Below are 60,948 nucleotides of genomic sequence, written 5' to 3'. Positions count from 1 at the left end.
TTCACACCTTTCCCCCCAACTAAAAAATAAACAAATACAAATCTTGCCTCCTTTCCTCATAGGTGAGGTCTCCAGCTGATCATTTGTGTTGCCCTTTTCTGTCAATTTCCAAGAAGCGGCCATTTCTCCCACCATGTACCCCGGCCTTCCTTGACATATAGGGATATATTATTTACCCACATCATAATCTTGCCAAAGTACATAGCACATAAATGGAAAATGTAATATTCAATTGGTAAACCAGAGTTCCAACAAAAGGTGAACGGCAGGGTCAAAGAGCAACCAAGTCCACATTGAGTGATGTATCATTTGATGACAACATGAGACCCAGCACTATTCAATGGGGCATTTGGAAAGTATGCAATACATGTACCAAAATCCAGGGTGGCTGTTCTGTGTTATGGTATAACCATCCCATTTTTGGCAAGAAGTATAGGTAGGTTGCATATTTTCAGTAAGCCTACAGTAGAGATTCAGCCAAGATGGTTGTTGCATTACACAGAGCTACAGTTCCCAGAGTGGTTTAACAATCAATCGCCCTTCCCAGGGAACTCTGGGAATTGTAGCCTTGTAAGGAAAAGGGTGTCCTAGCATCTCTCTGCACCTTTAATAAACCACAGTTCCCAGGATTCTTTGGGGGAAGCCATGAGAGTGTTGAAAGCAGTGCAATACTGCTTTAAATGTGCAGCGCAGATGGGGCCTTCGTCACAACTCACTTTAATTTGGTTGAAGCCACTGTCACCTGCATAGACAAAGAGACAGGGCCTAAGAGCATACCCCCAGATTTCTCTAAAATGCACCTCCAGCATGCTGGGGTCCCTCAGTAAAGGTGCTGACTTGGAAAAGACTCCCTGGGGAGAGAATGACTGAAAGCTGCTGCTTTAAAAGGGGGGAGGGGGAATGTCTGTCAAGAGGCCAGATGTGACTTACTGGGTGTTCACATCTGGCCCATGATCTGCCTGCCTTGCTTCTGCACACGTGCAGCAGTTAGGCTTGGAAAGAGCCTCCCATTGGGGAGTTTAAAATGGGTAGGTTGTGTTGATCTGTTGCAGCAAAGAGACTTGTGGCACCTTCATACCCTAATACAGGGGTCAGCAAACTTTTTCAGAAGGGGGCTGGTCCACTGTCCCTCAGATCTTGTGGGGGGCTGCTTACTATATTTTTTTGGCGGGGGGGGGGGAATGATGCAAGAGCACCACGAGCCCCGGTGGCTGCTTACCTGTGTCTTGCAAACAGCAGGGGCTGGCAGTGGGACGATGAGCGGCGTGCGAAAGGGCTCCGGAGAGGGGCTGTTTAAAATGGCGGCTGCTTGAGCGCTGCTGCTGCTGGCACCAACAAAGCCCAGTCCCCTTCCTCCTCTAGGCAGGGCAGGGAGAAGCCAAGAGGAGGGAGGGAGGAGGTGGCACCGCCATCGTTGTGTGAGGAAGAGGGAAAGAACATGCGTGCTGGCGATCCACATGGTGATTCCGGACTGTCCGTGGGCCGGATCCAGAAGGCTATTTGGCCTGATCTGGCCCGCAGAACTTAGTTTTCCTACCCCATGCCCTAATGTGTTACGGTATCCGTTGCCATGGACAAGCGTTGTGGTTCCCACACTTTCCCTCAGGAATGTTTGGGGGAAGCCATGACTGTTTAAAGTGGCACCATAGTGCTTTAAAACTGTGGCGTGAATGTAGCCTAAGTGTCCTCCATGTCTGATCCAGCAATGATTCTTAAATCTTCGTTGTTTATTTATCCTTGTACGCAGGCACCTGTGCTAAAGATCTAAGCAAAAGATGGGAAATAATGGCATCAGTATGAGAGAAGGGAAATGCATGAAAAGATGTGGGTCACTCCATTTTTATTAGTGGGGGAAGGAGCAGTTCTTTTAAAAATAATAGTAATAAAAATCACAACAACCTTTCCTATCCTTCCAGTACTTCATAGACGAGGTTGTGCCTTGGCAGCTGTCGCAGCAAAGAGAATCCGCCTGTGTGGATCCTCATGGGAGCAGTCGTTCTCCTTCATAGGCTGGCGAACAGTCAACACGCGAGAGCCTCATAAAAACCCTCTGCTCTTTTTTTTGGAAGCAGCAATTATTTCCTTCCAGCGGATCAGAGTTAAAATGGCCTGTGCAAAGTTCTGGCTGCTCACAGGGCTGCTGATGCAGGCCTTGTACGTGTTTGAGCCCACCCGAGGCGAGGAAGACGACACAGCTGGGGAGGAGGGAGAAGAAGAGTGCCGGCTGCTTGGGAAGTTTGATTTGCGTGGCTACGTGAACGCAGAGGGTGCCATGCATGTAATCGGAGGGATGTTCCCTATGCATTTCAGGACCATCCTGGAAGAAGATCCGACCAGCACGCCACCCAATTCGCCAAAATGTGAGGGGTAAGCTGCTTCCTCCTCTTCTCTAGTCCTCCAGAGAGTTTTGCCGTATACAGAGTCAGAACCGTCGGTCCATTGAGTTCAGAGTTGACTGGCAGGAACTCTGTAAGGTTCTGCAAAGGGATTTTCTCCCAGTCCTAGCTGGGAGATGCTGGGGATGGAAGCTGGGACCACATGAAAAAGATGTTCTGCTATGGAGTGGCAGCATTTCCCTTGCTTGAAAAAACAACTGTGGCAAGGCAAGGGTGTGTGTGTTGTTATTCATGGTGATAGCTGGGCAAAGGCTTTCTCAATATCCCAAGCTGGGGACAGACAATAAATGCATCAGAGGCCGAAAGAGGATATATAATATAGGTATTGATGCTCAGGTGGGTAGGCATTTGCTTCTTTTGTCCTGCCATCACCTCTGTTGGAAAGGGCTGGTGCTCAGAGGGAGAGCATCTTGTTTTGCATGCAGAAGGTTCCAGGTTCAATCCCCAGTCATCTCCAGAGAGGGCTAGGAGAAATTTCCTGCCTAAAAACCTGGAGAGCTGATGCTAGATCAGGACCAGTGGTCATGGATGGTGGGAATGGTAGTCCACAGACAGCTGGAGACCCAAGTTTGGGAAACCCAGCGCTAGACTCATTGAGCTGACTCATTGCAAAACAGCATCCCATGCTCCTAATCAGATATGGAAGGTATTTTGAAGTTATAAACTACGAGCAAAGGCCAGGCGTCAGGAGGCAGTTTATCTGAAGTGGTTTTCCTGCTTGGCTGGCAGCATACCAAAGGGATGGCCACCCATCCTTTGCTTTGGTAAATACCAGCGAAGCAGAGCCCACCACCTCCCGAGGGAGACTGTTCCGCTGTCAAACACCTCTCTCCATTAGGATGTTGTTTTGCCATAACTTGCTTCCCTGCAGTTTCCACCCATTTGCTTTTAGTCTTGCCCTCTGGGGGCAGAGAGAGGTGGGCTGAACTCATGGAGCAGAGCCCATTGAGGGCATCTTCTTTTAAAATTTTTTTTTATTTTATTCGAGTTCGGGATTTTTACATACATATATTATCTCCTTCCAATTTTTAAATTTCCCGTACAATTTTCTCCTTTCCCTCCCTTCTCTCCCCCACCCATACCCATTAGAAGGGTTCAAACAATTAGCCTCAGCCACGGGCATAGCGTCTTTAGTTTCCACCAAATATCTTTTGTTCCAGTAGTTTTTATCCATTGAAGATAGGGGATCCATCTGTTCCTTATCGTGGTGGACTTGACCTTCCATGTTGTTTCCTGTGACATGACTGTGACAATGTCCGACTGAATAAGTTCAAACAAATAACTATTCCATGCCTCTGCTGTCCATTTTTCTCTATCTTTCCAACCTAAAGCTATCGTTGCCTTTCCCGCTAATATCATAGCTTTGAAGGTAAACTGGTCACCTTTCTCTATAGCCGTGTTTCCAAGTACCGTATACCCATTGTCATAAAATCAAAATCTATTGAAAGCTTCACTTTAAAAATTTCATTAATAACCTTTAGGATTTTTTTCCAGAATTCCTTTACCTCTGGGCATTCCCAGTACATATGGGAAAACCATCCCTTGACTTGTTTACAGTGCCAACAGTTAGAATTCAATCCTGCTACCGTATTAGCAAGCTGGGCTGGAGTTCTGTACCATTTTAGAAAGAATTTTAATTCCAGCTCTCTAAATTTGCTTACCCATTGAGGGCATCTTGCCCGCCAAAGCATTGAGCCATCACTGCTGAGGACAGAGCCTACAGTGGGATGAGGGTTCACACCATAAACAGCAATGCTTCTCTCATGCTACTTGGGATGCAGGTTCCGGGGATGAGTGTTATTGTTAAATAAAGACTGCTGGGTCGGATTTTCCAGAGCACTAAGGATATGGCTCCATTAGCGCAAGCATTTATGCTTGCCTGATGAAACAATCACCCCTCTCCTCCCATGTGGACTGTTCTGGGGGTCATCCTGACCCTCTGGAGGAGATTTGGGAGAGCATGCTGTTGTGCTCAGATCCTGCTTGCAGAATTCCCACAGGCATCTGGTTGGCCACTGTGGGAACAGGAAACTAGATTAGATGGGCCACTAGTATGGCCCAGCCATCTCTTCTTCTTACATGCCGGAGGGTCCTCAAATTGGTATTATTATTATTATTATTATTACTGCTGCAAGAGTGACCATGTCTTCACATAGCAGCAGGGATATCAGATGGTGCAGCAAGCATTCTCCAGAGGATATAGAACTAACAAGAAAGCAGATTCTATCTGGACATTAGGAGAAGCTTCCTCCATGGTAGGCAGAGGCGCCGGGTTGTCCCCCAAGATTGAGAGGGTCTGGCATGTGGCGGATGTGTGTGATGTCACACAAGCATCACATGCCGTGTGTCATGTGCAATTCCTGTCACTGTTGCCCTTCGGTATCTAGAACCCTCTCCCAATCCTCTCCCTCTGACCTCTCCTCAGTGTCTCGCCACCCATTCCTGGGTTCTGAGCCTTCCTCCCCTGGGATTTCCCTTGGGGGTTCCCTGGCTGGGGCCTCCCACCACTCCTCCTTGTCCAGCCAGTCCCTGACAATGGACTTAGTTGGAGTCTGTCCCTGGAGTGGAATGAGGAGGTACAGTGCTGAGTGGGTAGAAAGGATTACACCACTTCAGACTGCTGGTGGGGGAAAATATGCATTTTGGAATGGCCTTCCCTAACCTTAAAGAACTCCATGCAAATTGTTCATTCATTCATTTATTCATTCATTCACTTATGTCATGCTTATATGACAAAATGGTTTCTATATGCCAAATAGAGCACTGAGACAGTGTAGGGAAAGCTGGAATGGAAACTTTCTCCCTGATGATTTCTAATTGGCAGGGAGTCTACCATCCATTCTGCCACATCAGCATTTCCCCATCTCATTCAGATTTCATTCTGTCTGTTATTATATGCTAACAGCCCTGTGCATGGCGCTGCTTGGGAATTCTAGGGATGCCTGCCCCTGCCCCCCACCAATGTGGCTTTTTAAATCAGTGGTTCAAATTAGTGCCGTTTTGAAAGGTTCTGTCAGCCATCTTGATTCAAAATGGTATCCAAATGTATCCAATCATAGATAAGAACCAGCTCCTTGATCTGAAAAACAAATCTGGTTATGATAACTTAAGAGGCATGCAAATGCATAGCAAACAAAACAAACTTTCTAAAATATGTAGTAGATGTAATGTAATATACCGGTATATGCACTTTGTATATGTGTAATCTACCAGTCTGAATCTGTAGCAACAAAACAGCAGAAGGCTATAGCTGCTGCTGTTGTTGGTGTTTAAATTTACATACTACCCTTCATCCGAAGATCTCAGGGCGGTTCACAAGATAAAAACACAAAATAAAAGCACAAAATAAATACAGTGGTAACAAAGAGTCGGACACAAGTAAACGACTAAACAACAAACATCTTGGTTCTCAAACCTAATCCGTTCCGGGAGTCTGTCCCACTCCCGAAACAGTTCGAAAACTAAGGCGCGGCTTCCATTTGGCTGCAGGAATTTTCTGCACTCAAGCGGAAGTCGTGTCAGACGTTCGGCTTCCAAAAAATGTTTGCAAACCGGAACACTTACTTCTGGGTTTGCAGTGTTTGGGAGCTGATTTCTTCAACAACTAAGCCGTTCAAGAACCAAGGTATCACTGTAGTTAAAACAAGAACAAAACAATAACCCCCCTCCCACATTTACCTATCCATCACATTTATCTATAATATGAACTGTATTTATTTATTGCCATGAGGTTCTATAATTATGTGTAATGGGAAATGCTGTCTCTTAACCAAGTTTGGTTTGGGTTTTTTTCTTCTGCTTGTGGCAAAAAGGGCAATCAATCAGATATTAACTCATTTCTTACAAGCACAATCTGATAGCATCACTTACCTGGAGAAAGTTGCTCCATGATCCTCTAATCCAGGGGTAGACAACCTAAGACCTGGGGGCCGGATGCGGCCCAATCGCCTTCTCAATCCGGCCCGCGGACTGTCCAGGAATCAGCATGTTTTTACATGAGTAGAATGTGTCCTTTTATTTAAAATGCATCTCTGGGTTATTTGTGGGGCATTCATTCATTCCTCCCCCCAATATAGTCCGGCCCACCACATGGTCTGAGGGATGGTGGACTGGCCCACAGCTGAAAAAGGTTGCTGACCCCTGCTCTAGTCAGAAGAGGGACTTAATCACAGAGGTGTTAAAGACAATTCACAATGTCCTGGGGTCCAAGGCTATTTAGAGCTTTAACTTTCAGCGAACACCTGAGATTCCACCTGTGCTGGGTAGAAGAGTTCTGCCTCTATCTCTTTTTTCACATGCAGATTTTTGCATCATGATTTTCCCTATGTAATGTTCTCAAATGTTACTCCTATACAGGACTTTACTGGAGAACTGCACTGTGTGAATTTTGAATAATAGTTGTGTTTTGGTATGAATATTGTTTCGGAAAGTACAAATTTGTTAGGTTCACATTGAATTTCTCCTTCACCCCACCACCACAATGGCTGGTACTGGGGGAAGGAGTTCCTGCAAAAATGTGGACACCCTCCTTTTAGTAACCAGCATTTGCTTAGCTTTGCAAACGTGAGTTTCCGCACCAGCCCAGCCCTCCTGGTGCCAATGGATTTCTGAGCAGCTGTTTCAAATAAAGCTCATTTAATTAATTGTAATCACTGATTAGTTGCATGAGGGAATGGATTAGAAGGTAGAGATACGGCACTGAAAAATAGTTACAAGAAAAACAGTGACATTAGAAATATTAAAGGCTTAAGGGAAGCTTTAAAACTTCACGTGCCCTTTGTGGGGAGTGAATTGGTGTGTGTGTGTGTATCTCAATATCTGCAGTGCATGTGGGAGAAGATATTGGCAGGGGAGTTGTACAGGCAATGCTACAGTCTCCCACCTGCTCTATAGTTAACATACACACACACACACAAACGTGTTTTCAGGGAAAACATAAATAATATGGTTTCAGTGAAAAAATAATGTGAAAGAAAGGAAATGTGAAAAGAAAGAGGGAAAATAACCAAAACAAGAGTGTATAAGTACTTACTGTAAGTGATACAATTAATCCAATAAATGTTTTTCTTTTCTGAGGCTGGCAAGCCACTTTCCACCAATCCTTTGAGACTTAATTGGGGAAAGTATTTCTCTCTCTCTCTCTCTCTCTCTCTCTCTCTCTCTCTCTCTCTCTCGTTTTTATTGGTCCAGGGTGAATGCTGACAAGTGACAAAAGAATTCACTGTGGTTTCTGTAACAATAAAGTATCTGGCATCAATGATTGTTAGGAATCGCAGCCATCTCACTGGGAGTAATACCACGTACTGGAATGCATTGCCAGATCGTGGGGTATGCACTCTGAATACAAAGCAGGGATACAGCTGACCTTTCTACCAACTGCTATGTAAACTGGAAGAGAGTTGTAGGTTTGCTTCTTGCTCTCTTCTGGGAATTCTTTAGCTGCTAAACAATAGGTAGAAGGTATTTAAACAGTACTACAGTGGTACCTCGGGTTAAGTACTTACTAATTCATTCTGGAGGTTTGTTCTTAACCTGAAACTGTTCTTAACCTGAAGCACCACTTTAGCTAATGGGGCCTCCTGCTGCCGCTGCACCACCGGAGCACGATTTCTGTTCTCATCCTGAAGCAAAGTTCTTAACCCGAAGTACTATTTCTGGGTTAGTGGCGTCTGTAACCTGAAGCGTATGTAACCTGAAGCATATGTAACCCGAGGTACCACTGTATTATGGAAGTCTTAGCACAGGGACAGAAAGGGAGACATCAGCCCTATGGGATCTATGGATGGTATTTGGCTATGTTTTAGTCAGAGTAGACCTATCTTGGACATGGTCATTACTTTCAGTGGGTCATACTACTCTATGTTGGTTTTTTTTTGCTAGAATTCTAAGGTCCACCTGCCAGAACCAGGTAGAAACAGTGTTTCAGTCAGGTGAACTTATTCATACTCAAGCTCAGGAATTTGTGATAGTCGTTCCTAGAATCAAACACAAACTCCTTTCACATAAAAATCCACTCCTTGTTTCCTTCCAAGCATTTTTTGGGGGGCTCCGGGGAAGGGCCATAGATCAGTGGCAGAGGATCTGCTTTGCTTTCAGAAAGTCCCAGGTTCTCCTAATTTCTCCTAATTTTGCATGCAGTTCTGCCTACTATACATATATTTGCCAGATCCTGTCAATATAATACATTTCTACTAACATACACATTTTTATGCACAGTAAAGGTAAAGGGACCCCTGACCATTAGGTCCAGTCGTGTCTGACTCTGGGGTTGCGGCGCTCATCTTGCTTTATCGGCCGAGGGAGCCGGTGTACAGCTTCCGGGTCATGTGGCCAACATGACTAAGCTGCTTCTGGTGAACCAGAGCAGCATACGGAAACGCCGTTTTCCTTCCCGCCAGAGCGGTATCTATTTATCTACTTTCACTTTGACGTGCTTTCAAACTGCTAGGTGGGCAGGAGCAGGGACTGAACAACGGGAGCTCACCCCGTTGTGGGGATTCGAACCACCGACCTTCTGATCGGGAAATCCTAGGCTCTGTGGTTTAACCCACAGCGCCACCCGTGTCCCTTATTTTTATGCATGCATCCTCCTAAAACATACATTTTCATACCTACTGTTTTGTTGGCGTATCACACCGCAAAATTTAGCAAGGTGTGAAACGCAGGATACCTGTGTTTCAGTACACGTAATATTTTGGGAATTGCAAATTAGATAGGTTCACATTAAAATACAAAACCGAATTTCTCCTTCATCCCTAGACCTGACACATCTCACTTGGCAAGACATTCTACATCTCAAAGTATTGGTATTCCAAGATTACATGGAGATCAGTTGGTAGAGCATGAGACTCTTAATCTCAGGATCATGGCGTCAAGCCCCATGTAGGGCAAAAGATCCCGGCATTGCAAGGGGTTGGCCTAGATCAGCATTTCCCAACCTTGGGCCTGCAGCTGTTTTTGGACGACAACTCCCATAATCCTCAGCTAGCAAGACCAGTGGTCAGGGATGATGGGAATTGTAGTTTGAAAACAGCTGGAGGCCCAAGGTTGGGAAACACTGGCCTAGATGACCCTCGTGGTCCCTTCCCACTCTACAATTCTGTTATTCAGTGGTCTGTGTTTGCCTGAACTTGAGTCTGGACTAACGATTCTGAGCCCCTGTGTTCTGATTCAATACATGACATCCAATCACAGAACATTATAGGATTTGGGCCTCTGCCATTGGCCCTTAAACTCTGAGTTATGATTCATAGCTTGGCAGTTTAGACAGCCAATCACGTTGTGAGTGGGAGTGGCCCAGGCCTCCAGAAATGTATATAAGCAGTTGCTTTGGCCCGTGGTCCTGTTCTGTTAGTTCAATAAATGTTCTTGCTGTTATCACTGCGTCTCGCTTTGTGGGAGCCCACCTACACTTCAAATTCTTTTGTTCTATAAATGAAACAGGAAAGTAAAATGGATCCAGATGATCTCCTCACCTCTTTAGGCCACATTCCCAGAGTGGTGTAACAATCAATCCCTCTTCCCAGGGAGCTCTGGGAATTGCAGCTCTTTGAGGTGAATGGGGATCTCATATAAACTCTCACCACCCTTAACAAACTTCAGCTCCCAGGATCCTTTTGTGGAAGCCTTGACTGTTTCTCATCAAATTTATGGTGTGAATGTGACTCTGGTGTATGAGAACTGTGTTGTACATTCTCATACAAAAACTCGACAATCCCCTCCCTCTATTACAGCCTGAAAGCCTCTTAACGCAAGGCCTGGAGAATAATGGAATTGTTATATTTTCCCTGAGTTTCCCCAAATGATGTCAATCTAGAGAACAGGAGGGTGATAAAGGAAGTGTTTTGTTGTTGTTTACTCTTGGCCCTGAACAAGTCATACTATTTCAAAAACTAGAACTAATACATCCACCTACAAAAAACAGAAACCATCCTTTATAAGTTGCAGAGGGTTCAAGCAAAAGCCCATCAGGCACAGGAAGAAAAAACACATGCAGTTGAGGGTGGAGCTAATCAAATGGAAAACTCTGCCTGTTTCTTCTCTTTTACATTAGGGCAATGTATGTGCTTATATCACCGGTTCCCAAAGTGGGCTAACTACCAGATTTTGAAAAGCTGGTATTGCTGGACCAAGTTCATCAATGTTCTTGAATTAATTAAACTCAATACTTTTCATTGGAATAAATGTGCAACGCGGGTGGCACTGTGGGTTAAACCACAGAGCCTAGGACTTGCCGATCAGAAGGTCGGCGGTTCAAATCTCCACGACGGGGTGAGCTCCTGTTGCTCGGTCCCTGCTCCTGCCAACCTAGCAGTTAAAAAGCACGGCAAAGTGCAAGTAGATAAATAAGTACCGCTCTGGCGGGAAGGTAAACGGCGTTTCCATGCACTGCTCTGGTTCGCCAGAAGCGGCTTAGTCATGCTGGACACATGACCTGGAAGCTGTATGCCAGCTCCCTTGGCCAGTAAAGCAAGATGAACACCACAACCCCAGAATCGGCCACAACTGGACCTAGTGGTCAGGGGTCCCTTTACCCTTTACCTATTGTTGGAATATTATTATATTATTATCTTCCTTAGTGGGTCGTGCAAACTGCTATTCAGAATAATGCTTTTTATAGGCTAGGGGGGCACTGGGGATGAATTTATGGAAGCAAGGAGACAGTGCCCCCCCCCAATTTGGGAAGAATTGCACTATACCTTTAAAGCACATTCAGAACACGTTCTTTCTCTCAAAGAATTCTGGTACCTGTAGTTTGTTAAGGCTTAGGGAATTGTAACTGGGGTGGAGTTAAACTACAGTGCCCAGAATTCTTTGAGAGAAAGAACAGGCTTTGAATAGGCTTTAAAGGTGCAGTGTGTCTATGGTATAGACTCTATGCACCAGCATGAAGAAACCTAAAGATGCAGGTTAGAACTGGTGTAATGTGTGGTTAGAACTATGCATGAGCAAGGTCTCAATGGTTAAAGTCTTGCCTCAGCACACATCTGCAACATGGAGCAATAGTCCTGGCTTACTTTACTACATGCTGAGAAATAGGACTATCATTTGGTTAAATGAATTTTAGTTGATTGGGTTTAGTTGATTAGATTTATGGAGTAGAGAAATCAGTGTACTGAATTTCACATTAATGCTCCTATTCTATAAAGATAAAAGGTAAAGGGACCCCTGACCGTTAAGTCCAGTCGCAGGCGACTCTGGGGTTGTGGTGCTCATCTCGCTTTACTGGGTGAGGGAGCCGATGTTTGTCCACAGACAGCGATCATGTGGCCAGCATGACTAAACTGCTTCTGGCGAACCAGCACACAGAAACGCTGTTTACCTTCCCGCCGGAGCAGTACCTATTTATCTACTTGCACTTTGACGTGCTTTCGAACTACTAGGTTGGCAGGAGTTGGGACACAGCAATGGGAGCTCACTCAATTGCAGGGATTCAAACTGCCAACCTTCTGATCGGCAAGCCCTAGGTTCTGTGGTTTAGACCACAGCGCCACCCGCGTCCCTCTATAAAGATACTTTCTCTTAAATAAGTCATCTTGATTTTGATGAAGTGAACTTCCAAGTAAGGATGCTTAGGATTTCAGCCTGGTTTTAAGTGCCAGCATAGCAGGGATGGACTCCAACACCTATTAGCCCTAGCCAGTTTGTCCAATGGCCTGAGATGTTGGGTGTTGTAGTTCAACAACATCCTGAAGGCCACAGTTCCCCATCCCTGGAGCACATGATTCGGTGATTTGCTACAATTTGTATGCAGAAAGTGCTTATCCTTGAAGTAACCATGGGCTTCAGCAATGGGAGTGGGCAATTACTTGCGGGGAGGCTTCTTCCATCTCACCCCATTCTGGCCCCATTTGTGGAGGTTGCTTCTTCTATAGCAGTACTCACCAGTATGAACAACCTCTGGTGAATCTGGAGGATGCAGCTTTCCTTTTAGTATTTTCCTTTTCTTTTAGAGAAAGTCCTGCATGCCTTCATATTCTTCTTCTTTGCAGGTTTAATTTCCGGGGTTACCGCTGGGTCAAAGCCATGATACATGCCATAAACGTCATAAACAAGGATGAGGATCTTCTTCCAGGCATCAAGCTGGGTTACCAGATCTACGACACATGCTATACAATGTCCAAGACAGTTGAGAACTCCTTGGCTTTCCTCACTGGGCAGAATGAAACAACCCCTGTGTTCCGATGCAGCACCGGTGCTCCTCTAGCAGCAGTCGTTGGAGCTGGTGGATCGACTCTTTCCATTGCATCCTCAAGAATCCTCGGGCTTTACTATTTCCCTCAGGTATCATGAATCCTGGAAAGCGGGGGTGCAGAACCTCAGGCACAGGGGCTGAATGCCTCCCTCTAGGCCTCTATATCTGGCACTTGGGACTCTCTCCAGGCCACACCCCCTGTCCCAGGCCACACCCACCACCAGCTTTGCTTCTTACCTTCCTTGCGTGTTTCTGCCTGGCTGGACTGTGTCCTTGAACTCTGGTCATGCTTCTTGCTTGTCTGATGGAGGACAGAGAGGGATGTGTGAGTGTGTAGAAACTAGCCTTTTGTACCAAGGTTAAAAATTGTATTTGTTGCTCTACTGACTGTGGCCTGTAGCCCTGCCCAACATGTGGCCCCTGGAAGGTTGTGCAGAAGGAAATGTGGCTCTCAGGGTTTCCTGCTACTATAATGTTTTTACTATAAAAAACCAACAGAAGGTCCTCTTCTGACATCAGAAGGACATGTTGTAGGGAAGGGGAAATTATGGTTTTCCAGGATTGCAATGCCCTTCAGCTGCAGTAAGCATGGTTGAAGGTAAGGGATGTTGGGAGTTTGAGTCCAACAACATCTGGAAGGCCACAATCTTCCAATCCTTCATATACAGAAAACATGGGCAGCAGAACCAGGAATGGAGTCTTTATTCTCCAGAACAAACCACATTCCCTATCTCTGGAAGTTTTGAAAGGTGTTATATGGAAAATAGCAGTGTATTAGAACTGCCAGCGAGTCCTGCTTCTTTACCTTGCCTTCCATTCTAGCTCATTCGTCCATTTCTCTAAATTGCCCATGGCTGAGCCTTGGCTTGAGGGTGAATGGGTTGGTCAGTTCTCAACCCATGTGGCAACAGTCTGCACGATGCATTCTGCAAACAATGGGGTGGCAGATTTTTGCAATTCGACATCCTGAGCAAAGTCCATACAAATACTCTGAAATATGAGCCGGTACATTCTGAGCTTGAGTTACAAAAATCATGACTACTAAACAAACAAATACAGAGGAGCAAGTCTCATCCCTCTACAAAAGAGCTGAAGGAATGCTTTCTTCTTTTGAGTTCTAATTTGCTTTGCTATTATGAACTGTTTTGTGGAAAAATCTCTTTTGCAGGCCTGAGCTGTGGCCCACTTGACCTTCCTGCAACTGTTGTATCATTTTCCTTCACATTGTCCTCTTTTTTTTTTTTTGCATTTCTTATACATGCCCTTCTTAAATCTCAGCTCATCTGTAAGCTCTTTTTGCAGCCACATTGGTTTCTTTAGATGCCTCCCACTTCAATTTCTGGTTGGAACCATCTGTATTTGTGCCTTCAGTAGAAAGTTTAAGAAAATCCCATCCATCTTGGACTCCCCTCTCTTTGAGTATTTCTGACCATGGAATCTCACCCAGTATTTCCTTAAGCTTTTTGAAATCAGTCTTCTTAAAGTCCAGAGTGCATGTGTGACTACACTCATCTTTCCCTTGCCTGTGTACAATGAAACCCAGGAGGACATGATCACTTCCTCCCAAGGTTCCCAGTACTTTCACTTTGTCAATCAGTTCCTCCCTGTTGGTGAGAACTAGACCCAAGATAGATGATCCTCTTGTTGCTCCTTCCACTTTCTGGGAAATGAAATTGTGAGTGAGGCAATGGAGGAATTTGTTGGACCTTACATTCTTGGCGGAGTTTGTTTCAGTAGATATTGGAGTAGTTGAAGTCTCCCATAAATAGTATATCTCTCCTTTTGAAGATTTGGTAGTCTGTCCTAGGAAGGCATCATCCAAGTCTTCACTCTGGCTTGGAGGTCTGTATCAGACACCCACAGTAAGTTCACTGTTGTTTATCTCTCCTACAATTTTTGCCCATATACTCTCAATCTGCTTTCCAAGCTCCAGGTCATGGATCTCTTCATAAATGGACACATCCTTTAAATATAATACTCCTCCTCTCTTCCTGTTTTGTCTATTCCTTTTGAACAGGTTATACCCCTCAATTTCTACATTACAATCATGAGTCTCATCCTACCAGGTTTTAGTAATGTCTGTTTAGTCAGATTTGCCATCCTTTATTAAGATTAAAATTCTTCTTGCTTGTTTCCCATACTCTGTGCATTAGTATTGGGACAATTGAAACCATGAGTCATTCCCTTGAGCTGCTTCCCTTCTTGTACTTTCTTGCCTTTTAGAAGGTTTATATAGAACCACCTCAGTTTCCTGTGCATCAAAGCTATTACCACCACCATCACCCCCGTACCAGGAGTTCCCCTGTCGTCTGTAATTGTGAACATAAAGTTAGAAAATATTAGTTTCAGGGATCAAAGTCAGGTTGGAGCACTGGTGAAAAATCTCATAAGGAGGGACAAGGCCAACTTTTGGAAGTAGGACCTGGTTAAGATAATTCTGGAGGCAGTGTCGATTACAGGCAAGAATCTGAATCAAAGTGTCTGTCTAAAGGAAGCTAGATGGCATCCTGACAGATCCTAGCAAAATCAGTCTTCTTCTGTCCATACTCCTTCGTTTCAACAAGAACCAGCTACTTGAAGTGTGGGATTATTTCCCATCACCCTGCTGTTTCTTTGGCCCTTCTTTGGTTCAAGCAGTCTGTCTTCCCAGTGCCCTCCTAGACTTGGATAATACATGTATGTTAGTTTCCCTTACCCCTGCCCGCCTCTTACTGACCTTTCTGCTGCTCCTTCAGTTCCTGGTCCTTAGCCACTTGGTCATAGGAAGAGAACACTATTTGTCCATTTATATCAGTGTTGTCTACCCTGACTGGCAATGATACTCCAGGGTCTAAGGCAGAGGTATTTCCCATAATCTGCTACCTGATGTCCTTTAAACTGGAGATGACGTGAACTGCACTTGACATGTCTTGCATGCAAATCACATTCTACTAATGAACTGTAGTCCCTCTTGTTAGCCTCCATTGCTCTCAGTCAACAGAGATGTCCAGTAGTAGCAAACAGCTGAGAGAAAACAGTAGCGCACGGGACAGCAACATTTGCCTCAACCTTGCTTGTTTTTCTCTCTTTTTCTTTTAGGTTGGCTACGCCTCCTCTTCTTTACTTCTCACTGATAAGTACCAGTTCCCTACCTATCTTCGCACTATTCCAAGCGACGCTGTACAGTCTAAGGGAATGGCAGACTTAGTTCACCATTTCGGCTGGAGATGGATAGGCACAATAGCAGCTGACGACGATTATGGCAAATACGGCGTCAAGGCTTTTAAAGAAAAAGTGGAGAACACCTATACCTGTATTGCTTTCTCAGAAACAATCCCCAAAATTTACTCCAGGGAAAAGCTAAAAAAAGTTGTCGAAACTATAAAAAACAGCACTGCTACGGTAATTGTGGTCTACTCATCTGATATTGACTTCCATCCTTTACTGGAAGAGATGATGGTTAGCAACATCAGTAGTAAAACCTGGATAGCAAGTGAAGCATGGGTCACATCAGCGTTAATCGCTAGGCCTGAATATTTCCCCCTCCTTGGTGGGGCTATTGGTTTTGGTGTACGTAAGGGTGACATACCAGGCCTCAAAGAATTTCTTCTCGACGTACGTCCAGGTGAAGATCCTGAGGATGACATGGCAATTGAATTTTGGCAGTCTGCGTTCAACTGCACTTGGCCAAATGCCAACATATCGTATAATACAGACAACAGAAAAAATGTAACTGGCCATGAGAACAGAGTCGATTTTGCTTCCGATGTTTTGTGCACAGGAAAGGAGAATCTTGCAGAACTTAACAATACCTACCTGGATGTTTCAGAACTTAGGATAACTTATAATGTCTACAAGGCTGTATATGCTGTTGCTTATGGCCTTGAGCAATTACGCACCTGTGAACCGGGACATGGACCATTTTCATCCGGCCCTGACTGTACCAAGATAGATGAGTTTGAGCCCTGGCAGGTAGGCACCAATTTATTAATTTATTTCAGACATATAACAACAACATACATATACATAATAACATAATTCATCCTAACCCAGAAGCTGGTGTTTAAGCAATACATACAAAAGAACAATCAAATAACATAAGTTATTATTCCCAGACTACAATTTATACAGAAGCCGATAAACAGTTTAAGTTAACCAATTTTTTTTATAATGTAGGGGCATTTATGTATGTTTTTAGCCAAATACATAATAAAGCTGCCATTCAATCCCCAAGTACAGTGGTACCTCAGGTTACAGATGCTTCAGGTTACAGACGCTTCAGGTTACAGACTCCGCTAACCCAGAAATAGTACCTCAGGTTAAGAATTTGCTGCAGGATGAAAACAGAAATTATGCAGCAGCAGCGCAGCGGCAGCCGGAGGCCCCATTAGCTAAAGTGGTGCTTCAGGTTAAGAACGGACCTCCAGAACGAATTAAGTTCTTAACCCGAGGTACCACTGTAGTATTCATGCTTCAGGCCTTGTGCAAATTTTATTTTATTGTTTAATTTTCCCACAAGTGCTATTCGCCATACTTTGTTGTACCAATTTGTCCATGAAACACCCCCTTAAATTCTTCTAGTATCTCATTATTATGAGCCTGGCTTCTAGTAGAAGATAACTGATTAAAGGTTTAGACTGTAAGTTAATATTGTCTCTCTTGAAAAGATTGAGGAGACCCAGCCCTGGACATTTAGAGACATTTTGTCCAGTAATTGCTTTTATTTGGACAAATATTTTCTCCCAGAACTGAGCCACATTCCCACATGTCCACCACTGTTGTAAGTTTTGCTAAGATAATATAAATGTATAACATTCTTTTGGGTCCTCTTACCAATATAATGCTCCCCTCTTTTGACCCCCATTCTCTTTGGGGGAACCTTACAATTCACCGCCCCCCCCAATGTTTTCCAAAGTTGACCCGCTGACAGCTACTGTTTGAATAAATTGATGTATGCCTTTCGACTTGCTGCAGTTAAAACAATGAAAACTCTTGTAGAACATTAAATTATTATAGCATAAGCTTTTGTAGACTACAGTCCACTTAGTCAGTATTATCCTGAGTTACAGATCAGAAGGAAATAAATGCAGAAAAATGCAGGCAGCATTATTAAGTGTAGCCATTCACGAAAAGCAGTTGTTGATGACACAGACATTCTAGCACCAGGAAACCAATGGACACATGTCGCATGAGAAATCTCACTGAATTTTGCATAAAGGTAAAGGTAAAGGGACCCCTGACCATTAGGTCCAGTCGTGACCGACTCTGGGGTTGCGGCGCTCATCTCGCTTTATTGGCCGAGGGAGCCGGCGTACAGCTTCCGGGTCATGTGGCCAGCATGACTAAGCTGCTTCTGGTGAACCAGAGCAGCACACGAGAACGCCGTTTACCTTCCCGCTGGAGCGGTACCTATTTATCTACTTGCACTTTGTGTTTTCGAACTGCTAGGTTGGCAGGAGCAGGGACCGAGCAACAGGAGCTCACCCCATCATGGGGATTTGAACTGCCGACCTTCTGATCAGCAAGTCCTAGGCTCTGTGGTTTAACTCACAGCGCCACCCGCGTCCTGAATTTTGCATCCCTCCACTTAAATCCACATTGGACTCATAGGCTGTGACTTCTCTCAAATGCTATTGTAGGAATAGATGTTCTCAGGTGCCTCATATAGTAGGCTGGTGTTCTTCAAGCATAAATAAACTCTCTTAGCTGGTATTGCAAGCCCCATCCTTCCTGAAATCTGGACCCCCCTTCAAGCAAGCAGAGAGGCAACAGAATTGACGCACGTTTAACAGTCCACTCCATAGTGCACTGCCAGGCAAAAGAAAACTGGTGTGGATACAGGAGAATCAAAATCTTCTGTACAAGACCTTCTGTATAAGATGTTCTGCATGACAAAAGAGAATTGTTGCATTCTCCATATTTCCGTAGTAGTTTGTATATTTTTTTAAAGTCCTTGTGAAAAATCACTAGCGTTTTAGTGTGACTTTCCCCTAATATACACATTTATGCAAAGCAATTTTTGCAAATGTAAATTTAAGAGAAGCATTCTAATGCACACTGTACTCTATAGTATACATTTTTGTACAAATATTACTTGGCCGGAGAACTACATTGTGAAATTCATAGAAATGCAAATTTCAAAAGAGGGCTGTGTTTCCGTTTGGGTACTGTTTCAGAAAGTGCAAATTAGGCAGGTTCACTTTTAATTGTAAACTGAACTGAATATATCCCTCATCTCTACATACATACATGCATACATACAGTGGTACCTCTGGTTACGAACTTAATTCGTTCTGGAGGTCCGTTCTTAACCTGAAACTGTTCTTAACCTGAGGTACCACTTTAGCTAATGGGGCCTCCTGCTGCCGCACAATTTTTGTTCTCATCCTGAGGTAAAGTTCTTAACCCGAGGTACTACTTCCAGAGTCTGTAACCCGAAGTGTTTGTAACCCGAGGTGTTTGTAACCTGAGGTACCACTGTACAAACACACAAACACAATCAAATGCACAAAGCCATTTCCCATGAAAACAAAGCGTGGTCTTTAGAACGGACCCCAGAATCCTTTGCAGGCATTTGTCGACTAATAAATCTCATACATTTCTACAAAGACAAGAGGTGGCATTAAAAGGTTTGTGCAAACCAAACCTAATAAGAACACAGAAAGCAAGTGAGTAATATTGCCTGGGACACAGAAGACGTCATTCATAGATTAAGGACTGTATTCAAGGAAGGTGTCCCATTTGCACAATGACTTAATGGCTCAGCAACAAACAAGGGCGAAGACTTGCCCCCCCACATTGCGGGGGCATGTCACATGGCAGGTCACGTGACGTGTCCCGCCCCTACCTAGTGGGCTGGGTCACAGGGACATCCTGCCACTGTGATGCCGGCGCTTGTGTGCTGGGTGAGGAATGCAAATCAATGGGCTCTGGGCTCAGCTTCCTCTTGCCTGTGTGACATTAGCCGGAAGGTGGAGGTGGAGCAGGGCTGCTGGGCTCCACATTCTGCCTCCTCCCCCCCATGCAATATCAGTGGGGTGGAGGAGTGGGACCACAGGATTTTGGGGGAGCCTAGATCCCTCCTTGAAAAGTGGGAGGGGGCCCTGAAGACCCCTAAGCCCCCACCACCTGGTGCACCTGGTAAAAAAAAAAGTTTCCCCTACCACTTCCCTCCACCTCCCAAATCTGTTCTGGGGCTTGCCTGAACCTTCTGGAGCAGATTGGAAGGGGTGCATGGAGAAAGGAGAGGGAAGGGAAACCCCATTTTGCAAACAAAACTCCTTGTGCAAATGGGGCGACTTCCTTTGATAGAACACCTAAGTTTGCCTGTGTATTGAAAGTCCTTTATAATAATAATAATAATAATAAATTTATTTATATCCTGCCCTCCCCAGCTGAAGCCGGGCTCAGAGCGGCTAACAACAATAAAAGTAACACAGCATTCTAAAATCAATTCAAAATCAAATTAATGGCAACCATTGGGCTAGAGTTCTGTGAGGATTACCAAAGGAGGGCGTCAGACTGTGCCTTGGCCAAAGGCCTGGTGAAACAGCTCTGTCTTGCAGGCCCTGTTATAAACAGAAGAGCCTAAAAAATCAGATCAGAAGGACACAAAAGCACATCTTTGGCATTTCCAAAAGCTGGGGCAATCACTGAAAAAGCCCCATAGGGAAGGAACCTGGATCAGGATTCTCAAAGATGACCTTACCATATGGGGAAAGGTGCTTTCTGTCAGTCTTTGGCCATGGAGGAGGTTTAAAACAGGAACCTCAGTGCTGAAATGGCCACCAATAATAATATAATAATAATTTATTATTTATACCCCGCCCATCTGGCTGAGTTTCCCCAGCCACTCTGGGCGGCTTCCAATCAAGTGTTAAAAACAATACAGCGTTAAATATTAAAAACTTCCCAGCAGGGCTGCCTTCAGATGTCTTTTAAAGAGAAGATAGCTGCTTATTTCCTTCACATCTGAAGGGAGGGCGTTCCACAGGGTGGGCGCCACTACCGAGAAGGCCCTCTGTCTGGTTCCCTGTAACCTCACTTCTTGCAATGAGAGAACTGCCAGAAGGCCCTCGGTGCTGGATCTCAGTGTCTGGGCTGAACAATGGGTGTGGAGACACTCCTTTAGGTATACAGGACCATGTGCCGCCCTGCCCTAGCTTAATCTCCCAATGAGTTTTCAAGAGCACCTCCCGTGGAGTGCCACCACAGTAGCTAATCCTTGAGGTTGCAAATAGTTAACGAGCTCTTTATAGAGGGACGTAGCCAACAAACTTGATGCAATGGGGGGAAATGCCAGCTTTCTGTTCAACAGTAGCAATAGAACCAGGTGGATGTGCTGGTGCATCCCTGCTCTGGCAGGACAAGTCATCCTGAAAAACAGTTGACTCACATAGTCTCGAAGCCAAATACAGACAGAAAACATTTAGTCAATGTTCTGCAAATATCCAAGAACGGAGAGGATCTCTTGAGAGTGTGTGGCATCACAGTGCACATACGGGGTGGGGTGGGGTGGGGTGGGGCACTTCAATAACCTGACCCGAAGCCAGGGATGAAAAACAGATACCTTCCTGATTTTTGTATTTATTTACTGAAATTCCCAGCAGTTCATGCGAGCAGGGTCGTGGCTTGGCATGATGGGAGCTATTGTCCAGAAACTTCTTCTTTTGGGGGGGTGGGGGTCGGGAGAGGGATGGTCACAGGTTCCCCACTTTTATCCTAAACCTTTCAAAACAGTACGTAAAGGGACCCCTGACCATTAGGTCCAGTTGTGACTGACTCTGGAGTTGCGGCGCTTATCTCGCTTTATTGGCCGAGGGAGCTGGCGTACAGCTTCCGGGTCATGTAGCCAGCATGACTAAGCCGCTTCTGAAGAACCAGAGCATCGCACAGAAACGCTGTTTTACCTTCCCGCCAGAGCGGTACCTATTTATCTACTTGCACACTGACGTGCTTTTGAACTGCTAGGTTGGCAGGAGCAGGGACCGAGCAACGGGAGCTCACCCCATCGTGGGGATTGGAACCGCCGACCTTCTGATCGGCAAGTCCTAGGCTCTGTGGTTTAACCCACAGTGCCACCCGTTTCCCTTTCAAAACAGTAGAAGTTAGTACTATTATTTGAAACTGAGCCTGGAAATGAATTGGTAACCACAGGGCCACTGATTCGAACCCTACTCGCCTGCCCATCCCACAGGCACACATATCCAAGAATTCTGGAGCCTGGATTTTACAGAAGTTGAAGTGTTCAGCCTGTAAAGGGAAGCCCCTTGCTCAGAGTATTACAGTCATCCAGTCTGGATGTAAGTTTGACACATCCTTACTTTTGTCTCCTGATTTGTAGCTAATGTACTACATGAAGAATAGAATGACATTTTCGGTTCTTGGAGAGGACGTACACATAGATGATAAGGGAGATGTGTATACTTCATATGACATTCTAAACTGGCAAAAAGGTGAGAATGGCGAAGTTGCCTTTGTGCCTGTTGGAACATTTAACATGACGACGGAAAACGATATGGAATTTCACATCCAGAACGACTCAATATTTTGGAATAACCCAGCAGGAGCAGTAAGTGAATTGCATTTTCTATGCCTTCCTCTAGTTCAGTCATTTCCAAAATGGGTGGTGCCACCCCCTGGGGGTGTGGAATTACCTGGGAGGGGGGTTGCTAAGAAGCAAGTGGGTGGCAGGGGGAATGCTGTTCTCAGTGGATGAAGTTCATCACTTTGGTTGAATTAATTAAGCTAAATCGTTTTAATTGGATTTCAAATATGTTAAATGTGAAATTAACTGTTACTGTTTTGAATTTTAATGTGTTATCTTCTTTATTGGGTCATACAAATCACTATTCTGAATAATGCTTTTTATAGAGTAGGGGGCACTGGGAATGACCTTATGGAACCAAGAAGGTGGTGGGCCATAAAAGTTTGTGGACCACTGTTCTAGTTTAACCATCCATGCTACTACAACTCACACAAATTTCACAGGAATAATAATAATAATAATTTATTATTTGTACCCCACCCATCTGGGCACCCCACCCAGCCACTCTGGGCACCTCCCAACAGAATAGTAAAAACACAATGAAACACCAAACATTAAAAACTTCCTAAACAGGGCTGCCTTTGGATGTCTTCCAAAAGTCAGATAGTTGTTTATTCCCTTGACCATACTATTCTTATATGTATGGTTCCATACAGTAGTTTATAGGCTTTTCACATCTTCAGTGGTTTTCTCATATTTCCTTCTAAGATTGACAACCCCAATGGACATAAAGTGAATTTCAGAAGAATTTATATGATTTCCCTTGAGAGTCCATGTGGCAACTGGTGGGATTTCCACCTGTCTCTTTTTGTTTGTTTGTCTGTCTGTTTGTAAAGTGTGTTTGTTATAATCAATCTGGCTGTTTGTAGTAACCCTAATTTTAAAACAAGTCTAACAATTGCTCTTTGAGGAACAAGAATATAAGGGCCTCAATCCTACCTAGTATGCACAATATTGGGTTTGGATCCAGGTTCACATCCCATGCTAGCCATGGGGCTCATTTTCACTGCTGTTGCTGGAAATCCAGAGCCCAGCACTGCCCATGCACTTTGCATGATAGCCAAAGTTGCATGTGCAACAGGGCCTGTCAGCTGGAAGTCCGTGAGCAGATTGTGTGAGATTTTCAGAAAACCTGTGGTTGCCTCTGAGTTTCCTCCTCCAGGGGGCAAATAGCAGCTGGGGCCAGGATGTTCATTCGGAAAACAGCCTGGAGAAGAAGGGCAAACACCAGCATGCCATCATTGTCCCTGTGTGATTCTCTCTCCCCGCCCCCCACTCCTGCTGCTATTTCAATTAAAAACAACTGCAGTAAATTCACCGACAGATCTTCCATCACCAGTGTCACATCTATCTGTGTCCCTTGATAAAACACACTTCATTCTACTCTCAGGACTCTTCACACGCCCTTTCCTTCTAGATTAACACCACAATGCTATAGATTCTGGCTACTGTTTTCAAACCACAAGTGAGGAAGTGTCATGTTAGGGCTTGTTCTTGTTCTTGTGGCATCTGCAGCAACAAGGAGCCTGCAATGACTTGTTATCTCGCCCTGGAAGATTCTGGCTATAAAAGTCCCATAATTTGTCCGATGGAGACATAATGCCCTCTTTCCACACCTCCTTTGAATAGACTTTTCAAGTGTCTACACAAGCAAACACACACACACATTTTGTTGGACGTACCATAGCTCAGTGTTAGAGCACCTGCTTTGCATGATGAAGGTGTCAGGTTCAAGCCCTGGTTTTGGTGTTGGCAATGCTGCCCGTGTGAACAACCCCCCCCCCCATATATATATGTGTGTGTGTGTATATATATATATATATATATATATATATATATATATATATGAATTTGTATGTTACATACATCACAAAATTAAAAAGAAAATATGCCACCCACCTGTTAACAAAAATACATTATATAAAAAGTAAAATGTTACTATGAAATAAATGTTACATATACAGTGGTACCTCGGGTTAAGTACTTAATTCTTTTAGGAGGTCTGTTCTTAACCTGAAACTGTTCTTAGCCTGAAGCACCACTTTAGCTAATGGGGCCTCCTGCTGCTGCCGTGCTGCCAGAGCACGATTTCTGTTCTCAACCTGAAGCAAAGTTCTTAACCTGAAGCACTATTTCTGGGTTAGCGGAGTTTGTAACCTGAAGCGAATGTAACCTGAAGCGTATGTAACCCGAGGTACCACTGTACATAAAATAAGGTTCTTCCATCCTTTAAGACTTCCGTCTCTCTCAGCGTGGGTCCCTCATTTTTTCAACACCTGCATTTGTTATAACAATTAACTTAAGATATATTGTCTGTTTTCTTTATACCATATTATATTGCAAGAGTGAGTCAAAGCATGTAAAAGGTTTCATATGGGAACAATGTTCTATTAAGTTTACAGTGGTACCTCAGTTTACGAACTTAATCCATTCCGGAAGTCCATTCTTAAACCAATACCGTTCTTAAACCGAGGAGTGCTTTCTCTAATGAGACCTCCTGCTGCCGGTGCCCTTCCACCATTTGGATTCCATTCTTAGATCGAGGTAAAGTTCTCAAACCGGGACACTACTTCCGGTTTTGCAGAGTTCTTAAACCGAATCATTCGTAAACAGGACTGTTCTCAAACTGAGGTACCACTGTGCTCTGTAATTATCCCATTCTTAACTGAACTGGTGTGTTGTTTGGTTCTGAATTCTCCCTGTCAATTTTGCGAGTTCTGCATATACAAACGTTTTCACCTGCCATTCTTCTTTTTGCCAGTGTGGACAAAACTGAGTTTAGCTTGGCCAATGGTTTGACTGAATATTAGGGTTGCCATATTTTGAAGAGCAAGAAAGGGAACACGTTTGCCAACTTCCGCTATTTAAATATGGATCGCTTTGACGGCTCTAATTTTAAATACCCCTACCATATGTAGGCTATAGAAGCTGTTATATATTCTAGTAGCAATGTTCTAAACGTTCAACAACAACAACAACAACAACATAATAATACATATTGCTCCCTCACTTGCCACATGAAAGTATTTGGGCTCATGTTCACATCTTTGTGAATGTAAGTATGCTCACAATTTTGTGAACAGAACAATTTATTAAACTGTTTAACATGTACGGGACTCTACTTAAGGGCAGGGGGATGTTAACTCTTGCCCTCCCAGACTCCTCCTCCAAGATCTTGTAGCTGAGCCAGTGTCCTTTTAGTTTAGCCACAAGAGGCGGGATTTATACAGTGTGTAACTAGTTAAGATGCTGCTCTGTTGTGATTCTCTGCTGCAGACTAGCTTAGCTGGGTGCCTTAGATCTGAGACTAATGCACTAGAATATTTTTTATGGGTTACTGTAAACCAAAAACCAAAAAACCCCTGACATTTTGCCAAATTGAAAAATCCACCCGGACAGAAATTTTTATCCTGAAAAGGAGGACATGTCCTGGAAAAAAAGGACATATAGCAACCTTAGTCAACATAAAGCAGATTTCTATATTTCCCAATCCAAACTGCCTTGCAGAACTTTGACTGTACACATATATTGCATATATTACCACTTATCATACTTAGCTGCTGCTCTAAAATCTTGTAGAGAGCAGGGGAAGTGGTAGGGGGCGGCCCACGGGCCCGAGCCATGAATCTACTGCACCCTTCCTTTATTATTATTATTATTATCATCAACATCATCATCATCATCATCATCATTTTTGCTAACAAGACAACTGGGCTTGCTGCAAGGTGCAATGCCAATGAGACCCCATAACTACCCACCATCTTAATTTGTCCAATGGTATCGATATGTATTAATTGGCATGCACATTTGTCTCATGGACCTGTGTCCCAGGTCCAAAAGGTGCCTAGCAATGTCCCTGGCTGAGAATCTCTTTGAGAGCTACCTAACAAGGCTCTCAGTCAGGTGTATTGCTAGGCACCTAATGAACTCGGGACACGTGGATGTGATTGTAGCTGAGTAAAAATGGCCTCCCAAGTTCTCCACCATTTTTGTATCCTGAGGGATTCTCCAAGGGCAGGCGAAATCCCCCAACAGTTTGTTGAGGGTGTCCATTAGCAATGGCACCAGCATGACTTCTCACTTCCTCCCTCCCCTTGCCGTCAAATATTTCAGCATTAGCAGCAACTGTTGTGGGCAGACTGCCATTTTGTATCTCCACAAAAGGCCTAGCATCATTCCAAGTCACTGAGGAGGAGGAAATATAACAGCCACAATAGTCACCTCCTTGTTGCATGGCAAAAACAGATACATAGGAGAAATAACAGGTCTTTTCTGTGCCTTTCAGCGTCCACGCTCCACATGCAATCTGAACTGCCAACCTGGTTATCGGAAGGGGATCCTGCAAGGAAAGCCCTCATGCTGTTATGATTGTATAAGGTGTGCCGAAGGACAGATCAGTAATATAACAGGTATGGATGCCTATCAGCATTTTAGCCAATGGGGGGAAAGAGGACATTTGTCTAGACCCAGGATGGGGAACCTGAGACCTTCTAGACGTCAATGGACCACCACCATCCCTCAGCATTGGCCATGCTGGCTGGGGCTGGTGGAAGCTGGAGTCTAACAGCTTGGGGGTGTACAGGCTCCCCATCCTTGGCCTAGACTCTAGAGAGCTGAAAATTAACTCAAGTCCAAGTCTTGCATTGGTTGGTTCAAACTGGAATCCTGTAGTTTATCTTTCCTTCCTTCCTTTTTCTTCAGAGGCTTCATTGCAATAGGGAGGAAGAGAGTATGAGCTGAAGATTGAATAGGACAGATTGAGAGGACAGTGAATAAAGGAAGTTTGTCACTTGGCAAGAGAATATCTGAGGTCCAATTCTCATTGGCCTTTTTTGTACTTGAGTACTGAATGCCTGCACGAGCACGATTAAGGCACTAGCACCAACAGCTGCCAAGTGTGCATCCACACCTTTCATTCATGCTTTAGTGCCCTATAGAACAGTACTGTGTGCTTTAATTACATGGAAACTCTGAGCTGAAGAAATGGAAAGGATCATGGGGGGAGGACTTCTAAGTAGGCAATAGAGCTCTTTCTTTTGGATTTCTTTTTGGGAACACACACACACACACACACACACACACACACACTTACATTTAATGTTTTGAATTATTTCCCCCCTTATCCTTTGATCTTAATTTATAGCGAACACTTTATATCAAAATTCTTCCTGAAAGGTGGCGAGGGCCATGACTGGCACCACAAAGTTGATGGTGATGGCATTATGCTTTTCTTTAAAATACAGTTATGCTTGCTTAAAGAAATAAATTGGGTCAACGCACACTTAAGGTAATCCTGGACAACGAATCAAAGGTGCTTTTGTCAATTGTTTGAATGAATTGCATCTGCTAGAATGTGTATATTGGAGTGGGGGAAGAAACAATAGTTCTGAAGAGGGGAAATCCTTGGGTGAGATCCAACTGTCGTAATCAGATTGGACCCCTTCAAACAAATGGTCTTAAGTTCATTGATTTAAGTGGGCTTACTGGGTTTAACCACAGAGCCTAGGACTTGCCGATCAGAAGGTCGGTGGTTCGAATCCCTGTGACGGGGTGAGCTCCCGTTGCTCGGTCCCTGCTTCTGCCAACCTAGCAGTTCGAAAGCACGTCAAAGTGCAAGTAGATAAAGAGGTACTGCTCCGGCAGGAAGGTAAACAGCATTTCCATGCGCTGCTCTGGTTCGCCAGAAGCCCCTTAGTCATGCTGGCCACATGATCCGGAAGCTGTATGCTTGCTCCCTCGGACAATAAAGCAAGATGAGGGCTGCAACCCCAGAGTCGTCTGCGACTGGACCTAATGGTCAGGGGTCCCTTTACCTTTACTCTGAGTGTGCCTAAAACACCCCTGGTGTTGTCGATGGTGCACACATTTGCTGCAGCATCACCACCTTCCCTGTTCTCTCTCACACAGGAGGGAATGCTTTTTTAAAGACAGTGCTCAACGCCTGCAGTTTCTCCAATTTCTTGGATATAGGCTGACTTCTGAGTATATATGTATAGAACCGCACTATTAATGTTATAGGGCAACCTTTCTCAAACTTGGGTCCCCTGACATTGTTGAACTACAACTCCCATCTTCCCTAGCCAGCAGGACTGGTGGTCATGGATGATGAGAGCTGTAGTCCAACAACGTGTGGGGAAACCAAGGTTGAGAATGGCTGCTATAGTTCTAGATATTAAACTACTGCAGGTCACCTTAGAACTACATATATTAAAATACACCATAGCTGAGTGGGGACTTGAACTAGGGACTCCCCTCTCCTAAGATGGCACTCTAACCACTATGTCACTCTGGGTCCCATGTGCCCTCAGTTTGAATCTTTCCGGTCCTATAGCTGTTGAGTTTGTTTTTAGGGCTGCTGAGCGATCTTGTCATCAGTCAATGGAGGCTGAATGGAGGGTGAATGGGGCCCCCCACAACCTCAGCCTGTCCTCAGCCTGTACCCACCTGCCTGCCTTGCTGCTTACAACTAGTTAAGGGGTGGCTTTGCTTGTGATTGCCCATATCTCCTGGTTGCCTCATCTTCCACTCTACAGCAGTGGCTAGTGCTCATTAGAACTGTGTAATCAGACACTTCTTGGATTTCAGTTTGCTGCTCATGATCACGGGTCCCTAGTGAATGTCACACAGTAGATCCTGGTTACCCTAATAGTCTTTGACTATGACCCACCCTTAACCTGGAAGACTACCCTCTAATTTGTAACGTGTGAAAAACTCTCTGGGGTTGCTTAGCAGTGAGAAAAATGCATCCTGCGTTCATGGGTACGTTTTAAACCATTCTGGACAAAAATCAGAAGGGAAACTAAGGCACATTTTACCTTTTACATACACTCACCTTTCTGTGCTCTCCCATCCAGACAAGAAAAAAGGCACCAGAATCATAGAGTTGGAAGGGACCCTGAGGATCATCTGGTCCAACCCCCTGCAATGCAGGAATATGCAGTTGTCCCACACAGGGATCAAACCTGCAACCTGGGCATTATCAGCACCACAATCTAACCAACTGAGCTATTCAGGCATTAGTAGAGGGCACATTCCACTCAGGCTTAGGGTGTGAAGCAGGGGCAGAGAGGGGGGTGGCCTGGGAGAATTCCAAGAGCCAGATAGAGAGAGAGGTCTGAAGAGGGCTTGAGGCTCCCCTATGGCATTTTTAAAAACAATTAGTTTCTGGTTTCTTTCTTCTCCAGATGCAAGGGAATGCACAGGCTGTGAGGAAGATTACTGGTCCAACAACGAGAGAAATAAATGTGTGCTTAAGGAGGTGGAGTACTTGGCTTACGAAGATGCTTTGGGGATGACATTGATTGCGCTGTCTGTGTTTGGGGCTCTCGTCGTCCTGTCAGTGACTGGCGTATATATCAAGTTTAGGAACACAGCTCTCGTGAAAGCCAATGACCGGGAGCTGAGCTTCCTCATTCAGTTTTCTCTTGTCGGAACCTTGATGACTTCTATCCTCTTCATTGGTAAGCCAGAAGACTGGTCTTGCATGTCCCGGCAGGTGACCTTAGCCTTGGGTTTTTCCGTCTGCCTGTCTTGTGTCCTGGGAAAGACAGTGACGCTCTGCCTGACACAGCTGGCCATGAACTCAAAGGTTGCTGAGAAAGCGCGGATGTTGGTGAAGCCGATTTGCCAAAAGATCATTGTCCTCAACTCTGTCCTTACCCAAGTGGGCATCGTCTGTGCCTACCTGATACTGAATCCTCCTCGCATGTACAAGAACACCCAGTTCTCCATCACAAAAATCATTTATGAATGCAACGAAGGCTCCATCCTGTACTTGTGTGTCATGTTTGGCTTTGATGTCTTCCTCGCTATCCTGAGCTTCCTCACGGCCTTTGTGGCTCGCAAGCTGCCCAATAACTTTAACGAAGCCAAGTTCGTCACCTTCGGGATGTTGGTCTTCTTCATCGTATGGATATCATTTGTGCCTGCTTATTTAAGCACACGAGGGAAGTTCAAAGTGGCCGTGGAGATCTTCGCCATCCTGGCTTCCAGCTTTGGTTTGCTGGGCTGCATATTTGTGCCGAAATGTTACATTATCTTGCTGAAACCTTTAAGAAACACAGAAGAAATCGTAGGAGGAAGAGCGGCCACCAACGACAAGAGCGCACCGCCAACTTCTGCCTCGTGCACCAGTGAAGTTAACAACACTACGGTCTCTACGGTTCTTGAAGATTAGAACTTTTAAAGCTTTCGCCTGTCACCAGTTCCACTAGTTTATTTGCACACGTTTTCCCATCTCTATGCTGAGAGAAAGAAGATGCCTTACCAAAGTCCCCCCCCCCCCTTCTGCTTGTTGGGGAATAATAGCACAAATAAAGCATAGCTGATTGCTTGCTGAGAAAATAACAGGAGGAGCTTTGTATTTTCACACCGACATATAATAGCTTGGATCCAACCCTCTGCAAGCGGAAAGAAACTTCTGCTCACACAAGGGAAGGGGCCACAGGTGCTCACCACCACCAGCGGCTGCAGCCTCCCCAGCTACGTAGTTCAGGAGGGTTCCTTCTCTCCGGAGAGGCTTTCTGGTGTGTGCGTTTATGGAGGAGGCAGCAGGAAGGAGAAGACAGGAAGACTCATGGTTCCTGGGATCCAGCGCCTATGATTCTACCTATAATAGGCCAGCCATTCAAAACCATGCAATCAGTGACTTTTCCATGTAAAAACCAACCCTCTCAGCATAGTATCAACTAACTGCATGAGAGTGCCTCTGATATTTTCCAATAAATCAAATTATTTACAACTTGCTTCATGCTATTTTATGGTTATGGGGAGGCGATCTAATTAGTGTGGAACAAAGTAGCATGATTGTTTCTCATGACCTAGGAACTATGGTGCTTTTAATACAGCCTAAAATTGCATTAGTCTAGAGGTAGCCAACATTGTGTCCTCCAGATGTTATGGACTACAGCTCCCATCATTCCTGCCCAGTGGCCATGCTGGCTGGGACTGATGGGAGTTGTAGTCCAAAACTTATGGAAGGTACCAAGTTGGCCATGATTGCATTAGCTTTCCATGTACTATCACAGAGCTGCTGCTCTTCCTGAAAATGCACAAAGCAAACTATAGGAAAGGACCATAGCTCAGCAGAAGAACATCTGTCTTGCATGCAGAAGGTCCTAAATTCAATCCCTGGCATCTCAGGTAGGACTGGGGGAGAGACTCTGGTCTGAAGCCCTGGAGAGCCACTGGCAGTCCGTGTGGACAGTACTGAGCTAGATAGACCAATGGTCTGACTCAGTATAAGGCAGCTTCCTATGTTCCTAATTAGTTAGGTAAATTGGTTGCCATGCTCACCAAATGCATGGGCTTCCAGTATGAGCAGGCCAAGAAATTTGTGCTTGTTGCAGCTGGCCCCTTGCTGACTAAAGAAAATGGGCTTGTAGAAGAATTCCCCCAAAACTGATTGTGCAAAATGACTTATCGTTGAAGATGCATTTTAGAAAATATGGGGATAAATGTCCTGCTCTAAAAAGAGAGAGGGTTTTGGCAGAGCCGCAGAGCCACCCTCCTAAGGCCAGTGACACTGATGCTTACCTGGGTTCAACTAAGCTGGGATGGCAGTGGGGTCAGGACCCCACAGCTGCACCACTGGGTGTGCTGCTGCCAACCTGCAGCTCCCATCAATGCAACAGTGTAGCTCCAACCTTGTTACACACCCACCCACCCACCCTCCACAGCCTCAGCCCTGTCCAGGTAAGCAGGACTGACACCATCGTTGGGAGGGCAGCTCCACCCCACAGTGCTCTCCGCTGCTGAGGGAGGGGTAGATTTACTGAGGAATGTTGCTGGGAGACTTTTGCAGAAACAGCCAAAATAGGGTAGTGAGTTGTAGTAACAGCACTGCCTTGGCTGGACTGGAGCATTCCACCATCCCTAGCATTGGCTCTCCAGCGGTATGGAGGTAGTATTCCCTGCCTGTTTTCCCAGCTCCATTTATTTCTGTTACTGTTGGTGTTATTACAGGGAACAGAGGCAGTGTTTACTGAGACCTCTAACAGCCTGGTATGCTTTGTACCTTATGTGCCTTGCGCTGTATACACCTCTGCTCTTTGTTGAGCCAAGTTATTCAGAGAGAGGGAAACCAATATTGATTTGTTTGTAAAGGTTGTTTTCTGCAATGGTTTCATCAGAAGGAGCAAATTGTCTGGCAGCTGGGACTATGTTCATGTCCACGTGCATTTTGCCTGGGAAGCATTCTGTTTTCCAGAGCTTGCCAAAAAGCCGTGGCAGCTACCTCCAGAACAGCAGCTACCTCCAGAACCGAAACAATGCAGAACAGGGATTTCTGCATTGTTTCTGCATTAACCATATCACCAGATGAGGCCCAGTTAAATGATGCAGCCCTTGAGATGGACCTCATTACTGTGCCTTCCATCACTAGCCTTTAAAGCCATGTTTTGTTAGCCTTGTGAAGATGTTCTTCATGCACATGCATTTGACACATAGTCAGAGGACAGGAATTGTGCATGGTGTCCCCACCCCATGGCATGATTGGACTGTACATACGGGCATATGAGCTGTTCACATGTGCATGCCTTGCAGGATCTGTAGGCTACAGGGCTGTAGCTCAGCAGCAGAATACCTGCTTTGCATGCAGAAAGTCCTAGGTCCAGTCTCTGGCATCTTCAGGCAGGGCTGCGAAAGGTTCCCTGCCTGAAATCCTGGAGAACCTCTGCCAGTCAACGAAGACTAGGGCTAGAGAACTTGAAGTCCTCCAGATGTTGTGGTGTTCGGTAGATTTATTGCTTTATTGTTCGGCGCCCAGCCACGCTTCCCTGCGAGCCTCTGCGTTTCGTCACGTCCTGGCGTACTTCCCTTGTACGCGCCTCCTCTCAGCCTCGAGACACAGAAGGTTAACCCTTCACTACATGTGGGCATCTATCTGCCCCAGGGGGCATTGGTAATGGTCAAGGATGATGGGGGTTGTAGCCCACCAACATCTGGAGGTCCACCAGTCACTATCTGTGGCATAGTAAGTGAGCTAGATGGGCCAATGGGAATAAGGTCCCCAAGCATACAGACCCTGTGAGCTGACCACTCTTTGATTGGATATACCCAGACACATAGGAAACTGCAGTCCACATTAGCCATGGACAAACCGCTCAGGTTCACTTTCTCTCAACATCTTGTTTTTTCAGTCTTTTAAGTTCTCCACATTTCTGCATCAGCTTGTGCTTTTTGGGGCAGTGGCAGGGAAAGTTCCTCATGAAAATTTTATCTGCATTTTAGTGCCATTTTCTCCTAATTTACAAAGTGCAAGCAATTTCCCCTAACATAATGCATTTTTGTACATTATTTTCTGAACATCTGCATTTTTTTAATGTACACTTTACCTGGGTACATGCATCTTTATATGCAACACTTGGCTGGGAAACTGCTTTGCAAAATTCAGAGGTGTGCAAACTTGGAAGGATGGCTGAGTTTTGGTTTGTGCATTGAATCAGAAAGTGGAAATCAGGAAAGCTCACCTTTAAACGCATTTCTCTTCCATCTCTAATGCCACGTGGCCAGTTCTGCACCCCCACAGCTAATCTGCTGCCCTCAGATGGAAGGAGAAACTATCTCATTGCCAGCAATGGAGTAAGATTCAGCAGACGATTGAGCCAGCTTCTCACCTTTGAAATGTGTGTGGAGGGGGATAGCATAGTATTTTCCTTCAAGCAACGAAGGGTCTGCTCTGGTCCTACACAGCAAACGAAGAGCACCTGCAGAGGTAAAATGTGTGTTGCGGTTTGTATGCATTACTTGCATTGGAATCGCTTTTTAGGGAAAAAAATCATTGAGATGTTTCGCAAATTCCCCCCTTTAATTCCACTAATAAATGATGACATGAGAGATGGGTAAGTTGGCTTGTAGAGCAGGCACAAAATGAAGACTTTTCGTTTGCAAAGCTTCATTAAAGAAAATTGCCTGGTCAGGTTTAACATGTTTCAGTGCGTATGGGTGAGCATCTGTTTTGGCCCTGTGTCTTATAGGCACTCAGGGGAAATCTGCTGATGGTGCTCTATAGCCTCAGGAGGCGGTGTTCTGTTTCTTGACCTCAGATGCACCCAGCAATGTGACACTTGATCTCGGCAGAACTTTGGCAAAGGACAGCAGTGACTCTGGGCTGGTGGGATGCTGCTCCCAGGAGCATTCTGGCAGAATGAGTTTTGAGTGACATGCAAATGCATGTCTGGAGCTATTCCAGACTTTCCCCAAACACCCAAGGACTTCCTCCAAATGGCATTCATGTATCTCATTGTGCGCACAGAGGCATATTTTAAGGGCAATGGACATTTCCACAAAGACAATTCTGCGTCCACTGTATCAAAGAACATAGAGAGTCTGCTAGACTCAATGGCCCATCTCGCCCAGTGTCCTGTTTTTGCAGTGGCCAACCAAATGCCATGGGGAAGCACATAAGCAGGAACTGAGTGCAACAGCACTTTGCTCACTTGCGATTTCCAGCAACCGGTATTCAGGGGCATGGCTGCCTCCAGCAGTGCAGGTGGAACAAAGCCATCATGGCTGGTAACCATTCAGAGCCTTATCTTCCATGAAAACCTATGACCCCTTATTCCTCAACCAGAGGATCAATGTAAGAATGAGGCACATGGTAAACAAAACTGGATTTTTATGAATGAGAGTTAAAACTTAATGGTTTCTGTGATGAGGCACACCACTTTGTTTCAGTCAAAACCACTTAGAAAGAATTGAGAATTCTACTTAAAACTTTCACTCTTAACCAGTTTCCGAGCTTCTCCGAAAATGACTATTTGTTCTAATAATCCAGAAAGACACACCCAGCCCTTTCTAGGATCTTTTGCTTCCCCTCAGGGTAATAATCACAGTTGCTCTACCTAGCAAATTCCTAACCACTCAGCTAATCCCTTTCCAGGCTCTATCTAAGCCCTATCTGGAAGTTTAACTGTTGGGTACCAACTTTTAACTCTGCATTCATTCCTGATTGGTTGGATGACACCCTGCCCAGCCTTGATTGGTTACTGGGTCTCCATGAGGATGACTGTCCATCACACCTGAGCCGCCACCAATCCAATACACTGACTATGGGAGGAACTATGTTCAGAAACACAAGGCTAGACCTGTGCTGCAGATGCACCAGGGGAAAGTTTGTGGCTCAATGGCAGAGCTCAAGTTTGGTATGTAAAAGGCCTCAGGTTCAATCCCCAGCATCTCTAGGAAGGACTGGGAGGGACCTGTGTCTGAAATCCTGGAGAGCTGCTGCCAGTTGGTGTAGGCAATATTGAGCTAGATGGACCATTGATCTGACTCAAAGGAGCGTCTCCATCCCCATCGTTCAGCCCGGACACTGAGGTCCAGCACCGAGGGCCTTCTGGCGGTTCCCTCACTGCACGAAGTGAGATTACAGGGAACCAGGCAGAGGGCCTTCTCACTAGTGGCACCCCCCCTGTGGAACGCCCTCCCTTCAGATGTCAAGGAAATAAACAACTATTTGACTTTTAGAAGACATCTGAAGACAGCCCTGTTTAGGGAAGTTTTGATGTTTTATTGCGTTTTTAATGTTCTGTTGGGAGCTGCCCAGAGTGGCTGGGGAAACCCAGCCAGATGGGCGGGGTACAAATAATTAAATTTATTATTATTATTATTATTACTACTACTACTACTACTATTTCAAAATAAGGCAGTTTTTCACCTTTGTAGGATTTACTGGAAGGGGCATGAATGGTCCCCACTTAAAGGCCATTGTTGAAGTCTGATCAAAACAAGGAGCTAGGCTTCATTTGCCAGGCGCCCAGCACTAAATCAGAGCAGTGTTAAAAGCTGGAAAAGCCGCAAGTCATCCACCAGGGAACTTAAACCCCAGTGCAATCTTTTAATTGAAACCTAATAATTTGTTTTCACATGAGCAATGCAGAGCGCAGCTGACCACCTTCACATGCAACCAAGATCTGGACGTTTTGCAGGAAACAGTTTGCTGGATTTACTTATCTGTGCAAAGCATTAATCTACTCCGCGCTCTCCCCACCAGCTTCATGAAGAAATCCACCACTTTCTCCTCCCCTCTTTCAACTGCCTGTGTTGCAACTGATTGCATTGTCCTTTCAGCAAAGTGCAGGAGGTCCACCGGGAGCCCCAGCACAACATACTGTAAATTGCTGTCATAATCAACTGAGTGGCTTTAATGAGCTTACTCTAGTTCTCTAATTCCATGGGCCATCAAGAGATTTATTGAGCAGGGCTGCTGTTTATTACAGGGTTCAACGTTCAGCCAAGGCTTTGTGTGGATAATGTCACGGCAAATGTGCCTTCTCTTCTGGGAGAGTGATGGGGCTGTTAGTCTAAAGGGCAGGCAGCATCCTAGAAAAACACTTTGGCTGAAACTGGGGGGTGCCAACCTGTAGGATGACTCCCTGCAATTTTTATGTGGGACTTCAGGTTTTTAGGCTTTTGAGAAGCACAGCCACACAGAGACAACTCTCTATGTATTGAACTTCCACCAACCACCAATACCATGCAGGCAGAGGCAGTGCTATCATTAGACCAACTAGGCAGATGCCTAGGACTCAACTGACCATTGAAGGGCAGAGTTTTATACAGATTAGATTTTGTTATAGCTTATAGGGAAGTTTTTAAAATTTGATGTTTTATCGTGTTTTTAATATTCTATTGGGAGCTGTCCAGAGTGGCTGGGGAAACCCAGCCAGATGAGCAGGGTATACATAATAAATTATTATTTATTATTATTATTATTATTATTATTATTATTATTATTATTATTATTTATTAATTCCTGATAACATTTTACTTTTATTTTTAATATTTTGAAGAATTTTATCATTTTGAAGTAAATAGTACATTACAACCCACCCACTCATTTTCCCCCATTAGAATTGCCTTTCATTTTTTTACTACGAGGCATTTGCTTTTGAAAATTGAAATCAGCAATTTGGGGGGGGGGGAAGGCAGATGCCTAGGGTGCAAAACAGCCTGGCATCAGCACTGCATGCGGGTAATATGTTATTAAACAAAAGGAACAATTCCAAAGTAAATCTCCACAATGCAGCGTGTGATTCATGCAACATTGATTTTTCCACCCCCCTCCTCCTACCTCTGACTGGAAGCCTTGGAGGGGGAACAAAGCCATACTTGCCAGAAATCGAATGGGAGGCATGAAGAACTACACAAAGCAGCTTCAAAGACCAGAGCACCAAAATGAGAAACATTATTTAGCACAATGGTTTGGACACAAGATCCCTTTCCTGGAAACGATGGCATTTTTCTGCTATGATGATGGGTTGGCAATCATGCAGCCACAAAGGGTTAATTTGTCTGTCCTTCAAGAAGTCTGCTGCAGGCCATGGCACATATTTTTAGCACTTCTTTTTTTAAACAAAGGGAAAGGGTTCTTGATATCCCTGCCTTTACCTTTGAGAAGGGGAGTTGGAACGATGGAAGTTTATTACCATGCCTTTGCAAAAGCCCTTACTCTTTCACAAGCACTAAAAACATTGGCAAAACAGAATCAGACAGACCATTGGTCCATCTACTGTCTACATTGACTGGCAGAAGCTGACCAGGGACACGGACAGGGGGCGTACATACCCAGCTTTACTGGGACCTTCTGCACATGAAGGAGATGTTCTACCACTGAGCTACAGCCCTTCCCCCAAACAGCAATTCTTCTACACTCTATCCAATAGCTGTCAGCAAGGTTGTCCTGTAGCTTAGAAGATAAACATTGTGGGCTTGTCCACACTTCTGCCTGTCCTGCACCTAGAAAGCACAGGTCTAAGTGGTTTTGCCCTTGCCCTGCCGCCTTCCCTGGGAAAACCTGCTCTTTAGTGAAGCAAATGTCAATCTGGAGAAACCCTGGTGGATGTTTGCTCTGATTCAGCAGCAAAGATTGGGTTTCCTCAGGGAGAAGCAGCAGGACAAGGGCTAGTCTGGAAGAGCCCTGTGTGTCGTAGCCCCGTCTCAGTTCTGTTGCTGAACAAGCAGAGGCTAGGAGTCTCTCAGTAACTCTTGCTTGAGAGCAGAATCCACATATGAAGCCCAACAGTACAGAGATCAGGGAACCCAGATGATTGCAGAGCCGAGGGTTCAACAGGAAGCAGCAAGGTAGGGCAAGGAATTACAGGCGTTGTTTCCAGCATCAGACTGCTGCTGAGAGCTCTGTTTAAGAAGGCAAGAGCCAGCTGGTTCTCATCAGTACCTTCTCCTCTGTGAAGGCTGATCAGATGCAGGTGGAGTCACTTCACCTTCTCCACCTTCAGGCTGCTGTTAAACAGGTGAAGCTGACTCCTGGCCCATGACAATGTGTGAGAAACTGTTGACTCCCAGTTCCTGGCTGCTGACTAGCTCCAGACTGCTGACTGTGGCCCAACTCTGACAAGATATGCAGGCCATATTAATTTTGCAGTTTGCCCTCCTGATTCCCTGACATGTACTTTCCCTGACACTCTTTTAGGATTATTTGAAATATCACCAAGGAAAGAGGCCCACCTTCAGATTAACAATTTGAGAAGTAAATCATCCTGCGGAAAATCTGCGTCGCCACCTACCCATTCCAGGAAATGAGTCAGGTTTGAGGTCAGCTTGAAATACGGAGGCCTCCATTTAGAAATGCCTTGCTCTCCACTAGGCTCTGTAAATTAAACGAGGGGCGTTTATTTATGGCCCTGTGAGCATAACCAAAGTGATAAATGGGGCACTTGAGGAACTGCAGTAGCAGGAAGGTGATCTGGCGTGAAAATGGCAATGCAGTTCTTACTGTCACTTAGGCAAAATTGCCCTTGTCTTTAGTGGCAGACATTTTGTAGCTATCCAGGAACAGGTTAGCCCTTGCTCAGTGCAAAGGATCCTAAGAGTTATCACTGGGTAGCAGAATATGCCTCAGTGTAACTGGATTCCAGTTGTTTATTTCAACCAGGAGAGGTGAAGCTTTCATAGCTGAGGGTCACATACTAGTGGTGTAGGGGGAACAATGGACATAAGTCCTACCTTTCTGGGTTACATTTGGGATGCAGGTGGCGCTGTGGTCTAAACCACTGAGGGTCTTGGGCTTGCTGATCAGAAGGTCGGCGGTTCAAATCCCTGTGACGGAGTGAGCTCCAGTTGCTGTGTCCCAGCTCCTGCCTACCTAGCAGTTCAAAAGCACACCAGTGCAAGTAGATAAATAGGTATCACTGCGGTGGGAAGGTAAACAGTGTTTCTGTGCGCTATGGTTCCCATCAGCTGTGCCAGAAGCGGTTTAGTCATGTTGGCCGCATGGCCCGGAAAGCTGTCTGTGGACAAATGCTGGCTCCCTCGGCCTGAAGCAAGATGAGCACTGCAACCCCATAGTCGCCTTTGACTGGACTTAACCGTCCAAGAGTCCTTTACCTTTTTACCTTTATAACTGGGCCATGCGAAACCTGGAGGTTTCTATACACATACACACCTAGGGTTGCCATATTTCAAACAGTGAAAATCCTGACAAAAAACGTTGTTGAGCAAGGGGCATTAGTACAGCCGAAGAACACATTCCAGTCAAGCAAAAGCACTCCAGGAGGTGTGGCCTGGGGAGAGGACAAATTGGAGAAACCTGGAGGGCTGCCAGAGACACCCTGCCCCTGAATGAAGCCCATTTTCCCCCCTTCAGTTGAAGTTCATTGCTAGCACTACCATATACTTGCCCTGGGGTGGTGTTTTTGGGGGGGGCGTGCATGTGTTGCACTGCAATCCTTACACAGAAGTAGGGACGGAATAACTGCTTGGCGTGACGTTGTACAATCTTCCTATAAACATATCAAAACAAATGTTCCATAAAGAGCTGGTGTCATAGGAGTTCCCTGAATTTTTTATTTTCTTTTGCACAAACAAATCAGGAAGAAAGCTTGATAAACTGGTCTCTTGAAAGCAGAGTTGCTATTCTGCCTTAAAGCTGAGCTGGTGCTGCTAAATTGTCCCTATCGGAAGCATTCCTGGTGTGTTAAGGCAGAGTGGGACAAGTTTCATTTAAGCTGATGGCTTGCTCATGTGATCAGAGATATATGCTTACAGTATAAGGAGCTAATGATTTGAACTGTGTTTTCTTTTTAATTGTGTGGAAACATTGGAGTGCAAAGAGTGGCATAGAAAACTAACGCAAGCGAACAAACAGTTCGGAGATTCCTCCCACCCCATTTACACTCATAAAATGGGTCTCAGATTCATATTCTCACTTTATAACTGCTTTCACAAATGAAAGCAACAGATTCATTCTGAAGGGAGGAAACTAGCCTCTGTATGAATATGCCTCTGGTTCTATTCCCATGATTGGAAAACTTGATTGTTCCTGATCATGCAGAGAGGACATTATGCGGTGAGGAGGAGACTGTTATCTTTTCCCCCTCTCTTTTTCTTTTTTTAATAGTGAACTAACCTTATTTTTCTGTAGCAATTCAAAGAAAATAATCAGGAAACAGTAATTAAAGCCCACTCGGTTCTCCAAACAGAAACTGGCATTCAGGCAATTAAGCGGGGCTATTCAATGAGTATTCAATGCCCCACTTATCCTCAGGAAGCATTAAAACAGGCTATTTAAGGGGGAAAACATTGCTTAAGATTGGAAAGGACTTTTGATAAACATGACTCACTTGTGTGCAAGTAAACTAATACCCTGAGGCCAAGTGTTGCCAGATAATACTGTATTATATTAAGAACTTGTGTGAATCCTTCATTCTAATTCTGAATCCAGCTAATTGTGAAAAAGCAATGCCTGTAGAAGGTAAGGGGGGGGAGGTAAAGGACCCCTGAATGCCTTTGAACTGCTAGGTTGGCAGGAGCTGGGACAGAGCAATGGGAGCTCACTTCATCGTGGGAATTCGAACCACTGACCTTCTGATCAGCAAGCCCAAGAGATTCAGTGGTTTAGACCACAGTGCCATCTGCGTCCCAATGCTTGTAGAATGCCTGTGGAAGCAACCTGTGTCTGGAGTTGGCAACAGGTAGAGGCATCTTTACAGAGTCTGAGGCAGGATGGATGGCAGTGCTGCCTTGCCTTAGGAGCCTATTTGCTTCCAATATGATCTGCATGCATCCTTGTAGACATACAACTATTAGGCACGATAAGGTGCCAACATTTCCTCATTGCAATCAGACTCTGAAAAGAGGCCACCCGTGGAACCCCCTACTGCTTGGGGAAGTAGGGCGAGACACCTCTTTTTATAACCCATGTTATGTACTAAGCTTGGATCCTAGAACAATAGGCAAGTAGGATCCAAGAATGCAACAACTGATTGGCTTTCAGGAAAAGACCAATCAGGCTCCAGGAGGAAGTTAATCAGCCAATCAGACGGGACTCATTGTGTAAATAATGTATATAAAAGCCTGAGGTTTGGGGGGGGCAAGTCAATCACTGTTTTACAAGCTGCAATAAAGAGCATGAAATCACTACAGAACTCCGAGTATATTTCAACCCATCAGTTCAAAAACAAAGGTTTTGTCAACCAAGGATGAGCCTGCAAATGGAATTCTAGGAAGGAAAGACAGTGGAAGTGACAGGCTGAGATTGTGGGGAGACGATTATTACAGCCAGATGCTGTCTGTCTAATTTGCTCAGCGCCGTTTGTGGCAAGAAAAATACAACGGCTGCTTTTCACAAGGGAAAGGAGAAATACTTGTTCAAGCTGTTCCAGTTAATAGCTGGCATTCCTTTGGGACTGAGGCCTCAACACCAACACACTGCTGGCTTCACCTTAGTAGAGGAACACTCCGTTGTTCCCAACTGTGCCTCATTTACATCTTAACTGTTCATGTTATTACCTCTTTTCTCTTGTGATGGTGAATATCTTCTCTGTGTACATGTGTGCAGAATGCAATAGAAAGCACCTTGTACTGGACTTTGTCAAGTCCTGGGCTGCATCCTTGGCTGAAGCAAATGGGTTCTGCTCCATCCGTAGCACTGAGGCAGCTTCCAATCTTGCCTTGTTTTCTCAGACTAATTGCTTATGATCTTGCTGCCATGGTTACTGCTTTGCTTTTGTTTTGTTAGCCTCCTGCAATTTCAGGGTTGGCCCAAGTCATTCTGCTGCCTCAAGTGGCTGCATTGCACAGGGCCTCTTGTGCTGTTGCAGAGAAAGGGGTTGCTTAAAAAAAATCCTTAAAAAAAAAAACACCCCCGCCAAAACCTACTCTCCTAAGTCTTGGTTGCTTATGTGGTCCATCTGGTGGCCTTGCTTTCTCCTTACAAGCAGGTTGACAAACCTTAACCATGGTTCTCTATTTTATTAACACCCATACATGGTAGTTTAGGCTGAGAGATGGTGATTGGCCCAAGGTAAACTTCAGGGCAGAGTAGGGATTTGAACCCTGGTCCTCCTGCTGCTAGTTCAACACTCCAACCACTGCACAGCACTGGCTATCAGTTCTGGAATGCTCTCCCTGAGGGTAACCAGCTATTGAAAGGAGCGAGCCAGCAGTAAATCACACTGAGCAAGCTGGAGTTAACTCTTTGTTAGCCAAAACAGGGTCTGCACAGGAGTGTCAGGCCTAATGAGCCCACAGACTCATCTCCGGCAGGTCTTGCCCCCATGAAGCTGTTGCTGAGGCTGAAGATCCCCACCTCCCCACAGCCATCTGAGTCCCCTCCTCTCCAGGGTTTCCCCCAAGCAATCTGAGACTGCGTTTGTGTGAAGCTAACTTTCCTCCACCCTCTTCATGCCTCTTCTGGTTCTGGGACACCAGAGGGGAGGGGAGCTCATCATAGCAGGAAGGGGAAGCACCCATGTCTCTTCACAAGCTGGACTCTGCCTCTTGGCCTCCCTCCTCTCCTGCTTCTGCCCTTGAACCTGGACTTCTCTCTGTCATAGCCTCTTCCTGCTCACTAAGCCCTGTTAACTCTTCAGCTTCCAACACCACCTCCCTGTCTTCTCCCTCTTCTCCCTCTGACCACTCATTGTCCCACCACCAACCCCCTTCTGCCCTTGGGGATTACCCTGCTTGGTTCTTACCCCTCCTGCATACAGCCAGTCCCTGATATCTATTTACACTAGCATCATTTTGGCACCTGGTGAAAACCTTTTCTATTTTACTCTCTTTCTTTCTGTGTATTGTTTTTCAACTTTGTAAGCTATCCTGGATATTTTATTGATGGACAGGGAATAAATCCAATAATGTTCTCCCACGTATTACATTTCCAGTGAGAAGGGAGGGAGGGAGAAAAATAACATCTGAGTGGAAGGTTATTTCATAATCCACTCCCTGCTGTGCTAATTTTCTGATTGGTGAGTTTAAAAAAAAAAAATTAAAAATTAAAAATGACTCACAGCCTAATATAATCCAGTCAATTCTTCCACCTCCACTTCCCTGACATTTCATTCCACGGCATGTGTAGATCATATTTGATTCACAGCATTCCAGTGGGAAGCACAGGAAAAGAACAGTGAAGATGTCTAGTGTCTAAAATCCAGATTGGTCCTTCATAGGGCAGGGGTGGGGAACTCTTTTCAGCCTGAGGGCCACATTCCCTTCTGGCCAATGTTCTGAGGGCCACATGGCAGTGGTAGGCGGGGCCAGAGGCAAAAGTGAGTGGAGCAACTGATTCAAATGTTACCTTTGTACTGTAGGCTTGTACACACATAAACTTCTGTCCTTCATAGAGAAGGTGTGAGAGTTGAAGGACACATTACAGCCAGGCAAAAAACATACGAGTGTGAAGCAGGACCAGTGAGGGATGGTCCAACATTTATCCAATGAAAATAGGGACATCCCATTCCGTAATGATGATTTTACTATTTATACCCCGTGCATCTTACTGGGTTGCCACAGAAGAAGGAGAGGGAGAGTATGGATTTGATATCCTGCTTTATAGAATCATAGAATCATAGAGTTGGAAGAGACCACAAGGGCCATCGAGTCCAACCCCCTGCCAAGCAGGAAACACCATCGGAGCACTCCTGACATATGGTTGTCAAGCCTCTGCTTAAAGACCTCCAAAGAAGGAGACTCCACCACACTCCTTGGCAGCAAATTCCACTGTCAAACAGCTCTTACTGTCAGGAAGTTCTTCCTAATGTTTAGGTGGAATCTTCTTTCTTGTAGTTTGGATCCATTGCTCCGTGTCCACTTCTCTGGAGCAGCAGAAAACAACCTTTCTCCCTCCTCTATGTGACATCCTTTTATATATTTGAACATGGCTATCATATCACCCCTTAACCTCCTCTTCTCCAGGTTAAACATGCCCAGCTCCCTTAGCCGTTCCTCATAAGGCATCGTTTCCAGGCCTTTGACCATTTTGGTTGCCCTCCTCTGGACACGTTCCAGTTTGTCAGTGTCCTTCTTGAACTGTGGTGCCCAGAACTGGACACAGTACTCCAGGTGAGGTCTGACCAGAGCAGAATACAGTGGCACTATTACTTCCCTTGATCTAGATGCTATACTCCTATTGATGCAGCCCAGAATTACATTGGCTTTTTTAGCTGCCGCGTCACACTGTTGGCTCATGTCAAGTTTGTGGTCAACCAAGACTCCTAGATCCTTTTCACATGTACTGCTCTCAAGCCAGGTGTCACCCATCTTGTATTTGTGCCTCTCATTTTTTTTGCCCAAGTGCAATACTTTACATTTCTCCCTGTTAAAATTCATCTTGTTTGTTTTGGCCCAGTTCTCTAATCTGTCAAGGTCGTTTTGAAGTGTGATCCTGTCCTCTGGGGTGTTAGCCACCCCTCCCAGTTTGGTGTCATCTGCAAATTTGATCAGGATGCCCTTGAGTCCATCATCCAAGTCGTTGATAAAGATGTTGAATAAGACCGGGCCCAAGACAGAACCCTGTGGCACCCCACTAGTCACTCTTCTCCAGGATGAAGAGGAACCATTGATGAGCACCCTTTGGGTTCGGTCAGTAGGCCAGTTACAAATCCACTGAGTGGTAGCATAGTCAAGACCGCATTTTACCAGCTTCTTTACAAGAATATCATGGGGCACCTTGTCAAATGCCTTGCTGAAATCAAGGTAGGCTACATCCACTGCGTTCCCTTCATCTACCAGGCTTGTAATTCTGTCAAAAAACGAGATCAGGTTAGTCTGACATGACTTATTTTTCAGAAATCCATGCTGACTATTGGTGATCACAGCATTCCTTTCTAGGTGCTCACAGACTGTTTGCTTAATGATCTGCTCCAGAATCTTCCCTGGTATTGATGTCAGACTGACTGGGCGGTAATTATTTGGGTCCTCTCTTTTCCCCTTTTTGAAAATAGGGACAACATTTGCCCTCCTCCAGTCTGCCGGGACTTTGCCTGTTCTCCAGGAATTCTCAAAGATGACTGCCAGTGGTTCTGAGATCACATCTGCCAGTTCTTTTAATACTCTTGGATGCAGTTGATCTGGCCCTGGAGACTTGAATACATCTAAACTAGCCAAGTATTCTTGTACTATCTCCTTAGTTATTCTGGGCTGTGTTTCCTCTGCTGAATCATTTGCTCCAAATTCTTCAGGTCGGGCATTGTTTTCTTTATCGGAGAAGACTGATTCTCAAAGCGGCTCACAATCTCCTTTCCCTTCCTCCCCCACAACAAACACTCTGTGAGGTGAGTGGGGCTGAGAGACTTCAAAGAAGTGTGACTAGCCCAAGGTCACCCAGCAGCTGCATGTGGAGGAGTGGGGAATCAAACCTGGTCCACCAGATTACGAGTCCACCACTCTTAACCACTACACCACACTTTGGGCAGCTTCCAACATATATAAAAACATAATAAAACATTAAGCATTTTTTTAAAAAACCTTCCCTGTACAGGATTGCCTTTAGATGGCTCAGGGGTCAGATAACTCCATACCCTCCAACAATGAAAATAGGAACATCCCAAGGAAAAGTGGAACATTCCAGGATCAAATCAGAAACCAGGACGGCTTCTGTAAATCAGGGACGTCCCTGGAAATAGGGACACTTGGAGGGGTCTGGGGATGTAGCCAGGGGAGAGTTACAAGGGCCAGACAGGAAAGCCAAGAGGGCCACATCTGGCTCCTGGACCTGCATTTCCCCCTCCTCCGTGAACTACCGGTATGTGATAGCCACTCCTTTCAGAATGGGGACAAAGCAGAAAACAGCAGTGGCTTAGTCACTATTGAAGAATGTTTCCAGGTGATTGCATGTTGTGGGTGATGGGTGCAGCTAATCCAAAATCTACAACTGCTGCAAGTCCAGGCTAAGTAGAAGAATTTTCACGAGATGCATTGTTACCAAAAGGGCCTTGCGAAAACAGCTACCTAGCTTTAGGACCAGGTAGTTTTCAGCTACCTGCCAGGTGGGATGTTTTTCAGCCTGTTGGCCAGAAGAGGGCCAGCTAACCCCGAAGAAACTAGCCTATGAATAGTCCTAAAAAAACAACAACCCGGTAACCAGACGCAGCATGGCAGAGCCACATTTCAAAAAGCCAAACTTGCCTAAGTTCGGATGTCTATCTATTATCACGCCGAAGGTTTATTTTTATGGATGGAGAGGCCATATTTACACCCTGCGGGGAACCATGCATCTCTTGATGAGGAAATTATTTCAAATAGGAGCAGCGAATGTCATCAACCTGTTGATTGTGAGGAGCGAACTGAAGCACCCACTTAAGCTGTGTCCCACAGGGAATGGGTGAGGCTGGCAACAGCCCCTTGGGAGGCCTTTGACAAGTTGTTTATTATTAGCTCGGAAGCCAGGAAACAGACCACATGGCTCCTTTGTTCAAACAGGCTTTTGCGGTAAACGGAACACAGCGGGCCTTCTCCACAAAGCCAGCCTAGCACAGCGGTTTCTCTGGCAATTGGCTTGTAGACCTCCTCTATCGCACTTCAGGAAATGGCAGATGAAACGGCCCACGTGTAACTGGGTGGATATACATAGCTTTGCTGCAAAGGGTGGGATAGGCATGCTGCTTCCCCCTCCTTTTAACAAATACATGATGTTCACACTTATGACGCACATTCAAAAAACGGAATGCTCAACCTTCAGAGCAGGACCATGAGACGCACTGAGATAGATACCTAGCTCGTTACTGGTTAGTCTAGTTGGAATTGGCTCTCCAGGGTTTCACACCCTCCAACATTTCTCTGATGAAAATAGGGATGTCCTGTATAATAATAATAATAATAATAATAATAATAATAATAATAATAGTATCCGACCCATCTGACTGGGTTGCCCCAGCCCCACTCTGGGCAGCTTCCAACAGATACAGCTTCCCTATACAGAGCTGCCTTCAGATGTCTTCTAAAGGTTGTATAGTTACTCATCTCCGTGGCTCGGGGGTCACATAACTCCATACCTTCTAATATTTCTCTGATGAAAATAGGGACAGCCTGGGGAAAAGCAGGACATTCCCAGACACCCCCTCCCCAAGTGTCCCTATTTTCCAGGGACAGTCCCAGATTTACAGAAGCCATCCCGGTTTCTGATTTGATCCTGGAATATCCCACTTTTCCTTAAAGGTAAAGGTAAAGAACCCCTGACAGTTAAGTCCAGTCACGAACGACTCTGGGGTTGCAGCGCTCATCTTGGTTTATTGGTCGAGGGAGCCGACATTTGTCCGCAGACAGTTTTTCCATGTCATGTGGCCAGCATGACTAAGCCGCTTCTGGCGAAACTAGAGCAGCGCATGGAAACGCCGTTTACCTTCCTGCCAGAGCGGTACCTATTTATCTACTTGCACTTTGATGTGCTTTCGAACTGCTAGATTGGCAGGAGCTGGGACTGAACAATGGGAGTTCACCCCATCGCGGGGATTTGAACCGCCGACCTTCTGATCGGCAAGCCCTAGGCTCTGTGGTTTAGACCACAGCACCACCCGCATCCCGCTTTTCCTTAGGATATCTTTATTCTCATCAGAGAAATATTGGAGGGCATGGAATTATGCAACCCCTGAGCCAAGGAGATAGGTACTGTAACTATACAACATTTAGATGACATCTGAAGGCAGCTCTGTACAGGGATTTTTAAAAGTGTTTACTGGGTGGCAAGTAAATAATTAAATTATTATTATTATTATTATTATTATTATTATTATTACTATTGCTATGGAATAGGACTCCCCTATTTTCATTGGGGAAATGTTGGGGGATATGTGGCATGAGGAGATGGGGTGTGATTTGGGAGCAGGGTTGCATGGAGAGAATCTCTAGGGCAGAGCAGCTAGGATGGTTGCATTTTCTCTGTGGGCCCGAGGTTCCCCACTCCATGTTAGGAAATAACCCAAGTGGCATGATGCACCCTTTGTTAACCTGGTGCCCTTCAGAAGTTTTGGGCTGCAATTCCCACCATAATGCTTCAAAATCAAATTGAGGCTTGTGGGTCTATGTCTGCAATGCACCCTGCTTTCTAATGTGAAATGTTAATAAGAGACCCCATTTTCTCCAGCATTCAAGTTCCAAGTGTAGGAAGGTCTCCACACCAGTAGAGGACAGCCTAAGCATTACTTTCTAATCTGATTCTCTGTGACAAGACCCAAAGAAAAGGACTGTGGAAGCAAAGCAAGCACAGCTGTTGTTTGTTCTGGGTAAATGCAAGAAGTCGCTCTGTTGTGTGTCAGATTGTGCACAAACTCAGCGTTGATGAAACAGCAGATCTTCACGAGAATGGAGGGAGGCCGGGATGAATGTACTTGCTTTTGAGGCACTTGCCACCAAAGTGCTTCCTGACTGGGAAACACACTTTGGGCTGAGAAAATATGGAATCCCCAAATGCAAGATAGGAGTCCTCTGGGTTCAAAGTGATGCTCCTAGATAACAGAAGGAAATGCTGTCAATAAAATATAATTTCACAATGAGAACACCAAAAGGGGGGTCCATTCATGGATCCTTTACTCTGTGGAAGAAGCAACACTCTCACCGCTTCTTAAAAGCAGGATTTAATCGAAACCTTGTTCTTCTCGGAAAACAAAGCACAGGGTTACACGGTGCAAGGCAGGTTTAAGAGAAGCAGGGACTTGCTTATTTGGAAAAACACAGATCTAAACACACAATCAACCACCACACTAGTCAATGAATCTTGATACAGGAGCTTGAACGGGACGTCGTCCTCCCCAAGTCAGGACTGCAGAACGGTGTCCCTTTCCCTTAAATAACAAGCTGGCCTTCTAACAGGAGCTCATCTACAAGAGAAAGGATCATGCTGAAAGGATACCCAGCAGCCCTCAACTTACTGTCCTTTAAACAAGCATTTGTAGCAGCACGAAAAATATTTCCTCACGGGTTGGAGCCAGACTATATTTGTTAAACCACTAAGACTCTTGGGCTTGCAGATCAGAAGGTTGGCGGTTTGAATCCCTGTGACGGGGTGAGCTCCCGTTGCTCTGTCCCAGCTCCTGCCTACCTAGCAGATTGAAAGCACATCAAAAGTGCAAGTAGATAAATAGGTACCACTCCGGCGGGAAGGTAAATGGAGTTTCCGTGCGCTCTTGTTTCTGTCATGGTGTTCTGTTGCGCCAGAAGCGGTTTAGTCATGCTGGCCACATGACCTGGAAAGCTGTCTGTGGACAAACGCCAGCTCCCTCGGCCTGAAAGCAAGATGAGCGCCGGAACCCCATAGTCGCCTTTGACTGGACTTAACCATCCAGGGGTCCTTTACCTTTTAACTTTTACCAACTGAAATCAATGGGACAAGCTAGGTGGCAATCCTAACCCCACTCCCCTGGGAGTAGATAAGAAGAACCAGCTTGATGAGCTCCTTGGCCCATCTAGACCAGTTTCCTGTTCTGACAGTGGCCAATCAGGTGCATACAATAAGCCTGAAAGGAACTGGGTACAATCACATTTTACCACTTGTGATTCCCGGCAACTGGAATTCAGGGCAAATGGCCTTTGGCATTACCATTGGGCGGTATTCAATTATGTGATGGCCTGGGATTCAGACTCGGAGGCTGAACCTGAGGAATCCCAGCCTGCACAGGAGTCCCCGCCTCCAGAACCAGCTAAGCCGGGGCTGGGGCTTGAGCCTGAGAGGCGGAGGGAACTAAGTTCTCGCAGGAGGAGTGCTCGCCTCCAGGCCAGGAGAGGCAAGTCACCTGTGGACCGGGACCGCCCTATGCCTCGGGGCATATAAAAGCCAGCCCGCCCAGTCCCAGGTTGCGGGAGCAACATTGTTGGTAGCCTGTTCCTGCCTGCACTCTGTCCTGCTCTTCTGCCAGAGTTCCTGACCTCACCTGACTCCCTGCCTTGGACCCCGCTTCAGCTTTGACAGACTGCCTCCATACCGCACCCTCGACCTCGGACTGGACTCGGACCTCGCCGCATGGTTAACCCTCGGGACCAGCACAAATTATGTGTTACTCAGAGTAAACCCATTGAAATTAATGAGCTCATCCACATTTTCATTTGACCTGTATTGTGATTGTATTGTATGCCAATGAATTCCCCTTTGGTCCAAGAGCTTTCTCCATTGTCCTGCAGCTGTACCTTGCAAAAATTCGTTCCGTTCCTCCTTTCTGAAATCTCCTATTTGATATACCTACACTCTTGCAAAAAGTCTCTGATTGCCTCCCATAAACTAAGTGGGAAAATTGTGTCCATTAATTCCACAAAGGATTCATTGCCTTGGTTTGTACATTAACAGCTTGGCTATGGCCGATCAACTGACTGTGAGTAAACTGAACTGGTTATGGAAATTCGGTTGAAGAATCCCGGAATCAATATTTAAAGACCATTAGATCCCTTTTCTAGGAGCAAAGCCATCCACTGTGTATCAGTTCTACATTTTTCATAGGCTGGTTTGGGATTACCCTGGGTGGCCAAGAAGGTATTGCCACCTGAACGGATTAATGCATGCTAACATTAAGCAGTTGTGTTAAGGGAATATCTGCCTTGACAATGGCTTGTTATGACATGAACAACTAATACTTCAGATTAGCTGCAACTGTATTTACTTAATGTTTTAAGTAGCAGCCTCTATCTTTTCTGCATTTCTGAATTAGCTCTGTGCTGCAACTACAATGTTACACTTACTTCCAGGTAAGTCCCAATGAACTAAATATAGGATTGCCATATGTCCGGGAAAACCTGGACATGTCCTCCTTTTGGGGGTCAACATGCCCATCTGGCAAGATTTTTACATTTTAAAGGAAATGTTCAGGGGTTTTTTTGGGGGGGGGGTGGACTTGCGCTTGGGCTGCTCTGCACACCATGGCTGCTGCCAGCCTGTGCCAGGGAAAGAGGTGTGGGCAAGGGCACTACACATGCTGCATTCGCTGCCAGCCTGAGCCATGGAAAGAGGCACATGAGGGCGGCTCGGGGTGTCCTCTATTTTGCCCTTCAAGATATGGCAATCCTACTAAATATAGTCTTACTTTTCAGAAGACATTCCTAGGGTAGTGCTGTTAGTTTCACAAAATAAAAAGCATGGCAAAATGAACTTTGGTTTTGCATAAACCTTCTTCAAATCCTACAAGCTGCGGATAACCATCTGATGTAAGCCAGGGCTCCTCCAGACAACCTGTTAGCTGAGCATTCAACCTGATTTGCTTACATAAAACCTGTGCAGAAATTCTACAATGTCAACTCGTGATTGAGGAAACCTGCCTTGTTCCACAGATTTTCAGTCATGTTAAACTCTGGACTTTTTTTCATAAGGTGGTATTCAACAAAATTTTACCCACTGCAGACCTATTGGAATTAATGGACCTTGTGCATCCAATTAATCTGCCTTGGCCAAATTAATGGACCCAGTGGGTCTATCCTGAGTGAAACTTAGTTGAATACCAACCATAACCATATACGTGCATATATACGTATATCTCCTTCCATTGTTTCATTGCAATATTTTTGTGGCTTTTTGACAGATGAAGAAGTAGGCACTACTAAAAAGAATTGCAAAACCGAACAGACTTTAGACAACACTGCCTTCTTTTGATTAATAAAAGTAATCTTGCAAGCAAATCATTTAATAAAATAAACAAGAAATGCTAATATAAAGGCTGTTTTGCTTCTCTTTGCATCTGTTTTCTGCTTCATCAGGAACTTTTGTGTTTCTCTCATGGCCTGGCACAGAATTGGGCAACAGGTGGACTCTAGGTTGTCAAAATGGGGGTGTAAACTGATGCTTGCAAGCCCCCAACAGAGATGTGGGGCTTCTCTAAATATCCACTTGTCCTGTGCCTAGAAAGTATGGGGCCAAGCAGTTTCCCACTGTTCCCATGTTTTCTAGGCACAGGTCTGAGTGGTTGTGCCTTTGCCCCACAGCTCCCCGCTGGAAAACCCACTCTTTAGCACTGAACCAGAGTGAATGTCAATCTGGATAAAACTCAGCTGATGCTTGCTTCGATTCAATGGTAAACAGCAAGTAAACGATGATAATGGGGCAAGTGGAAGTGTGAAGGAGCCCTAATTTGTTTTGCAAACTCCATCTTCACACCCCAAGGCTTGACGCTATAGAGATTGTACACAGTGAAATTCACATGCTGCATAAACCTGGCTAAACCTGCATCCTTCTCCCTTAGTTATGAAATTTGCTATCTCCTGCAGTCTTGCCTTCCAATTTCTGCCAGGGCTACCAGACTTGGGTCATAGAATGTGTGCAGTAGTAGCCAAGTGGCTCTGAGCATGTGCAGAGTGCCCCTGCTTTTTACACATAGGAACCACACTCAGCCTCTGCTCCGGATTTGCTCCAGAATTTTATTTTATTTTATTTATTTTTTTAAAATTAAAGTGCTTGTTGCAGTCAAGGACATCAAAAGGTAGAAAACTGCGACCAGATGTGTCCATGGAAAGGGTACAGCTCTGCTTTCTAGTTTAAGCCCTGTAGATGTGTATCTGATTACAGCTTTGCGACCAGGATAAGGTTGTAGAGGGATGAAAGTGCCTGCTGGAAAAAAAAAAAATCAGTTTGTATGATTTCAGGCCAGAGACTTAGATGGTGTGTGCCTTTTGAACCGGCAAAGCACCAAGATGCTTGCAGCTCGTACTGGGGGGACCGTGAGAAACCCCGAGATGAAGAAGCCAACACACTTTCCAAAGGTCTCCGTGGAAAAGGACACAAAAAAGACCACCTTGGACCAGATGCAGCTAAAGGCCCGGCGGGCAGCCCTCCTGCGTGAGATGGAAATGACCTGGTACCTCAAGGCATGCGAATTATCCCATGAATACACCGTAGCCTATATGAGTGGCATGCCACACAGGTAAGCTCCTTAAATGTGCTGCCCTTGAAAGACAGATAATTGAAACGATACCTTTTTGAGTACACAAAGAAGTTGTCTTCTGCGGTGATGCTTTAATGTATTTTAAAGATACGGGTTTGTTGGTGTGGGTTTGTTTGTTTCTGCTAGACATCAGGAAACCCTCTTGCAACAGCTCTCGTTTCACTAATCAGTTTTGCCTGTTGCTACGGGGTGGCTACTTTGAGAGTGTGATTGCGACTTGGTCAGAAGGCAGCTTCTAATATTTCAGGCGTAGTCAGACAAGGGGAGAATTTTGGCTTGCTAGCTTTGCTTTTCCTATGACTTCGCTCTGGTTCCCCCACAGCTTAAAGGGTTTCTTGAAATGCAGGGTGTGGGGGGGAGCTTTTTCAGGAAGCAACAAGTTTTTGCTCTTAAAATAGCAGTACCCCATTTCAGCTCAGCAATCAGTATTGATTTCATAAACTGAGCCAAGCAGATAAATCAGAACAAAAAAGACAAACCAAGTTCCAGCAAAATTCCAGAAAAGGAAACAGAAAAACAAGAGCTGGATATCCATACAACTTTTAGGAATCGTTTCTTTGACCTCTCCTACACCAGAAATTAGGATCCTGCGGCCCTCCAGATGTTGTTGAGCCACCACTGACCACTGGCGTGACTTAAGTTACAGTACAGCCACATATGGATGACCACAGGTTCCCCCATCCTTCTCTTAGACTATAGTTAGCATCGACAAAAGGATGACCGTACCCACTGCCTACTGTCAGTAACCACTGCCTACTCTCAAAATGACCTGATGTAAAAGCCCCCTTAATTTAGCTGCTTCTTATCCACACCACTCTCTATTTCTGGGGTTGACCACTGAGGGACCAGATAACATCAATTTAGGGTCAAATTTGGCCTATGGGCCACTTGTTGCTGACCCATATCTAAGATCTATAGGATTTGTGCTCAGCCGATGTCTCTCTCTGTATTTGCATTGATGAAATAAATAACCAGTTTATAGCACAGTGGCAGGCTATATGCTTTGTGTATCTAAGGTCATGTTCAATCACTAATGTCTTCTAATGAAGAGGAGCTCTTATTGTAGAACTGGCAAAGACCTCTGTCTGAGACAGGGGCAGATATATGCTCCAAGGGGCACAGCCATTTCAGGGTCCCTATTTGTTTGCCTGAATAAATGTGACTAGGTCAGCATCAGGAGTGTATGAGGATCTGGTAATAAGATTTCTGCCTTTGCATTGTACTTCCCTGTTCTCTCCAACAACTTGGGAACAGTCTTGCCTGGGAGCCAGGCAGGAGGAGAGGGTGATGATAATTATGAGGCCTCTGAAATGGATGACCCCCAACCCTCAGAAAAACCCACAACAATATTGGGAACAATCAGGAAAAATGTGGCAACAGTTATGCTGATAGTAATGATGAATGGCTCTACACTGCCCTGCTCCCAAACAACTTGGGAACAATGTGGGAAAAGGTGATAATAATTATGGTGACTCTACACAGGGCTCCCCCCCCCTACGTCCACACCAGCTTTGGAACAATCTTATGGCATGAAGCAGAAACTTGAAAGGGCTTCCATATCGTCATATTCAACTGATGCCCTTCTCAAGCGTCTACCTGTATCACATGCCGGCAGGCAGCAAAACAAGCACAGCAGCAACAGGACAGTTCCAGAATTCCTTCCTCCAACCCTGCTCCCACCCCCATATTTTCAAAATGTCCCTCAAGTAGCTGTCTGCTACAAAGCAAAACGAACAGCTGTGCTTGCCTACTGCTCCATGCATCTGGCTGGCAGCAAAACAAAACAAATAGAACAGCAAATGGGTGGGTCCTGTTCTCTTCCTCCAGCATTCCACACACATGCATACTTTCCAAGAGGCCCTTCCTGGCCAGAGCAGCTGACTGCTGTATGTGCCTCAAGGCCTGTGGGCAGCAAAGCAAAGACGAGGCAAGCAGACCTTGGCACTTCCTCTTGCCCCTTTTTCAGAAAAACCCCCTCCAGGGACAAGAAGGCTTCCCTGCCCCTCTTTCAATAACCCTTTCCTTGGGTAGCAAAGAAAGGAGAAGAAAAACAGGCACAGCACTTCTTACCCTTCAACATTTATCCGATGAAAATAGGGACGTCCCATTCCATAACGATAATCTTACTATTGATACCCCATGAATCTTACTGGGTTGCCCCAGCCAATCTGGGCAGCTTTCAACATATATAAAAACATAATAAAACATTAAACATTAAAAAAAAACCTTCCCTATACAGGATTGCCTTCAATCAGTGTGGGGGGTGGATGACTCCATACCCTCCAACACTTCTCCAATGAAAATAGAGACATCCTAAAGAAAAGCGGGACATTCTGGGATCAAATCAGAAACTGGGATGGCTTCTCTAAATCAGGGATGTCCCTGGAAAATAGGGACACTTGGAGGGTCTGACCCCCTCCTTTTCGAGAAGTCATTCCATGGGCTATCAAAACAGAGGAGGTGGAATGGCATACTACTACTACTACTACTACTATAATATTATTTATACCTCGCCCATCTGGCTGGGTTTCCCCAGCCACTCTGGGCGGCTTCCAACAGAATATTAAAATACAATAATCTATTAAACATTAAAAGCTTCCCTAAATAGGGCTGTCTTCAGATGTCTTCTAAAAGTCTGGTGGTTGTTTTCCTCTTTGACATCTGGTGGGAGGCCATTCCACAGGGCAGGTGCCACTACCGAGAAGGCCCTTTGCCTGGTTCCCTGTAACTTGGCTTCTCGCAGCAAGGGAACTGCCAGAAGGCCCTCAGCACTGGACCTCAGTGTCCAGGCAGAACGATGGGGGTGGAGATGCTCCTTCAGATATACTTAGCTATTCTCCCATCCACAACATCCTCCAAAAACCCAAAGGGGTGGCAACTATCCATCTTTCCCTCTCCATCTTCGTCCCACAACAAATGCCCAGGCAAATCTTTTCTTCCAGAAAGGAGGGGAAGAGCTAACATCATAGCCAGAGGCGATAGCTTACGATGGCAATGGGGGGGGGCAACATATGTGACGCATGATGTCCCGATGTCCTGACATCATGCGCATGATGTTAGGATGTTGAGAGGAGCCAGAGAAAAGCCGAATGTGGTGGCCTCATGACTTCAGTGGCCAGTGGCTCTTCCTCTTCCTCCTTGCACTGCCACCAGTAGGAGGCTGCTTGGAGCCTTCTCTGCAGCAAAGAGGAAGAGGGAAAAGGGGCCAGCCACTGGAGTCACATCACATCTTGGCACCCCTGATCATAGTCAATTGGAACAGGAAGTGGGTTGGGATCTTCCAACTTCAGCAAGTGCTGTGTGCTGCAGAACCAGGAGAAGCATCAATACTCCTCCTCCTGTTTGTGTTGGGTTGGCAACTCTAGACTTAGAAGGTTGCCTGCACATTATGCTTGAAAACTGTCTTTCTAGAAGGACTGGAGACTTCTTTGTTTAAGATTCTGGGGTCCCTGCTGGCATGGGCCCTGTGCCATCACTCCATTTGCACCACTATTGCACCTGTTAAGATCCCAGGGACTTCTAGGGCTGGGCTTCAAAGTAACTTATCAATCATAATAGCTGTGGCTTCACTCATTGGCAAAGAAAACTGATAGGTGGGAGCCATCTGTCTGGCTCATTTAACACATATTGCTTAGAAATTGCATATTATACGGCAAAATGTTCTTTTTTAGACGTGCTGGAGTCGACTTACTCTGTTAAAAAATTACTTAGACTGATGCTCCTATTTGAGGGCACCAATGAAGACCTTCATGGCCATAATGGACCAGACTCCACTGCTTTTAACTGGAGAAATGAAGAGTAGAAGCAATGCAACACAATAAAATACTAGAATTCAACAATGGCGTTGTTTGCAGTCACATTTCAAATGTATCCTCTCAGCTAACAATGTATGCTAATAATCTGGGAGGCCCTCAGCTATAATGCACATACCTATAAGTTTTGCTCTGGCCTGGGACATTGCAAAGAATGAGATGGTTGGAATGTATAGTACTACGTGCACCAATTTGTATAAGGCAGCTTTACAGTAAGGTGGGAGTAGACCTGAGTGAAGACTGTCGCGCTCCGGTCTGCTCCCAAGCGCCCCCCCCACCGCTGCGGATTGGTGCAAATTAAGACTGGGTCTGGCGGGGGCCCCATGATGCTCCTGGGGAAGAAACTAATGGCTGTGGCAGCAGTTGAATTGCTCTGGACCAGGCGTCAGCAACCTGTGACCCATGGGTCGGAAGCGGCCCACGGAGGCTGTTTAACTGGCCCCTGAGATGCCCCAGAACTGAGCCGCCTGCTCGGCGAGTCCCCACACCGCACCACTAACTGGAGTGGCGCAGCGCAGGGACTCACTTCCATAGCACCGGAAATTGCGTCTGCACATGTGCAGACTTGTGCAGACGCTGAAAATTGCGGGTGTGCGCGCTCACTATCTGGCCCACGGAGGGGGCTCCGCAGGACGGATTCGGCCCAGGCAAGGTAAACCTTGCTGACCCCTGCTCTGGACAGTAGCAGAGCCACTGTGATGGGTTGCAACCACTGCCCACCCTGGACTGGATAAGCAGCCATTCTTTCCCACTGTTTTCATGGGTGATCTGATGACATCCATCATTGTGTCACACCATGCTCTCTGGTGTGAATGAAATTTAGCATGGCAGTATATTGATTTGTTTTTATAAAAAACAACAACCACACACCACAGTTCTATAATGGAAGAGTTAATGCAGTGTCAAAGGAACATTAGAAACTGGGATAGACGCACTAGCATTATAACCAGGAAAAGTAATGCAATAATCTCAACATCCTCAGCTATCTGACTGTGACTCCACATTGACCAGAGACCCCCCGCCATTTTCTGGTGGAAAAATGATGTTGTGATGTTTAGTACCGGAATCTTTTGTCACAAAATGTCCCTTTTACCCTGCCCTGCCCTTAACAAGATCACCATTTCTGTTAGAGCCAATGGCCACAAGGAAGTGCCTTTCCTGAAACTGGGCGCCTCTTGGTCCCAGCTTTGTTCTGCCCGGGAGGCAGCATCATTTTGCTCAGCTTTTAGGAATCCCCCAGGAGGTTCTTTTCCAAGTCTGCTACAACCCTGTGCTCCAAGCAGGGATTTCAGGAGAATTCTGATGAAAGCGGAAAGTGCTGCAGTTAGCATCTTCTTCAGTGGTCAGGAATGGAAGTCGGTCAAGAAGATACAATTCGTATTCCTCCACATTGTGGCTGTTGTTTTTAAGGCTGCAAAGCTACAAAGCTGATTACTTTTAAAACATTGTTTCTATGTTTCCTTTACATTGAAATGAATGTAAGTTGCATCAGTTCTGCAAATAGTTCTGCAAGTCGTGTTGATCAGCAGACAGGGAGATGAATAGCATAGTACCGTATTGACCCGAATATAAGCTGTACCCGAAAATAAGGCGCACCTTTAAAATTCAAGGGGGGGAAAGTAAAAAAAGCCAATACCAGAAAATAAGCCGCTCCTTTAAAATTCCGTAGGGACTCACACCCGTTCCATTTTAACGTATGTTTCAGCAATGATATCGTAAAAGCCAATTTTTGTAAGTTCTCAAATTTAAGCTGTACTTTAACTTTTCGTGGTCGGAATTTGGAAAAAAAAAGTGCGGCTTATATTCGGGCCAATACGGTATTTTGGAAGAAGCTGAACTGCAGTAGAACAGAAACATGCTGATTGTGACAAATACAGGTTGGAGTGGAAATCGCTGCCATTTAGCATCCCTAGCCTCAACTCCTGCAGGCACTAGCTTTTTTCAATCTTCCCTTGCCTCCTTCCCCTTTCCATCTGTTTCCTTGCTTGAGGCACAAACCAGGATTATCCCAAAGGAAGTTTTATCTATTTCTGGAACTTTATTGGGAAGGTTCTTGGAACCCGGAGCGGAATTAGACTTTGGCTCAGGGGCTGCCTATAAAGGTTTGTTTACGTTCAGTCACTCCGTCACAGCCTGAGTCTGTTGAGTATCCTTTCAGGAAGCAGAGTAAGTGTGCAAGCTTACTCACTTTATACTAAAAGGACCCACAATCCACTTTTCATAATCACTGTCCAGCAGCCCTAGAGTCAGCCACATCTCTGTTCCTTTGGACAGGTAATTATGAGCACTTTGCCCTGCCTTTCTACCTTCTGCAGACTTTTGCATTAGTCCAAGCCCCAGTCATTTGCATGTGAATTTTCCCTCCTGGTGTGTTTAGATACCCACTCTACCTGCCTAATTCTCTAGCACTTGCTTCTATTGCATATAAGGCCATCTTTCCAGCTCCCCATCCTCTCTTTCTGCAATAGGAGTTATTCAGTCTTCAGTATGAATTTATTGTTCTAGCCAAAGGCCATGACAAACCCACAGCAACGGTACCAATAAAACAATACATATAATACATCCATAATATGAACCAACACCCGTGATATAATAGAGGTTATCAGAGACACCAACAAACACACATCACGACAACAATTTATAGCAATTTTATCTAACTCATTTTTCCTGATTTTTTCCCCAGCCAGTGCATAGAGGGCCACTCTCTGTGTTACAGAGGTATTGTTGTCACTCAAAAGAAACTGGACCATTTCTGCTGGTGTGTACCAGCTTGCTTGTGTGAACAAAGGTTTCAGAAAGTGATCTCTTGGGTCTATATATAAGGGGTAGGTTAACATATAATCGATACCAAGGGAATTTTGGCGTTTCTAATTGGTTGCAGGTCCCGTCCAGATTCTATTCAGAAGAGCCAATCCCTTAGTTGAATTTATTCAAGGTCAAAGCAGAGCTCAGTTCTAGAAAATAACAACAGTCTAAAACATTTGACAATCTGCTATCTGGAGGTTATTTATCATCCAGTTCCATATAGCACAGAGTAGGAAAATGCTCAATAGACATAGGAGCCATTTTTTAAGCTTTAAAATTGTTATATTTTAACTGGATATAGTCTGCTCTTGCCTTTATTGGTAACCACCCAGATTCTGTATGAAGAACAGCTGCTGATATTCCTGATGGTAAAGAGTATCATTTCCAGGAAAAAAATGGTTCTGCACAGTTTCCAAAACTTTAACGGAGTTTGAATCGGAGCCCCATATTTCAATGTCATAAAGCATTTGGGTAAGCTACCAAATACCTTTAGGGCAGGTTCAATCAGCTGCCCTCCCTTATTGTAATAGAACTTCATCAATGCCCCTGTGGTTATCTGCGCCTTTACTTTTGGAAGGTTGGCAGTTCGAATCCCTGCGACGGAGTGAGCTCCAGTTGCTCTGTCCTAGCTCCTGCCAACCTAGCAGTTAAAAAGCATACCAGTGCAAAAAGATAAATAGGTACTGCTGTGGCGGGAAGGTAAACAGTGGTTCCATGCGCTCTGGCTTCTGTCATGGAGTTCCATTGCACCAGAAATGGTTTAGTCATGCTGGCCACATGACCTGGAAAACTGTCTGTGGACAAACACTGGCTCCCTTGACCTGAAAGCGAGATGAGTGCTGCAACCCCATAGTCGCCTTTGACTGGACTTAACCATCCAGGGGTCCTTTATCTTTTTTTACCTTCCTTTCACGATCTCCATATGACACTTTCAAGAGAGAGTTTCATTAAGGAGTACATCCAGGCATCTAAATGAGCAAGTCTGTTCTATAACCTGCTGATCCAAGCATCATCTATACCCAGGACTGTGTCTGCCCAAATTTGCATCTTGGTCTTAGATTCATTTATAGATGGGCTTTCCTGTTTACTGTATGAGCTGGACACCTCCAAGATATTTTTGAGG

At 45.2% G+C, this 60,948-nt stretch overlaps 1 protein-coding gene across 3 annotated transcripts; it reads left to right on the top strand.

Moving 5' to 3' along the window:
* Positions 1–529: 529 nt before the first annotated feature.
* On the top strand, positions 530–30,830 carry LOC308478316 (vomeronasal type-2 receptor 1-like). 3 transcript variants are annotated; one of them, XM_081007836.1, is made up of 7 exons: positions 530–829; positions 1,917–2,367; positions 12,389–12,680; positions 15,670–16,542; positions 21,914–22,141; positions 26,403–26,526; positions 29,302–30,830. In XM_081007836.1, exons 1-7 carry the CDS (start codon positions 808–810, stop codon positions 30,291–30,293), a joined length of 2,982 nt encoding a protein of 993 aa, XP_080863962.1. In that variant the 5' UTR covers positions 530–807; the 3' UTR covers positions 30,294–30,830. The 3 variants fall into 3 exon arrangements, with proteins under 3 accessions (XP_080863962.1, XP_080863961.1, XP_080863963.1); XM_081007835.1 differs by lacking the exon at positions 530–829 and having other exon boundaries at positions 1,512–2,367; XM_081007837.1 differs by lacking the exons at positions 530–829; positions 1,917–2,367 and adding an exon at positions 11,166–11,305.
* The last annotated feature ends 30,118 nt before the right edge of the window (positions 30,831–60,948 follow it).

This window comes from Podarcis pityusensis, assembly GCF_964106645.2.
Source record: "Podarcis pityusensis genome assembly, chromosome: 5".
NCBI lineage: Eukaryota > Metazoa > Chordata > Lepidosauria > Squamata > Lacertidae > Podarcis > Podarcis pityusensis.
The sequence above is the reverse complement of the archived record's forward strand: the minus strand, read 5'-3'. Positions and strand labels throughout refer to the sequence as shown.

Bases quoted from the DNA above. Each gene is read 5' to 3' on its own strand.
- LOC308478316 (XM_081007835.1), top strand. From the start codon at position 1,811: ATGCATGAAAAGATGTGGGTCACTCCATTTTTATTAGTGGGGGAAGGA. The intron at 2,368-12,388 runs GTAAGCTGCTTC...TCTTCTTTGCAG, and splicing joins AATTCGCCAAAATGTGAGGG to GTTTAATTTCCGGGGTTACC. The intron at 12,681-15,669 runs GTATCATGAATC...TTTTTCTTTTAG, and splicing joins GGCTTTACTATTTCCCTCAG to GTTGGCTACGCCTCCTCTTC.